Source organism: Nanorana parkeri, unplaced genomic scaffold (assembly GCF_000935625.1).
Source record: "Nanorana parkeri isolate BGI_ZX_2015 unplaced genomic scaffold, ASM93562v1 scaffold2046, whole genome shotgun sequence".
Lineage (NCBI taxonomy): Eukaryota > Metazoa > Chordata > Amphibia > Anura > Dicroglossidae > Nanorana > Nanorana parkeri.
This window is the reverse complement of record NW_017308314.1, coordinates 139,442-194,819: the sequence shown is the minus strand read 5'-3', so window position 1 is coordinate 194,819 and position 55,378 is coordinate 139,442. Positions and strand designations below refer to the sequence as shown.

At 42.0% G+C, this 55,378-nt stretch overlaps 3 protein-coding genes across 3 annotated transcripts; all 3 read right to left on the bottom strand.

The window, feature by feature from the left end:
- Positions 1-2,071: 2,071 nt before the first annotated feature.
- On the bottom strand, positions 2,072-21,770 carry LOC108800498 (vomeronasal type-2 receptor 26-like). Its single transcript, XM_018572483.1, has 4 exons — positions 21,714-21,770; positions 5,712-5,936; positions 3,566-3,689; positions 2,072-2,979 (listed from the first exon to the last, which is right to left on the bottom strand). The coding sequence occupies exons 1-4, from the start codon at positions 21,768-21,770 to the stop codon at positions 2,072-2,074; spliced, it is 1,314 nt and encodes a 437-aa protein (XP_018427985.1).
- A 9,883-nt stretch (positions 21,771-31,653) lies between these two features.
- LOC108800497 (olfactory receptor 6N1-like) lies at positions 31,654-32,367 on the bottom strand. The gene has a single exon (XM_018572482.1). It carries the CDS (start codon positions 32,365-32,367, stop codon positions 31,654-31,656), a length of 714 nt encoding a protein of 237 aa, XP_018427984.1.
- An 18,154-nt stretch (positions 32,368-50,521) lies between these two features.
- On the bottom strand, positions 50,522-51,274 carry LOC108800496 (olfactory receptor 11G2-like). The gene has a single exon (XM_018572481.1). It carries the CDS (start codon positions 51,272-51,274, stop codon positions 50,522-50,524), a length of 753 nt encoding a protein of 250 aa, XP_018427983.1.
- Positions 51,275-55,378: the final 4,104 nt, after the last annotated feature.

Sequence of the window (55,378 nt, the reverse complement as noted above, 5' to 3'; positions counted from 1 at the left end):
CCCCCCCCCCCCCCCATCTGATTTGGGGCTTTCCGGTAAGGAGTGCGACAAGGCAACTTTACGTTTGTTACACTGAAATTGGGATATAATGTGTCCTATGAATACCACCAATACTATATTTTAATAGAATTATTATATCAATTCCTGTTCATATAACAAACTTTTCTGTCCTTAATTTGTAATTTGTGAGTTGATGAAATACAGCCTGATTCACTTGTATTAGTTTGATCATCAGACATTTATTGGTAAAAATATATTTTCAAAATACAAAACCATTATATTGTTGATCCTCATTTAATAGATTTTAGTTGATCAAAAATCTATTTAGATCAGTGTGCACTTTATCTAATTTCTATCCATGATGCTTTAAGTATAACTAGACTTTTAGTACAGTTATATCTTAAAATACCGCACAGCTGCCACTTTTTCTAGGCTCCTTATTCTGTGCATGCCACAATATGTATCAAACTATTGTCTTATTGGTGGACTACCTTTCCATAAGAGTGAATGTGGTGCAAATGTACAGAAAAAGTGGAGTCGCTTATCTCTCAGAAGTGAGGATAGATAAATGTGAGACTTGGCAAGAGAGAGGGGGAGGGGATTTAAATGATAACCATAATTAAAAGTAAATAAATTCTTAAAAATTGAACCAATAGGGATAGACACCACACCCCTAATTTGAAATATATAAGAACAAAGAGGAAACATAGGTCTTTTAAATAGCCCCTGAGAGTAAGGGTCCAGTCACTTCTGTGAGCATGAAGAAGGTTTTGAGTTGTCACTATCTGTAATTTTCATTATGATGCCTGTCATGGAGTTTATTGTACTTAGATTAATCTTCGATATAATATTTTAGATTACCTCCAACCTTCCTGATGAAGCACATACAGTTGCGAAACGCATCGAAGATTGGGCCCACAGTGGATTACACAACAAATATATGTTTAAGGACTAATAAGGAGTATGATATATGCATATAATGTATACACATATGTGGGTACCATAAGGAGGTAGTTTGGTTCTAATGTGCCATTGTATCATGCTGATGACATTGTGAATGTAACCAAGTTCCAAAATCATGGTGATTTTAATGAAATAAAATGTATATATTTTTTTATACAAGATTACGTGTGTCTGATGGACATGTTATATGGTTTGGACACTTTAAAAGCCCCATATTTAAAAGTAAGAACAGCTAACATTTCATTGGACTACCTTTCCATAGCCATGAATGTGGCCCAAAGATGAGAAAAAGGAGAGCTGGAGACCTCTCCGAAATGGGTACAGATAAGAGTAAAACCTGAGAACAGAAAGGAGACTTTTAAAAGATAAATGCACAGTACAGCTAAAATGTTATTGCTCTAGTTTTTATCAATCAGGTCACTGTGTCCAAAACTTGAAAATATTAATTACCAACAATACAAACATTGCCATGTCTATAGGATAGCTGTAATATAAATGTCCATTGCTTAGATTGTCATTCAAATGGTGGCACCTTCTTTTACCTATGTTCCTTTGGGTTGATCCTGAAGTTTCCTATGACATATATGCCCCCTCCGGAAAACCAGCATCTAAGCAAAACACTGCTTTCTCCAAAATGATCACTGGAGTCCATATTAGTGGTATCTCAGAACTGCATTTAAAGAGAACCTGAAATACGGAAACTGTCCCCAAAAAGTACTGTGACTCTTTGTGGATGAGACTATTGGGGAATATCCAAGCAGCAGTAGAAGCAGTGCAGAAAACACAGATCCACAGAATGGATAAAGTAGAGCCAGGAAATCCTTGCATTGAAAGTACTTAGGTATGGTTTTCTCTTCAGCAAGAACAGTCAGCAGAACAGTAGTAATGTAATTAACTTTCAGTTCAAATTTAAATTATCTCATCTCACAATGCAGCTGTGTACAAGTGTCAAGCAACAGGAAATGCATTGTTGTATTTTAGGGGAATGTTTGGGCACAATTAACATTTCCAGATGTTCCTATATCTGAACAAAGTCTCACTTTTTGAGTTCAGATCAACTTTAAATTACTTTTCTCACTTTTGAGGTTGGTAACCTCAAGACAATGCATCATGTACGTCTACTCCCTGTTATATATTTTTTATCATTCATTTCTGGTTGCAATAAAATAATGTAACATTTAGGAAAGAAGATACAAACAAGAATTCCTGCAGAGGAAGATATGATGGCAAAAATTTCAACTGCCACCATGTATTTTCCTTTGGTGCTAAGATAAGCAGGTATAAATGTAATCCAAACACTAGCAAACACTAGCATACTAAATGTGATAAACTTAGTTTCATTAAAGGTGTCAGGGAGATTCCTGGCCAGGAAGGCAACAATGAGGCTAATGAAAGCTAAGAGTCCCATATATCCCAAAACACATGAAAACAATATTTTAGATCCTTCATTGCATTCTATAATGATTGTTCCAATCTCTGCAATCATGTTAAATTCGTCAAAGGGAGCAGAACTACTTAGCCATATTAGGCAAATTACAATCTGGATCAAAGAACAGCAAGGAATAATGTATATTGGAATTCTCAGTCTCAATAGCTTTCTCATTTTAGTGTTTGCTGGATTTGTTGCTCTGAACAACATGATGACATTGATAGTCTTCGCTAGTATTATAGAAAGACAAATTGAGAAAATTATGCCAAAAACTATTTGGCGTAACATGCAGGTCAACATGCTGGGGCGCCCAATGAATACTAAAGAGCATAAAAAGCAAAACATAAGGGAAACAAGAAGAAGATAACTGAGCTCCCGATTGTTGGCTTTAACAATGGGTGTTTTGTGCTTAACGAGAAATAGGCAAAGTACAGAAAAGGTAAGAAGACAACATATAATTGAGATAGAGGCTAGGGAAGAGCCGAGTATCTCATCATAAGCTAGAAATTGGATGGGTTTTGGAACACATTTTTCTTTCAATGTATTTGGCCATTGATCTTCTGGACACTTGAGACATTCAGTAGTATCTGTAGAATAAACATAAGAAGACTGTTGGTATTTTAACATATACAGGGTTATTCACAAAAGGGTGAAGGGTTTGGAGAAGGCAGGAGAATTGAACAATCTAGGCCAAAATAGCTGATTTGGAAAAATTCTCTAGTTCAGTTCCCTTTCCAAATCAGCTATGTTGTCCTAGATTGTTCACCATAGTGTGCTGATCAGAAGGTGCAATTTAAGTCAGAGTAAGTTGACTTTAAAAAAAATGCATATATTATATAAGTTATAAAAAAATGGTAACCATCTTCATCTGCATGGAGCTTTATTTACTATAGGTTGTTTACTTGCAAGAGAAATTTAACGTAGCTTAGTGAATGAGGTAAAGTTGTGTTGACTTCAATCATCTAATAATAATAATAATAGCAAAAATCCTATTTTTTTAATTTTCCTTGCATGTGATTGGCTATTTTTTTCAAAGTGTTTTTTAACCACATTAATTTAGCTAAGTGAACATTCCCTTGCAATGTGAATGTTCATTTTGAAAAGTAAAGATGCTTTACTCCTTAAACTTCATACTTAACACATAAACTTCATAGAGTTGGATTATTGTAATACCATTCGGATTGAGGATTTCTCCTTCAGAGCATGGAACACAATCAAAACAACAGATCTTTTGTCCTTGACGATTGGCTCTTCTAAATCCTTTTGGGCATGGATTACTGCAGACAGAAATAGGGGGCTAATAGAGGTAGAAGGAGAATAAGAATGAGTTAGAAAACATAAAAAAATAATATGTAGCAAGAAAATGCAGTTAAGGAATTAAAGGAAAAAGTCATGTGACTGATAACTGATATGTAGTCATTTAAATGGAAAGAAAGGAAATTATATATTTTTTCATTAAATTATATTAAGGTAATTCTAAAGTGTTATGTTTTTGTAAAAGCTGATAGGGCCAATTCACAAGGCTAACACCCAGATAAGAATCTTTAAACAATGGACAGTTATATACAAAAGATTTTAAAAAACGCTTAAGGGTGGCTAAAATAAATCCTTGAGTTAATACTTTGAAGCCGCTGTCACCTTTTGTGAGGTGGCTACTAAAAATGTAGTGATTGCTAGAGCTGTAGTCAATCAGGCTGAATTATAGTTGGCATTTATCTGGTTAATCCCAGGTGTTCTGGCATTGATTGTACCTACCTGGTTGGAGTGTGACTCTGCTGCAGTGTGCGACAGCCAATGAGGGACACTGTAACTATGTGTGCTTTTCACCAGCCAATCACTGGGGCTCTCTCAACCAGTGTTGCATGCTGGGACAGAGCATATATACTGGAGGAAATTGCCATGTGCTCTGTCTAGTCCGGCTCCAGCTGTGGATAAGTTCAGTTTTGGGTGTGGTCCAACCTATCCCCAGGCTAGACCTGGGGCCTAGGGGTGGGGATACTTGAGTGTGGGAAGTGTTTCTCTAGGCCTCAAGCCTGGAGGAGGCTTTTCCTTCTGGTTGAGGAGGAGAACTGGCTGGCTGCTGGAGGTGCTTGGAACATAGTGGACCTCAGGAGCAAGTCTGGTGTCTCTCCTACGGAAGATTTGTGTCCATACCTGCTCATCTGATGCTCAAATATCTATTAAACTGTGCTACCAATGGATCTACAGTGATTTAGAAAAAAAGGGACTGGTGAGTCTGGAGTTTGTGTCTGTACTGTCCTGGATGTCTAGGATCCCTATACCCTCTCTCCCAGAGTGAGAATGTTAATAAAGTTCTTCAGCATCTTGCTTTTGGCCTGAATGTCAGCTCTGTGGGCACTAGAAGAGGGCGGTTAATACTAATGGGGCAACTGGTTACTAAAATCCTTAGACAAACTAGTGATGACCCGGATTATTCTGGCAGCTACTTCGGGGGTGAGCGCTACAACTTTATGAAATAAGTCTTGTATTGCAAATTTGTATAATTATTTAACAAAAGAATAGCTATCTTGATTAGTCAGCAAATGCATTTGTTTTATAGACTAAGCATATAAAATAGTACAGCCTCTGTGGCAGGGGTTACATTTAATAATGTTTTTAGTTTAATACTCATCACTGTTTAGACTTTCCTTTTTCTTTCTTTTTTCTTTCTTTTCCTATTTCCTCCCATTTCATTTGCTGGCCAGCACAACTTCCTTTTTCTATTCATTTCTTATGTCTTTCTTCCCAAAGTACAGGGTAATTAAGTTAACATTTAAAAGGTTTTGATGTTTTTTTCTAGCACTAAAATGGTTCACACCTGCTCAGGTGGCTGATTGTTAAGCAAAGCATGACAAAATCTGGAGCAGCTGTGCATGGCAACCAATCAGCTTCTCACTTTCATTTTCAAATCTTAAGTAAACAAACCGAAAAGAGAAGCTGATTGGTTGCCCTTGGCAACTACTTCAGATTTTGTCTGCTGGATTTTTGATGAATTCCCCTCTATGTATATTGTGTTGCATTTTGTTATGAATTAAAGTGTATGTTTTATTGTGTATGTTTAATTAAAAAAGCCTTGTCTATAAAAACGTCTTCCAAATTGTGGAAAGCCTAAGGGCTTGTCTTCACTAGCAGCAAACAGGGTTTCTGGTGTTTTTCTACCCCTGATACACTTCCTGCAACCATGATAATGTTGGTAAATGGCTGAGTACAGAGAGAAGTAGAAGCACTGCAGTGTGTAAAAAAAGTGCACTTAATTTTGGGGTATGCAAATCTTGCAATGCAGAAAAATGTGTATGCAAAACAAAACCTGAATGCTTACATGATTGTGTCCATTCCACATAATTTTGCTTTCATCAGTTTGCAGTTTACTGCCTTCTGGAGCACCTCCATCAAATCTGCCAATATGGATATACTGATTGCTACCGTTGGGATAAAGCTGCCAATTAAGAATATCTAGGGAAATAGGGATATCTCCATTCTTATCAAAGAATATTTGTTCGCCTGCAGTATTTTTGAAATTTACTTTTTTAACATAATGAAGCAGCTGTAAGAAATAAAAGTGAATATTCATTTTTTTATGACAGTAAGTTAAAGTAGACATTAGATTTAAAGAAGATAGATCTAAACCCAAATGCTAACATACCATACAAGCTTCACAAGTTGTGTTCTATCTTTCTAAATCTACAGCTTTCATTAAAGTGACACTAAACTCAGGAAGTTAAATCTTAAAACTGCATTCAAGTACCTTAACTATTAACAAAAATGGAGCTTATTTGTGTATTATTGAGCTGTAGATCCTTAAATCATCTTGGAATTGATGCTGGCACTGTCCTTCCTTCTGAAGGGTGGCTACTTTTGTACACCACGGTCCCGGTGTGTGTTCTAAAGTATCCACTGCTCCAAGCTCACTGGTGGTCCATGTCTCCCACCTTCTTTCCATTTTACCACTGAAGCCTCCATTAGTCTCTTCACACTGACAGGGGCATATTAAAATTTCAAGTGGTGCCTGACTTTAGAGCTATTTTAACATGTTGAAGCAGGTAAATGTGTGGAAGCAAAATCCATAAGGGACTTAATTTAGAGGTATTAAGATTACTATTAAGATCTTCTACTGCATATGAGGTATGAAAGTTGAAGTGCACTTCTGTAGTTAAATTTGAGAAAACAACACTATCAGAGCTATTCACTAATGGGTGAAGAGTTTGGAGAAGGCAGGAGAAGTGAACAATGTAAAAAATGGAAAGTTCAAACCAGGGTGCAAAACTAGTGGAGTAGATGATTTAAAACATGAGTGCTGGTAATTGTACTAAAATCGGAATAAACAATTGTATAAATAAAAATGTTAATAAAATGCACTCACTTACATTTGTATGGGAGAGGGCCGTGGGAAGGGTAGCCTCACAGGAGGATCGGGTGGTCCAGGATCAGGGGCTGGAGAAATCTCAGACGGTGCCGACTGTTGTTGGAGAGTAAAGAACTGAGAGCTATACGAGTCAGGGGTAGAGAAGGGACTCGTGAGACACCAGGGAGCGACGTGTTTCGAGGAAGCCTCTTTCAGACACCGCTGGAGCTTGAGGCTTCCTCGAAACGCGTCGCTCCCCGGTGCAATTGTTATACAATTGTTTATTCCGATTTTAGTACAATTACCAGCACTCATGTTTTAAATCACCTACTCCACAAGTTTTGCGCCCTGGTTTGAACTTTCCATTTTTTAGCAAGCACAGGTCCTCCTACTGTTTTTCAGGGCAGCATACTGTTCACACCGAGCCCCCCTTCCGAGAGCGCTGTTTGTTCACTTGTATCGAAGTGAACAATGTAGGACAACATAGCTGAACTGGAGAGTGAGCTGAATTGAAGAATGTTTCCAAATCAGCTATTTTGGCCTAGATTGTTCACTACTCCTGCCTTCTCCAAACTCTTCACCCTTTAGTGAATAGCCCTGTATATGTAGCTATGTGTCCCTATTTAAACAGAATACCTAAAAAAAATCCTAAACAAAATACTTTAAAACATAATGCTTATTTAAAGTTGTAGCTCACGAAAAGAAAAGGTCAACTTTACTTCTAAAAACTTTGAAGTCACTTGGTGTCCTCGCTCATCCAGTGGTTCTGCAATCATTTTCTTAAAGCCAATTTCGACCCTTGCAGAGGTATTTAAAAAAAAAAAAAACGTATGCCAGCAATGTACACCAAGTGTACATAAAGCAGGCATATGCAGTTGCTGTGTATAAACACAAACATCATTTTTTTGTTAACTTTCCACTTCATCTCCTAATGTAAAAATGTCTGCCTGTGTTTTGTATGCTCCTTCTCACCTCTCCCATTCATTAGTATTCAGAGTGGCAGCCCCCATTGTGCCCCAGACATTGTATTGAATAACAGGGAGGGGGAGAGCTGTTTAAGGCTAAAGTGGAAGTTCATTAAAAAAACAGGAAAGCCTAAAATGTGAGTCATGAAAATGTGCACATGTATACATCACTGCACCTCTTCATTACTACAATAAATGCAAAACACTTACAAAGGTGGAAATGGACTTTAAGCTGGCTGATCACTGTGTACTCTATGTTATGGAAATTCGCTTGGTTCAACGCACAAATCCATGTCGCACTAAAGTGCACCAAAGTATGCCGCCAAACACAAAGAATTTCCCGCGTGCTTAAAAGCACAGTTGTATTAAGCTCTTTTCTGCAAGGACTGGAGGTACCTCTGTAGAGTCATGTAGAGTCAGGACACGGTGATGTTTTCATGCTGTTCGTTCTGTGGTTCGGTTCTTAGCACGCTTCTGTCTCTTACTACACAGCTTTTATTTTCTCACACAGGAAGTGATGTCAGACAGGAAGTGATACAAACAGGAAGTGATGTCTCAAACAGGAAGTGCTGTCTTAAACAGGAAACTAGGAAGTGATGTCAACAACCAACATCACTTCCTCAATACATCAACATATCATAGCCAGCCAACAAAGCACATGTACACAAAAGAAAAGGGAGTGTATGTCTGTATCATAGTAGAAGCGGTGTGCATAGCCCATAGACCCGTGTGCACAGCCGCATGTTTTTCCTAGCCACCATCTTTCCAGGTCCACAAACACAATCTCCCATTACCACTGGAGCAAACCTTATCCAGCACTGCACAGTGAGCAATGCCCAATAACGTTACTATGATTCCTATGAATGGAAGCTTATCTGCAGGGACAATGCCATACTATCTCCAGCGCGCTGATCAGACGCATCAGAAATACGAACGCACGTTCCTTTCATAAAGGCAGATATGTATCTTTAATAATACTATGTCCTCAAAGCAAGTTGTATACACGTCAAACCAATAAATCCATGTTTTGCTCAGGGGCCCTAGCTTGGCGTCCACACACTCGCTAAGAAAACACTGCTCCGCCACGCATAAGATATCTACTCCGATGGTTAAACCCCGGTGCCTATTTAAATCCGGGTCACGCGCCAATCGAGCATGGCCCAGAAATCCAGACACCGAGAGACATGATGACAATATTACAATATACTAAAAACACATCCTAGTAAAATTTCCACAACATCTGCATGCATGGCTTTTCCCAATATGGGGCCAATGTAGAGGTCAGCTTCCCCACAAGCTCAATAAATTGAGTACAGAGCCACCATAGGCCGCCATAGGTGAAGCAGTAGGATGAATAGGAGGGATGAGAAAAGCAAAAAGAGGGGTGAATGAAAAAAAATGAAGTAAAATTATTCTTTCAAGTCAGTCAGCCAGTAACCAGTAAAAAACAGTTTATCCCTAAATATATAAAACTCTCACAAAGATTTTAAAAGGTATAATGGCTATATTTATTGTTTTATTCATATTGCTCTATTTTACATATTCAGTTTCTTTGATGCAGCCCCACAAAGGTTCCAGATTCTTTTAGTATCACCATGCTCCATGGAAGTTCCAACAGAAATTATGACTTTGTGAAAGTCTTTGTTTAATTTCTCACTGCACATGCTTGGTGATAGGTCACCCAGGCACTAAATTCGATAAAGCTTGGGTGAAAGAAGAGACAGCTTTCTTTATACTACATAAATTGGGGTATTTCAGGGAGCTTAAGTGCCACTGATTGATTTTGCTAACAAAGCAGAAACAGTCTGGCACTCTATGGTGACTACTATTCAATATTTAGCTTGCTTTTTTTCCAAAGGCTTACTTTAATCCATCCAAGGCCATAGCTAAATATATGAGAAACATGTCACTTTATTTAAGTTTTATTTTCTCCTTGCTTGACGTAATGAGGTAGATTTACTAAAGTAGTAAAGCATGTTCACTTTGCAATGAGATTTCAACTTTAAAAGGGAATTCTGACTTAGTTTAGTGAAAATGTTGAAAAATCACTTTGCGAAGGATATCCAATCACATGCAAGGACATTTTTAAAAAAAGCAGGAGATTTGCTTGGGCATGATTGGATAATTGAAGTCAGCACTGCCAACCCACATTCACTAAGACAAGTGAACTTTTCCTTGCAAAGTAAAACTGAGAATTTCTCAGTGAATGAGGTGAAGCTCTAATGACTTCCATCATCATGGAACTCCATGCAAGCAAAAATTCTGTATTTCCATTGTCTTTGCACGTGTTTAGGTATCCATTGCAAAGTGAATTTTCACCACATTCCCTAATCTAAGGGAAATATTCCTTAGATGAGCAGCATATTTGCCTTAAGTAAATCAACCCCACTGATGATACCAGAAACAAGACTAGCAGATTGTATTCTACCATTAATTTTAAACAACTTATACTGTACCTGCCAAGGTTTATGTGAAAAAATATTAGCACAGGATCCATTCACAAAGGGTCCCTGTCCTTCTATGCAGGAATGCATTTCATGAAGAGCATGAGCAATGGCAAATACTGCATTATGAGTTTTGTATGTGTATCTAAAGTTGTAAACGTCATATATATTGGGATCAATGCTGTCTAATCTCTCTTTCCCTGTGCACCAATGTCTAACATCTTCAGATGTGTTTGAAAATGTATTATTATAAGGATAGGATGGAGGCCAAACACAACCAAAAGCCTTCTTCCAGAATGTTTTAATGAAGATATCATCTGGATATTTGGTCGGGTTTATGCTTTGAAGAAATTCCTTAAACCCTGGGATTTTTCCACGCGGTGGCGCCACACCTAGACTGCCATTTAAAGTTGTTAAGATGTCTGGGTGAGGAAAGTCTGACGTTATTGACCAACTTCCACAACCAAGCCACACTTTATCTGTAACATTGTGCAATGAAGCTTCCTCCATTAGGGAAATTAGGTTTTCCATGGTCGAATATATAACAACTACAGTGGCTGTTGACTTCTTCATGACATCAATGATTCGGTTCACTGATTCTATGGAGTTGTAGACAGGTAGAATTTCTAGGAATGCAATGCATCCTCCATTATGTTCTATCTCCTTGATGAGGAGTTGAGAGCCTGATCTTCCTAATTCATTATCTGTAGTTATGACTCCAACCCAAGTCCAGTTAAAGTAATTCACAAGGTTAGCCATTTCAAGAACTTCATAATTATCATTGGAAATTGTTCTTAGAAAAGATGGGAACTGCACCTTGTCACTCAGGCTTGGGTGTGCTGAAGCATAGCTTATCTATGTAGAGTGGTAGAAGTTAATATAATATGAATACATACAAAATAACATAAAGGGGTTGATTTACTAACCTTATAAACACACCACGAACATGTATACACCTCTGTAGTGTGTTCCCTCCCAGCATGATCTATGGGTGGAATCTAAACACCTTTGTAGTGTGTACACACCCAGCAGGTGTGTTGTGCAAAGCCAAGCATGAATTGCAAGGTGATGTTGTGTAAATTAGCTCTATGTTGTGTTGCTTGCGTTGATGAATGCAGGAATGTAAATGCATGAGCTAACCATTTTTGTCTAAACTGTGAAGCAGCATTATATATGCATCATGTGCATGATTTTTCCATATATGGCATTAGTGGAAATATGCTTTTAGAGACTTTTTGGTTGATAAATAAGTTTTGCTGTGTGAAAATCACACGCACCTGGTGCGTGCGTGTGTTTAGGTTAGTAAATCACCCCCAAAGCTTCAGAAACAACACCAAGTTTTTGTTTAATTCTTGTACTCAACAGTATTCAACAGCTGAGATATGCACAGCTCCGGCTCAGTATTGGGTAAGATACAAAAAGTTGCAATGATTTAACGAGCAATGTTGCTATTGCACTACTAATACATGCTGTGAATAAAGATTAATGCAAGCTTTAGAATAAACAAAGCAATAGTTGCTAGTCCTCTGTGATGATCTTTTTGGAGTTTGTTGATGTGCCCTGAATGTGCCCTAAGGATCTGGATTGCAGCATGAGGCATTCAAATAGATTGAAAGTACGAAATATTGCCTTCATACAGGCAGATATGGGTATCCTTCTGAGAAGGGTAATCCCCCCCCCCCCAACACAGATGTACTCAAAATGTAAGGTATTTTGTTTGAAGGGGTAAAAGGGTTGCCATTTTTAGGGTCAATATTCAGAACAATTATATAGCTAGACAATTGTTTTCTATTCTGACACCCAGGGCACCAAACAGGAGACTAGGGGCATGTTTCTGGGTGCCTGAGCCTATGAACATCCATGCAATAAGAGACATGTAATTGTATTGTTACATTGCAAGTCCTGTTTGTGCTACTTTAATAGTATATCTACAGCCCATATTTTTAATTTGTATTGGATATAGTAGGGAATGGTTATTAGTGTTGTATGCATCCTATTGGGAAGATTTCCTCAATTTCTGTCCTAATGATACAACAGGCAGTGAGAGGAAATCCCCTTTTAAACAGTTTTCCCAAGTAGACCCCATTCAGTTTTGCCAATTTCTCCTCACCTCCTGTTTTATAGATTTTCCATCACTTTCTGTTTCAGTAAAAATAGTCACCAGAACATATAGGGTGGTATTAGAAATTATATAATGCCATACAATAGGTCTAACCAGCTAGAAAAGTAATACAACTTTCCTACAGATACAATTTAAGTTTTAAATTAGATAAGATCAAATCAACCCACAAAGCTCAAGATTTGACACTGATTGGATTGATGACCCTATGCCATATAAAAGTCTGACATCAAGGTAGTATATGATATAGGCAAATATTGTTACTCCACATTAATTAAGGAAGCAGGTAGGATTGATTGTGGTAGAGCAAATGTTAAGTTATTCTTTGATTTCTGTTTGTAATGTTTATTTATGGACTTACCTGGGGATACCTATATAGACCAAGGATCCTGGCTATAGGTATGGAGGCCTTAGAAGGCATGTCACCAATTATAGCACAAGGAATGCTCTCTCTGTGACAGTTAAAATTTGGCACCGCTGTTTTTTTTCCAGATAAAATCCTTGTTGTTTCCATTAATGATCGAACTTGATTATAACAGGAATCATACAGTTCAAAACCCAATGTAATATTTGGCAGAATATTTGGTGATTTGTTTATTTCCCATATAGCATATACCATAGATAGGAGATAGCGATAATACCGTATATGAAATCTAAAAGGGAGGAATGTTTCAGTAAACAAAACTAAAACATATTTAATTTCTTATTTTTAAACACATAATTGACAATTTCTATAATCATAGCTCCTTAAAAAGTTAAAGCATTTCAAACCAAATGAGGGGTGTTTTCTGAATGGGAGTGAGGGATCAGGAGTATGTAACATACACAGTGCAGGGGTCACACTGTATACACACATTTCCACACATACTGTATACAGACATATATATATATTAGGGAGGTCCCGATACCACTTTTTCAGGACCAAGTACAAGTACTTCCCCGCATGTACTTGCCCATACCAATTACCAATACTTTTTTTTAAAGGGACAGGTGACTTTAAATGATCCATAGTACAACTACATGTTATGTACTATGGATCATGATTTAACCTATTCATGTTAGCAGGGGAGAATTGTAACTCTATTGCTGTAGTGTAGTGGAGGTGTGTGCTGTATATATGTACTACATATATATTACACACGTCCAGTACACTATAGCAATACATTTACAGCCAGCCCCATCCCAGCTTCCCTCACTCACAGTTTCACTCCGATCCCCGTTGCCTCACACGGTGCCTCTCGTAGTTGGCACTGGGCAGGATCGCTGCATTGCGTCTCGGTGCTCAGCTTGTGGGAGGTGCTCGCAATTCTGCCCTGCTAACATGAATAGGTTAAATCATGATCTGTAGTACATATACAGTACACATGTCCAGTACACTGCAGTCTGCAGCAATATAATTAGAATTCTCCCCTGCTAACATGAATGGGTTAAATGATCCATAGTACATAACATGTAGTTGTACTACAGATCATTTAAAGAAGAACTATGAGGTGAGTGATTTTCACTCAGCCTCATAGTTCTAGCCGACCTGTGACAATGAAACTCAGGTTGGGCTCAGTAGATCGGGAAGTGAGCGAACACAGACCGGCGCTCCTCACTTCTCGATCCTATGCCGGCAGAGAGCCGTGACAGGGGAGGGACTGGATTCCCCCATCCCCTGTCTGATCCTCCAGCGCTGACTGGCAGAACGGATGGGGGAGGGGCCGGGTACAGCTGGCTCTGCCTCTAGATAGGCAGAGCCAGCTGTCACTCGCGCAGCTGGGTAGATCCAGACATAATTGTCGGGATCCATTAGGGCTGCGGCGTCTCAGTATACCGTGAGTTGCAGCGGTATACGGAGTTTTGGGTGACAGGAGGACGCCTGTTACACTTAGGAGAACTATGGGGAAAAGCCCTAACCCCATAGTTCTCCTTTAACCTATTAATATTAGCAGAGGATAATTGTAAATCTATTACTGCAGTGTATTGGGAATATGTACTCTATATATGTACTACATATAGAATACACACTGCTGTAATAGAGTTACAATTCTCCCCTGCTAACATGAATGGGTTAAATGATCCATAGTACAACTACATATTATGTACTATGGATCATTTAATCCATTCATATTAGCAGGGGAGAATTGTAAATCTATTGTCTGCAGTGTGTACTCTATATGGAGTACATATAGAGCACACACTGCAGGCAATAGATTTAATATTATCCTCTGCTAATATTAAGAACTTCTACATAGAGACCCCCCTTGCCCTCACTCACTGTTCGATGATGATGCCTCGCTGGTGAGGTCGTCATCGGCGCTGTGCGGGAGAGCAGTGGCGAGTCAGCGCTGGTCCGGTGGGGGAGCTCCAGGTCGGGTCCTAATTTAGCAGGCCGGCGACTGCCCGATCGCCTGCCAGCTAAACTAGGACCCACTTGGAGCTCCTCCCACCGGAAACCAGCGCTGACTCGCCGCGGCTCTCCTGAACAGCAACCGGAAGGTAAGAAAAAAAATAGTGCAAGCTTCGGCGCTTTGTATCGGGGCATTTGTGCAAGTACTTGTCAAAATGCCCAATGCTAGTACCGGTATCGAGACATCCCTAATATATATATCTATAGATATAGATATATATGTATCTATGTCCATAGATATATATATATATCTATATCTATAGATATATATACACATGCACACACTGCACACACATACGGTACATACATACATAGAAACATACACACTGTATACACATACATACACACACATACTGCATACACATACATATATACACACCCCGTATATGCACACATATACATACAAACATACATGCACACACGGTATATATATATATATACACACACACACACACTGCATACACATACACACAAATGCTTTATACACCTACATATCCACACACACAAAATCATAGGAAACTATGATTAAGCACTGTGGGTGAAACATGTAAGGAGATAGTTTCTTTCATCCTGGGGAGCTTTGGAAGGTGTATGTTCTCCGATGGATTGAAATAAAATGTGGATTTATTTTGAGGAAGCATTGAGTGCGGCTCTTTTTGGACAAAAACCCCAATCCCCTGTGCCGACTACCAGTGAACCCCACTATAACTCCCAATGACCTGTAGATCCCTTGTTCTTACTTCCAGTTTGACTTTCAGACTACATAAACCTTTGATATGGCCCTGTATTGAGCCTCCAAAACTTGTAGTCCCCTTATAATTTCCCATCACAATGCTGCCCAGTGCCCTATTGGACAGCCTGGTGGGAGAAGGGGGCATGGTGTGAAGCTGCCTGGTTGGCTGGAAAAGTGAGTAGAGCAGGGCTACAATTAGAAATCATGTGGCCCCCATACCTGACACAAAGGGGTCCAGTCTGGGAGGGCTTCCTGTACGCCCCCTATTGGTAGCGCTCTACCAGTGTGTGCAGTGAGTACATAGTGGACCCTATCCCCCTTGGGGATGAGTGTGCACCACACACACTCCACACATTATGGATAAGCCACCGAGCTGAATGTGTAAGTTCATCATTCAGAAGCAAATTTATTGTGTCTTGCTAATGCTAACCATAATAAATGCAACAAAGTCAATTCTTAGTATTCGGCTCTTTTGTGCTTTTTGTTTTTTGGCTCCATTTCAGCAGGTCAATAAAAGACTGTAGACTAAGAGCTGCTTACCATCACCCACTACTATACTAAGAGGCAAGAGTTCACCTTTAAAGAGGAACTCCAGGATTTTTAAAGGTAAACCCCTGCAGTGGGGCTACTCCTGCACTGCAAGTGTTAGCTGCTCGTTTTGGTCTAGGGGACTGAATAAAGAAGTAATACTCACTCAATTTTTGATCCCACCTGACTGCTTGACCGCTCCCTGCAGCCTTTTCTCCCCTGGGCTTTGAAAGTATAAGGATCTGTATACAAGTGTATTAGATATGAGGACACTGAGGGACATACCACAGTCAGAACAGAGAAGATGAGCAGTCTCTGCTGCAGGACTTAGGATCAGGTGAGTATTTCTTATTTATTCAGTCCCTGAGACAAAAATGAGAACTTAAACCTTGCAGTGCAGCGGTAGTCCCACTGCATGGGTTAGTTTTTAAAGATCCTGGAGTTCTACTTTAAAGTATTACATTTGTACTTGTTCCATGCATCTCTGAATATGCCAATATAATGTGCTACATTTTTTGGTGAGCAGTTGTCCTGTATTGCTCAGTAAACTCAACACAGGTCTACCTTACCTCTAGTTTTGGCCAGGAGAAGCCTATGTACAGCAAAATAGATACAAACACAGGCCAGGCTACTGCAAACATTTATATCCAGTAAAATAAAACCATCATATTACCTTTTTTATTCATAGGCTGCAGTAACAAGTACAATTATACTTTATAAAACTGATACAAATAAAAGACAAGCTACCTTTAGTTAAAAACCATCTATAAATGATCTTGTATGTTAATATTTGATGGTGTATTTGAGAACATTAGAGACCTATAGAAAACCAACATTTTGGAGTAGTAGTGACTGCTTGTCCCTAAGATATAACTGTTTTTCTTAACTGCAGTTGCAAAGCTTGTCTTAAATTAGATTTGCTAAGTGTGTGGAAAAAGTCAGTTTTACGTGCCTGGCAATGGATGTAAGGAAAAGCCTACTACTTCATGAAAGCCTGGTCCCATCTGAAACTACAGTGATCCCTGCTCCCATGGCACTGGTGTTGTTCACTCCTTTCCTATGTCAAGAACTCCAATTTAAGACTTACGTGGTGCATTGCACAGGAGGGGGCTTTTCTTGAAAAGTTACTTGTGGGTATTCTACATCTAAATGGACAGCAAAAAGCCCACCAAGTATAATGTCTCCTTTTAACGAGTAACCAGTAATGTCTTCATAAGCCAGATTGCAGCTGCTGTGTGACGTTGTATCACAACATTCTAGTAGGCAAACCAGGGTGTATATGCAGTAAAAAAAAGCCAAGTACATCCTGCCCTTCATCCTGTTGTGAATAAAAAAAATAGGAAAAAGGAATACATTAAATGTATATATAAGAAATGTTTGAGTAGTTAAGCAATTTTTCTGGTTTTACAGGGTTGGAACATTTTATTTAATTCCCTGTTGTGTATCCTATCATAATTGGTACATATTATAGGAGTATATTTGTTATGTTGCCATTCAGTTAACAATAGATAAACATACAGTGGGGAAAAAAAGAACCTTAGAAAGTCTATCACCGTGTATTGCTACAGGAGATAAATGATCACAACCAATACACAAAATGCTTACCACTATAATATGCCCTCCTATATAGACTGCAGTGTTTCCCTACTTCTCATGAAACTGCAGATTTAACCATTTTAAAGGTAAAGTCCACCTTAAAAAAATAATAAATGCACACATCTTCATAAAAGAAATGATGTGCCTTTAATTACCAGTACAGTGGCGTAGTGGTTAGCAATTCTGCCTTGCAGCCTTGGGGTCGCTGGTTTGAATCCCGGCCAGGTTACAATCTGCAAGGAGTTTGCATGTTCTCCCTGTGCTTGTGTGGGTTTCCTCTGGGTACTCTGGTTTTCTCCCACACTCCAAAGACATGCTGGACAGTTGGCTCCTCTCTAAGTTGGCCCCCTATGCATGCGTGTGAGATAGGGACCTTAGATTGTAAGCTCCTTGAGGGTAGGGACTGATGTGAATGTACTGTGTAAATTGTTGGCGTTATATAAATACCTGTCATAATAAATAAATATGTTTGTTTATTTATAGTATAGGAGCTAGTAAAGCATGGCAACCATGATCAATGGATTGCGGGTGCATTGCTCTAGCTCCTGCAGACATTTCCTCCCATCTGTACCTAGGTACAGAGGAGCCTTTAAAAGCTTTTACCACATGAATACCAGCCTGTATATACACCTTTATTATCAAGTCTTTTTTTTTAATTGTTGTGATTGTTTCACTGAGAATAACTTGGTATACACTGTATTTGTATATAATTTTATAACTGAATTATATATTTTTTTTTTTTTATTTAATAACCACCATATAAAGTTAAAAAGACCAAAAATTTAGAAAAAAATCCCCAACCTGTTATAAATCGTAGTAAATAAAAATGGGAGGACAGTACGAAAACTCCTTAATTACTCTTTTTTGGAAAGTAGACACCCCAATGCGATCTCATTTTTTGCAACAATCTTTTGGAAATGAAGAAACATGCTAGTACTGATGTGGTTAAAACATGGAGCATGGACTAGACACAGTACATCATTAAATGCACAGGTTATACACAGAAGGAGGAGAGGTGAAGTGGTTATTGTACAGGTACATACAGCGCAAGGATGGAGATGGGGCAATGTGTAGGATAAGGGAGGTGAGAGGATGATATATAGATCACTAGAGACAGGAGAGAGATCAGATGTAAAGGAGAGCAGGGGGTGGTGAAAGGGTTAAAAAAATGATCCCACTATTAACCTCCCTCCTTCCTCTGTTGTGAGAAGAAATGGTAGGCCCTCAGATGTAAAGACTGGTACTATTTACATCTATGATTGCTATGTTTGGCCATCACAGTGATTAAATGTTACAGAGCGGCTCAGATCAGCTTTGTACACTGTGTGTTAACCGAGCAATATAAGGATCGCTTTGCTCCCAGCTATTAACAAGTACACTGGCCGCCCAAGGTCTGTTTCTGGGATTACGTTTATCAAGGTCACTCCAGAATGTAATGTCCAGCTCCCTGCTGGTTTTCTTTTTTTTTTTTACAATATGGTTGTAGAGAGCTGGTTAAAGCAAATCTGTCATATGGTGACTGCAGTTGCGTATTTAATTCTGGAAATGCTAGTTGACTGGCTTTAAAATTTTCCTAATTCACAGACCTAAAACAAGCATGCTTTAAACAAGTGTCATAAGTGTTAGAATTTCTAACCTCTATGTGTGATTTGAGTTAGTGACTCAAAAAGCATTAAAGCCAATGCATCAACATGAGAGGGGATGATTTATTAAAATAATAAAAACATTTTCTCTTAGCAAAGTGAATAAATAACTGGCTAAAGTCAATTAAAAGTAATAACACCAGAAATTGTTGATCCTGGGAATATCAAATTGCTTTAGGGGGATCTGATAGGATTTTTTAAAGCAAATTGGACTATGCTTTGTAAGGTTGTTTGCCTTCTCTGGACCAACTGTGGGTATAGGGTTCTGTAAATGGAGGTTTCCATTTATTTTTTATATTGGTTCATTTTATGTTGATTAAACTTGATTGAAACACACATCTGCAGTGCATTACCATGTATGATGGGGAGAACAAGCTTTGAAAGTTTAGACGGTAGTTCATCGTTTTTTCCCCCGCATAAAGCAGGCTGTATGCTACACACAGCAGAGCATTCTTTTTACTTTGTGTGTTAACTAATATTAAAGGTTGCTCCCCAACAACTGTATAAAAATACATAATTTATAGGTGCTCAGTGCATCATGCCGTCTAAACTTAGCCCTGATGCTGTAGTTTTCTTTTAAAAAATGTATTGTAAAGTTGTATTACAGTAAGCCAAACAAGTTGAGAAAGAAGCAAAGTTTTGGCATGGTTTATAAATTAGTGGGCAGAAAAAAAAGAAAAAACACAGAAATCAGCTGTCATGATATCCAATATCCCCAGAGAAGTACAGAATGTTGTGGTTATTTAAAAATGCATTTATAAAAAAGTAGAGCAATACAAAGGGGATGGGAAATAGGAATAAAGATAGAATTAACAGATTAGGTGTGGTGGGGGGTTAATGTACAGAATAGTAGAGATATACAAAGTGGATAGGCTATAGGAAAAAGAAATGATGGACGGATTCTGTGTGGTAGGGGTTCATGTATAGAATAGCAGACAAATACGTAGGGGTTGGAGAGTAGGAAGAAAGATAGAATGGACAGAATAGATGTGACAGTGATTCTTGTTCAGAAGAATAGAGAGATACAGAGGGGGTGGGAAGTAGGAAGAAAGTTAGGATGGACGGATGAGATCCATCCTAATATGGTATGGTAGGGGTTTATGTATAGAACAGCAGAGAGATACAGCATGGATGGAAAGTAGGAAGAAATGGAGAAGGGACAGATTAGATGTGGTAGGGGTTCATGTATAGAAGAGTAGATAGATACAGCAGGGATGGAGAGTAGGGAGCAAGAGAGAATGAACAGATTAGATGTGGTATGGGTTCATGTATAGAATAGTAGAGAGTGACAAAGTGGATAGGACATAAAAAAAAAAAAGATAGGATGGACAGATTAGGTGCGGTAGGTGTTCATGTGTAGAATAGTAGATACATAGGGAATGAAGAGTAGGAAAAAGATAGAAAGGACAGATTACATGTGGTAGGGATTCTTGTACAGAAGAATAGAGAGATACAGAGGGATAGGAAATATGAAGAAAGATAGGCTGGATGGATTAGATATGGTAGGGGTTCATGTATAGAGGATTAGAGAAATATAAACGGATGGCATGTAGGAAGAGAGATATGATGGGTTGGAAAGTTTAAACATCAATTGCACAATGAAGCAATACGTTCTTACCTTTTTGCAGAGTGGAGTTACTCAAGGGAACATATCCATGATGTACTTCAACAAAAACGTTTAAATAATAAAATGCTGTTACAGTTTAATGCTGTATAGTCATAAAAAGTGTTTACCATTTGTTAGTGCAAGTCAATGAACAAACCAGGTAATACCTTCCTCTTCATACACCTTATAAAAGCATTTAAATCGATGTGGTTTGAGATGATTTAAAATTTCTGTGATCAGTGTTGCAGTACACTGTATCTGCAATTACAGTTACAGTTACAATAAATACATCCTTCCCAGTCTATTTATATAAGATATCCCGTGTCCAGTGACAGGATGTGTGTGCACATGAAATTACTCATTGATTAGCTTCACAAAAATGATAGGTCTGACCATGTTATTATGCAAAATCATTATGATTATCACCACAGTAGGTTGTAATTTTGAGAAGATCTACAGGGATGCATGAATTTGATGATGTGGCTGATCTTGGTTGAGGTGTATTCACAGAGCTGAGTAAGCTCAGTGTTCTGCAGATAATTAGATGTGTGCAGGAGGAAGCAGTAAATCATACTCAAGGGAAGTCATAATGATTTCCTCAAGGTCACAAACAATGAAGAAATTAAAGGTAAACTCTAGGTTGTAAAGCTCTTGTCAATTGCTGCCAATCAAACATGCCTTTCTTGCCACCATAGAAACACCATTTTATCTCTGGATTTCCCAGAATCCTCTTCCTTCAGCTTATGAAATTAGTTCATTGCTTCTTTTCAAAATTCTGCACAAAGTTTGTAGGAAAGATGTCAAGCAAGAGATGGAAATATACTTCCACTGTTGACTGAGTATGCCACTCAACAAATATGCAGAATTTAAAGTCAAAATCCTTGATCTACATAGTTGTTCTGGATGAGTAAATTAAACAGCCAAGCAGCTACCATGCCTTTACATGCCTTTACCGCCATCTGAATATGTGCCTCCAGCTCCTTGGGCTTTTTCTTGCTGCTCTTCCCCATCTCTGTTTTTCTATTCCTTCAGAAACCAGCCTTGCCTGCTCTTTGTTCTCTGCTTGGTGCTCTGCTTTGGCATCTGTTGGATTGGTTCAGCTCTCCCCTCTCTCCACTTAGATGCCAGCAGAGCAGTCTGCAACAACGGGTAATATCCCCTTCTCCCTGTCAAACGGACCGGCTCTGCACTCTGTGGCTCTCCTCTAGGGCATCGGCTCTCTGATCCCCTTCGCCGCACAAATCGCTGGACAGATCAGGCTTGCCTCTCCATGCTAGGACGCCGTGTCAAGACGCCATGTGGGGCGGGTGCAAGCTCAATACGGACGTCCTCATCTGCTCATAGTGTCTGTGAAGGTTCTCATTCATCCAGATCATGGTATATCTGTAAAAAATAAGTCAAGACAACTGGACTTGCTGTATTTTTCTTGAAGATGTTTCACTGGTCATCCAACCAGCTTCAAAGGAGTGACTTTTTTCCTTTAGATGTAGGAAAACATCTAAATCTAAAGATGGAAACATCTACATCTAAAGGGAAAAGGTCACTCCTTTGAAGACAGTCAAGTATGCATCCTAGACAGGGAGGAGGACTGGTTTAACCCCTTCATGACTGAGCTAGTTTTTAGTTTCTGTTCCTAAATGACTGACACACTTTTTACATTTTTGCTGTGTGATTCTTCCACAGCAGCAAGTTTTGATTATTATTATTATTTTTAGAATTTTTTTAATAATAATTATAGTATACAAATATATTTATATATAAAAGCTTTATTTTCCTAATTTTACACTTACACTTACACTAATTTTACACTTACACCAATTTAAAAAATTTTTTGTCAGTTTATAATTAAGCAATCACTATGACTGCTTAATAAATTAACTTTTTAAAATTTTTAGTTATTATCAGGCTGCTCCAAGTTTAGGAACAGCTAATAATAACTTTAGAGACTGATCCTGACAGCATGTCAGAATCAGATCTCACTAAAGGTCTTTGATCGTTCCTAGACGATCAAAACTGATACATTTCACTCAAGAGATACATTTTGTATCTAGTGGTTGAAATGTATCATTTAACATCGGGCCAGGCTCTCCAGCTGTCAAAACGAATAGCAGAGAGGTGAGTCACTGCTACCTCTCTGCTATCTTCAGCTGTCAGATACGGGATCGCTATTTAGCGAACCCGTATCTGAATGTAAAGGCTTCATTCTTTCATTAATGAAAGAAAGAAGCTTTTAAAAAAGCTTAACTATTTCATTAATGAATGTCTCAATAGTGAGGCATTAATTAATGACTGGAACTGCTGAGAATCAGCAGTTACCAGCATTACAGAGGCTAATATAACTCGGCACGTACAGTGTACGTGGCCAGTCATATAGCCACTTTGTGACGGGACGTACACTGTACGTCTCCCGTCACGAAGGGGTTAAAAGAGGTGTGAAAGGGGCGTTTATGTAAAAATGGAGAAGCCAAGCTTGAATAGAGGTGGGGGGTGAGACATCTATTGTCTGCCACATACAATGCTGTTATAACACCTCTCTCTGGGCAGGTTAATAATACCTTCTAGACTCCAATTATGCAAATGCAATGAACACCTGGTTGTGACCAACAGATTATGTGGATTGGAGCAACATTCACCATATTTATTCCCAGATAATTTTTTGTACAAGTCATTCTGAATTGAGAAAGCTGCTTGGCTGACCAGTGGCACGTCTTCAAGAAAAATACAGCAAGTCCAGTTGCCTTGACTTATTTTTTTTAAAGATAAACTGTGTAGGGGAGTAAAATCTCAAAAATGACTACAATTTACTTGAACATGACCTATATAAAAGCCAGAGATGGCAAATGCCATATTGGTAAATGCAAAGATATGCACATGGAAGCAAACAACGTGCTTGCCAACTACTATTTAGGGGTTGCTCCATTTGGGAAGTCGGACATGGAGAAAGACCTGGTGGTCCTCATAGATCACAAATTCAGCAATAGTATTCAATGCTAAGCAGGGGCCAAGAAAGCAAGCAGGATACTATCCTGCATTAAAAGAGGGATTTTGGCAAGCGATAAAAACATAATACTACCACTTTATTAATCACTGGTTCAGCCTCACCTGGAGTTTGCAGTTCAGTTTTGGTCACCAATACTCAGGAAAGGCATCCTTAAACTTGGCAGAGTTCAGAAAATGGCTACAAAATTAATAAAGGGGATGGAAGTCCTGAGCTATGATGATCACCTACAGAATGTAATCTTCCTCCCTTAGAACAGAGGCACTTAAGAGGGCAATTTTAAAAATTATTAATGGGGACCACAATATCCAGAATAAAATGTTTGCACCCAGAACTATTGATGACACAAATGCACAGCAAGCGGTTCGAGAAGAGGCAGTTTAATCTTTTTACTACTGTGAGTGTAGTAAAAATGTGAAATTCCCTTCCACAGTCATTGGTATCCACTGATAGCATTGATAAATTCAAGAAGCTTTTAGATGAGTTTCTTAATTTACTGAATATACAAGGATATTTGAAGTAGTAGAGCAAAGTTTTTACAGACAGATGCACACACACACACATAGGTTGAACTGGATGGACCTGTGTTTTTATTCAACCTTACCTACTATGTTACTATGAATATGAAATAATTTGTGTTTTCCCCTACTGGCAGTCCATGCAGGGCAGCATGGAGATGTTTGGTAACTTCGTGTGCAGAAGCTACTGTGATTTGTGTGCCGTCTGTCAACAGCTAAAATGAGATTTACCATCCATGTAGTGGGCATGTCAGTGGGAAGACTAGTTTGTGTAGAGGAATCCTTCTCCCAACCAGTGCCTATATTACTACTCTGCAGCCAAAAAGCCTTGCAGGAACCAGTTTTTAAACCAAAGCTGAATGAGGGAGTGACAAGATAGGTTTTATCCATAAATAAAAACTAAACTGTAGGGGCGCATGCGTGAGGCTGACCAAGATGGACGCTTACTGATCAGCTCCGCGCCGGAACGGGAGAGGCGACGACCTATTTAGCCTATAGCAGCCTTTTATCGGGACATTGACAGCTACCTACGGAACCGGGCTCCCCCCGCCGACAGACTAATACCACCATGTCCTGCACTAGAAGTCGGGGTGGTAAGCTGAGTCAGCCAACGCTCCACGAGGCTTTGGGCCGAGCGGCCCACAAGATGGCGCCGGCGCTGTCGCAGAAAAGTGAAGATTCCCTCTCCTCTAGTGAACCTCCCGATCCCCTGGAGGACAGCCCGCAGACCAACCAAGCGGACCCGGAGGTCACTCCTTCCCTGCTGGCCCAATTGGAAACCACCTTGCATAAGGCTCTGGATAAGGTATCTAAACAGATTACCTCTCAGCTTATAAAAGAGATTAGGGATGTGGGCAGACGCACTACCACGCTTGAATCCCGCTGCAATGACATCACCACCATAGTGGAAGGGCATGAGGATGACCTGGAACGGCTACGTAATCTCAATTTATCGCTCCTAGCACAGCTGAAAGATTCTGAAAACCGGGACCGCAGACTGAACCTACGTATAAGAGGAGTCCCGGAGTCGGTTCTGGACCTGCAATCAACGATCACCGCGTTGTTCCAGGAATTGGCCCCTGACATCCCCCTGGAGAGGTTGGAGTTCGATAGGATCCACAGGGCACTCTCAAGGCGCACGCCAGAGGGCCCTCCCCGGGATATTATTGTTCGTCTTCACTTCTACCGCACTAAGGAACGAATACTCCAAGCAGCCAGAGAGGCCGGGATATTACAATTCCAGGGGTTCCGGTACCAGATCTTCTCTGACCTTTCACCAGCTACAATAGCTCGACGGCGAGAGTTCCGACCCTTGCTCCAGGTGCTCCAAGCCAAGAAGATCAGGTACCGTTGGGGCTTCCCCTTTAAACTGCAATTCTTCTATGATGGCAGAACCTATACCTGCAACACTGTGGATGAAATGCGGGAATGCATGGACTCCTTGCACCTACTGGGACGTACGGATGCGGCCGCGGAGGACTGTCCCCCCACATCGACACAACCCTCCGGGAGAGAGAGGCCTACCCGTCCCCCGGCCAACTTACCTGCACCACCTTCGAGCTCTAGGAGGGCGCCTGACTCCCCGAGGCCTGCTGATTCCTTCGGATGATTGCCCAATCTGGATTTCTCATCTTTTCACCAGTTGTTGAGCTCGGTTTCTCCATTCACAGTTGTTGACGCTGCTCACGTCATCTCATTTTGGTGTGGGTCCCCGATTGCTGGACTGCCTATTGTCCACACCGTACCATCACCATCTCTTGAACTGGGACTCCTATGGATACTTCTATGGTAGCTCCTGGTCTCTTCTGCATTCTTTGTTCCTGCGATCCTTTGCTGTTTCGTGGTTTCACTATTAGACTCTTTTGGCGGTGGCTTGCCCTACGGATCCTATGGTCGCAGTGTGGGTTCCATATTGGCACATCAAACCGAGGGCGTAAAGTTCTATCCAGTCTATTTGCCTTGTTTATGTTTTATATGTTTCTTTTATTTTTTACTTTTTAGTCTATCTGTATCCCCTTGTAACTGTAGATACCACCTTAGAGGTCGATTGTTAATGACCCCCAGGTCCCTCAGTCACTTACCTTAGGGCTATGTGTCTATTACATTTAGCAGGTCTGCCTCCCGTTCTGGTACCATCCATGCACCCTACCCTTCACTTCCTTGGACAGGGCATTTGCCCGGATCCCTGTTGAGTGAACGATATCCTTCTTTGCTGGTTCAGAGACTGTTTCCGGTCTTTTTAGTATCCTCAAATTCTGGTTCTTGTCTATTGTATTGTCATTCCTCCCTCCTGAACACACTACTATCACCTTGTCCCTCTCTCTTCTGTGTCCTTTCTTCCCCTCCTCTTTACACCCCTGCTTAGGTCTTCCATACACATGGCCCTGAAGATAGCTTCCCTCAATGTTAAGGGGTTCAATCAACCTAACAAACGGGTAAAAGCTTTTAGACACTTCAAACAAATTAATGCTGATATTGTCTGCCTCCAAGAGACACATTTTCCTCAATCGTATAATCCGACATTCCTGCATTCTAATTATCCCCTTTTTTTTCTAGCCTCTGCACCCACTAAACATCGAGGAGTCTTGATAGCCTTTGGTCGTTCTGCTCCCTTCGTCAGTCAGGAGGTTGTCAGAGATCCGGAGGGCAGGTATTTGATCTTGGTCGGCTCAATCCACGATTCACTGGTTACTGTGGTCTCCTATTATGCCCCTAATGTTAATCAGCTGGGATTTTTTTCCCACCTGTTTCAAGTTGTTGACTTGCATGCTAAGGGGACAGTGTTGTTATGCGGGGACTCCAACCTTGCGATACACCCTCATGTTGACCGTCATGACCCCAACCATCCGGCAACTCCACCCGCAGATATCTCTACAGCTAAGAGATTTCGGATCCTCCTGACACAATATCACTTGGTGGATTCCTGGAGGGAGCTCCATCCACTAACTGAACAGTTTACGTTTTACTCCAACCCCCACAATGTTTTTTCCCGTATAGATCACATACTGATACGGAATATAGCATTGCCTCAAGTGTCCTCAGCCACTATCAGCCCAATAGCGTGGTCGGATCATGATCTGGTCCACATTAATATCAATCTTGTTCTCCCCCTCAGGACTGGCTTCACTTGGTCACTACGGGACTCCCTGCTAGCCAACCCAATTACTATGGCCTCGGCCCAAGCTTCCCTGGCTGAATATTTTGATTTGAATATGGACTCTGTCTCCTCCCCTATCACGGTCTGGGAAGCACATAAACCCACCATTAGAGGTAAGTTGATTCAACTAGCCTCTCAAGCTAAAAAAGAGAGGACATCCCGTATTGACCAACTGGAATCTGACCTTCAATCGGCTTCTCAGGTTTTCCAGCGGACCCCCACTCCGGAAAATAGGTCCCGCTTATTTCATATTAAAACAGAACTGAACCTGTGTCTCACACACCTTGCAAATGACCGACTGACTTGGACTAAACATCACTTTTATCTTAAAGGTGACAAACCGGATACCATGTTGGCACATAGGCTTAGAGGTGCCAACTCTAGACGTGACCCTGTTAGATTGAGGCTTCCCGGTGGACATGTGACAGCACACCCGCTTAAAATATTGGACACCTTTAGGCTACACCTGAGGGAGCTATACCGCTCCACAGGTCCCCTGGAGACCTCGAGCGTGGAGGCTTTTTTCTCCTCCCTAAATCTCCCCTCCCTCTCTGATGTGGACCGTAATTCAATTGATGCACCCATCACGTTAGAAGAGGTTTTGAATGCTATCAAACTACTTAGCACTGGGAAGAGGCCAGGCCCTGATGGTTTCAGGGCCATTTACTATAAAAAACTAGCAGACACCCTTGCCCCTCACCTAACCAAGTACTTCAATGCATTGCGAGAGGGTGGGCGACTGAGAAAGGAATCACTGATGTCCTCCATATGCATGATTCCTAAACCCGACACAGATCACACTTCCTGGTCCAACTTTCGCCCGATTTCATTGATCAATGTTGATCTCAAACTACTCACCAAAATTATGACTTTAAGATTACAATCCCCTCTCTTAAAAATGATTTCCAAAGACCAGGTGGGCTTTATGCTGGGTAGACAAGCGGGGGACAGCGTTAGGAGAATGACCCACTTATTACATATTGCTCACCAGAGGAAGTTCCCTGCTATGCTGTTGTCACTGGATATCAGTAAGGCTTTTGATTCGGTTGGGTGGGACTATTTACGTTTTACTCTAGCTAAATGGGGGTTCGGTCCCTCCTTTATGCACCTAATAGATTCTATATACTCTGAGCCCACGGCATATGTTCAATACCAAGGCTTCCATTCCCAAAAATTTGAAATCACCAGGGGAACCAGGCAGGGGTGCCCCCTTTCCCCCCTCTTGTTTGCCCTAGCCATAGAACCTCTCGCCCAAGCGATAAGGCAACACGTAGATATCACAGGTATAGAGGTGGCAGGATATCATCACAAAATTAGCCTCTTCGCAGATGATGCACTCCTAATTCTTACAGATCCCTTGCGCTCTCTCCCGAATCTCCAACCCCCTACTACAACAATTTGGTACCCTTTCAGGCCTTTTTGTTAATCTGCAAAAATCCAAAGCCCCCAATGTCTCTCTCCCTCCTTCCCTCTGTGCCTCCCTACAACAATCATTTCCCTACACCTGGGTGCCCCATGCGTTGCCACATTTGGGGATATATCTCACCTCCTCCTATGACCAACTGTAAACTATCCGAAACTGTTCTCACACCTTGAATCATTACTGCCCTCTTGGGAAAAACATTCCATATCGTGGCTCGGAAGGATCACAGCTGTTAAAATGACCCTGCTTCCCAAATTTCTATACCACGCTAGGGTCCTTCCGATCCCAATCCCCACTTATCGACTTAGGCTACTCCAACGCCACAAGGAAAGGATCCTTCCCTAGAGTCTCACATTCAGTTCTTTACCGGGTCAAACGGGAGGGGGGTTTGGGACTTCCCCTGTTTCAGAAGTACTATCAGGCGGCCCGACTGACTCCTCTCGTGCTCTGGTTTGGGGAATCGGAAATGCCCCTTTGGGTCTCTCTGGAGGCTTACTCATACTCCCCGATATCTCTCCTCAACCTTCCCTGGTTACCCCCCCCAAATAGAGGGAATCTGTATAACCCAATTCTCAAACACACTCTGAAAGTTTGGGATGGACTCCGAAACCCATTGGGATGGATGTCCTCACACACCCCCCTGATGTCTATTCATGGCAACCCTCTCTTCCAGCCAGGCTTCTCGAACCCTGCTGCGTTTAAGTTATGGCTCTCCAGCTCCCTAACTCTGGTTATGGATTTCTGTTCAGACACGGGGGTGGTGCCTTTCCCAATGCTCCAATCTACATATAACTTAAATGTTAAACAAGCTTTCCAATATCTACAGATTAAACATTTTTTGCTGTCCCGATTGGGGCCAGTAAGACCCATTCCCCCACTTTCCCCATTCGAGAGACTACTACATAACGGGCTACATGGCTCAGGGACTATATCTACCCTTTACAACCTCCTGCTGGACAAACTGCACGCCTCCCCTCCCCCTTACATCTCCAAGTGGGAAAGGGATTTAGGGTGCACCATTGCCTCTGACATCTGGACGCAAATCTGGACAACGGCCTCGCACAGCTCAATGAATCTTCAAGCTCTTGAGGCCAATTACAAACTGCTCCTTAGATGGTACTTGGTTCCGCTCCGGATCTCTAAAGCTATCCCATCTCAATCCCCGAACTGTTTCAGGGGTTGCCGGGTGGAGGGTTCGGTCATTCACATTTGGTGGTCCTGTCCCAGGGTGAGGAGATTCTGGCATAGAGTCTACCAACTTTTATACACAGTTACGGGTCAGACGTTCCGCAAGGACCCGTTGGAAGCTCTGCTGCTCAAGCAACCTCTGGGGTGCACGATACGTCAACACAGACTAATCACATTCATCCTCACAGAGGCCAAAAGGGTCATTGCGAGAAATTGGAGGACCCCTGACCTCCCCTTTGCTGAAGTCAAACACAGGGTTACGCGGGTGATGTTTTTTGAAAAGCTCACTGCTATTCAAGGGGACACTCTGGTGCAGTTCAGGAAGCTGTGGGAACCGTGGATTGAGTCGTACCTGCCTCCTTCCTTCAATGTTGACTCTTTGACAATATGAGACCTGGAAGATACAGTTGCGGGACGGCTGTCCTGACTCCTCACTTCAAGGGTATTCTCTTCCTCCCTCTCCCTCTCCTTTACTTGCCTCTCCCCCCTTTCCACCCCCCCCCCTGACTCACCATCATCTAGCTCCATCCTTCCCCCCCCCCATGATATTTTCTCCCCCTCAGAACCAGATACCCCAGGCCCCCCTTCTCTCTCTGTAACCTTGGCTGGAAGTCTGATCAGATATTATGTATCAATGAACCATAAGATTATAGGAACGGTTTAGAGCTTCTCTCTGACCACCTTGATGCTTATAACTTTATTTCTTTAAGTATGTTCCGTTTACGATTCACAACATACGACAAGTGACATGTGTTTTAATGTACTTGTAATCTGTTTATATGAAAAGTATAATAAAAATCTTTTGAAGTAAAAAAAAAAACTAAACTGTATAATTTCTTAGATAATAAATAAATATTGTGCAGTCGCCAAACAGTGTGTAAGCAGCTTGATTTTTCCACAATATAAAATGGAGAGATAAGGCAGATTTTTTCTTGAAATAAACATTAATTAGTAATTAGAGTATATTATTTCAGAGAGACATATACAAATATTCTGAGCGCTGGAATAGGCCACAAACTTGGAGACACAGAGCAAAATTGACCCTCAGACTCAGAAAGCAGTATGTAGTCATATGGTTGAGGCACTGCTTGTGACTGCTGCCTGCAACCAGGCCTGGCCACAAATTGGAAAAACAACTTAAAAGCATTGTTGATGCAGCCGCCACTTCTCCTCCTTTTAGAAATCTGAGGATTGGAGACATATTGGGCATGAGAGAGGGTTCTGCCACTATCTATAAACACAGCTGAGAGGTTCTTCTGTGGCATATTTTTTGCTCCCTCTGGAATTGGAGCATGAGATCTGCCATTTTCTCCTGATATCATGGGTTCAAAAGGGTGGCCAACCATTAATTGTCCCTCTCCTTCATAGTCTAAATCCTGGGGTCCTTGCGCAGGCATTTCAGAATTAAAGAACTCATTCACCACAAATTGCCTACAACAGAGGACTCTGATTCTTCAGTATCGCTGAGGGTACCAGTGTCCTCAATGATCTCAACCCACCCATGTTTGGTTTGGGGTTTGGGAGGGGTGAAATGTATAATATTCTCTCTAATATTATAAAGTGTACTGTATTAAGAGGTTTTTACAGTATTTTTAAAAGCATCATCAGTTTACAATAGAGCTGCTTTAAGAAGATGTTTCATAAAGACTTTCTTTACATCTCTGTTTCGCAAGGTGTATATGAAAGGGTTAATCATAGGTGTGAATGCTGTGTACATGAATGCAAGGTATTTATCATAATTAGTTCCTTTTGGATTGACATACACAATGATGGCTGTTCCAAAAAAGAGGCTAGCTACAATTAGATGAGATGTGCAAGTAGAAAAAGCTTTTCGCTTCCCCTCATTACTCCGAATCTTTGAAATAGTTGTGATGATACGGATGTATAATCCTATGATTATAAGAAAAGGTACAACAACATTAAATACAGCTGCAACAATTATAGACAGGATGCTGATGAAGGGATCTGAACATGCCAACTTTTGCAGAGGAGCAAAATCACAAAAAAAGTGGTCGATTACATTAGGACCACAGAATTCCAAATGTGCCGTGGAGATGGTGGGGATTAAAACAGTACCAAATCCAATAATCCATGGAAAAATGGCTAACCCAGTACAAGAAACATGGGTCATTAAGGTTGAATAACGTAAAGGATTGTTGATAGCTAGATGTCGATCAAAGACCATTACAGCAAGAAGATAGCATTCAGTCACACCCAAAGAGATAAAGACATACATTTGGGTAAAGCATCCACTGAAAGAAATCATATTATTTGCAGCTACTAGATTAGCTAATAGTTTTGGAACTGTGGCCGAAGCAAACATAACTTCTGCAACAGAGAATATGCTAATAAAGAAGTACATAGGAGTTTGAAGTGAAGAACTAATGGTAACGAGAGCAATGATGGAGATGTTACCCAGAATACATGTAACATAGGTGAATAAAAAAATAAAGAATAATAGGTGCTGTAGTTGATGCAAATCAGAAAATGCCAAAAAAATAAAATAATTTACAAAAGTCTTGTTCATTTCTACCATTCATTAAGATAAATACCTGTAAGAAAAATGTCAGGTCCTTATTTAGCAACAAAATAAAATGCTGGAATAGCAAACTTTGCACATTTTACTAAAAACTTTAGAACCCATAATAAGTCAAATCTATAGGCCTGCAATCTGCAAATCTACAAAACACAAACTACAGCACTACCGAGGCACACTAAAATACAAGGAACTCCAGACATTCCAGACAATGGGTATATTTTCAGGGTACTCCTTAGGCATAATAAACATTTCAAGAAATTCCCTATCATATAGAGTAGAAAATGTTGATTTTCTGAGTTTAGTTCCACTTTACATATGATCAGTAAAACTTAAACTTTGCAAGAATTTGAACAAATATTTTTTCCAGATACTTACATGTCCTGAAAATCTTGATGTATACCTTACCTGCAATCTCTAGAACACACTACTTAGTAACATGGTCTGTCTGTTATATAACCACCTGATCTTGCTTAGTGTTGGAAAGAATAGTTATCTGGCATCCTTTTGCATGGAAAGTTTTTTTGTGCAGACTTCTGAAAATAATTCAAAAAAGTTTCCCAATCACATTTGTGGGGTATTTGAATTTTGCATAAAAAGAATATGATTATGAAGAAGAGAAAAAATACCTTCTATTTATTTTTTTATAAGATAACATCTGACTGCATACTGAAATGCAAAGCAAGTTTTCAATAGCTTTCAGTTGCAAAATGACTTGTATAGCAGTTATACATGGCAAATTGATTTTTTTTTTTTTATGAACATGGGAATAAATATGCAGTCCACATTTATTGTTTGTAATTGTGATTAGCAGCTATGCAAACCTTAAGAAAACCAAAATCTACTTTTTATCTTGATGAGGGCTAATGCAGTTAAAATGAAAGTACTAAAACATGGTGTACTGAGCCGATGGGCTTGATTTACTAAAGGTGAATAGGCTGTTCACTTCATGCACTTCATGCAAGAGACTTTGTAAGGGAAGTTTCCTCTTACTTTAGGGTACGTTCACACCAGATGCAGTGCATTCTGGCCAGAACGCACTGCATCGCATTGGGGCTGGCTCACTTTTTTGCCAGGCAAGAGGGGGCATGGCGGGCTATTGATGTGAATGGCACCATAGCCACGCCCTCCGACTGCAATGCGATCGCCTGCACGGGATTTGCCATGCCAACTGCAACTGGTGCAACTGGTGTGAACGGGCCCTTAATGAATGAGGTAAAGTTGTCCTGACTTCCATCAACCAAGTGACATGCAAGCAAAAATACAATTTCTTTTTATTTGCTTTGCACATGACTGGTATTCTTTACAAAGTGAAATTGCACCACATTCACCAAGCTAAGGTATACTTCCGCTGTGATGTGCAAATTCCTTTGTAAAGTGAACAGCCTATTTGCATTTAGAAAATCAACCCCAATGACTTTCTAAAAGCTGTCTTTGATAGCACCAGGACAAGCTCCTGTACTTGTGAGACTTTCTTATAGCACTAAAGTGGTGACTATGTGGCTCAATACTTCTCTCTTCTCAAGCAGAAGAAATATGGTTTTGCTGGGTTTGTTATTAAGGTTGCTACTTAAGAGTTTGCATTGTTATAAATAAATTAAATGATTCATACCCTACCTGTCCAAAAAAGTCACAAATATTGCATTGTACCACCTTTAGTATTGATTAAGCTTATACAATGTCACAACTTTTAATTCCGTCCGGAGTTGCATTCATTTTTTACCAAGCTCTTGTAGTGATGATGGGAGAGTCTGAACACTGAGTAAAGTATTCTCCAGCACATTCCAAAGATTCTCACTGGGGTTAAGGTTTGGACTATGTGGTGGCCAATCCATATGTAAAAAATATGTCTCATGCTCTGAACCACTCTTTTCACAATCTGAGCCTGACGAATCCTGGCATTGTCATCTTAGAATATGCCCGTGTCATTCTGTATATTCAGGAATCTGACCTCATTTTTGGGGCACATTACATTGCTGAACCTAGACCTGTCCAATTGAAGCAACCGCTATAGCTCTTTCCTATTTGCTCAGCTAAATCCAGGTAGTGACTTTTTTTGGTCATGCAGTGTATTTATTGTAATGAAATGGTCTGAATAACATATTTGGCAAGCAGGATTGTAAGAACAATGTCAGATTAATGGTGAATGTTTGCAGTCCACTATTTTTGATGGCACATTTTATTTTTATGATTACATACGTAAATTCAAATTACCCTGTTTATTTTCTCTAGAAGTTTATTTTTGGTTAGATACTGTTCAAATTCTTGGCATAAGGTATTTAAAGTATTTTGTATAATTCAGAAACATAGGATGTAAGTAGCATGTTCTATGTCTTAAAGAGTGTTGTAACCTGTATGCATATTGATAAAGATGAAGGTGGATAAAGAATTTATAATACAATAGTGAAAACAGGTTCCTATAAAGCAGAGAAAAACACTAGTACTACTCTAACATAAATGAATAATAACTATAACAAAAGCAATTGGCATAATTATACAGGCGATATCTCTCCTTTTTGTATAAAAAGTAAACAAATGTAGACCTGTTTATAGACAAAAGAGATGATACACAACCAGCCACATAAAGATGCTGAATGTCAGTCCTAGTAATGTTAGAGATTGTTCACTTATATACCACTGTCCTATAATGTCTCACAAAGGGAAATTATTTCTATTAATGGAGCTCATCTTCTGTTTATCACATTTAATAGGTAAATCTTCCTAAGAAGGCCATCAGTGACTAAATGTTTTCCCTAATGTGAACTTAGGTAATGCCTATTAAATTAATTTTTGCAGAGAGATATGCCCTACAGACAACTAAAAAGAAAAAAAAGACCTAAATAAATAAGTGTATACATGTATTACAGTAATGTCTAATTTGTAAATATAAATACATATATTATATCTATGAATTGTGGCTCTGTGATAATCCCCGCAAGCCATAGATGAAAATTAAATTATTAGAGTATAAAATATTGTAAGTATGTGTTTTAAATAAAATATGAATATATATATTATTAATTGGGTTTTATTTATTATTAGTCATACACATTTACTATAGTTCTCAAAAAGGCATAGTCATTGGAATGCATTTTTTCTTTTTATTATTTAGTGAGCCCCCAAAATGCATTGGATGTTTTAGCATATTGGCCCTTTCCTATAAGCCAAAATTTTGGACTATATCAAACTGTGGTGGTGCCCCCATTTGTACTTTTTCCAAATGAAGTTTCAGTCTGTGTCTCCACTGGGTCTCTTCCATTTGTACGTGTGGCCATTGTTACTAAGGATAAACATGAGGGGGAATCCAACATTTTGAAGCAGTCCCCAAAACGTAAGGTCAAAATAAATATTGCACTTGGGACAACTATTCTGGTAACAACTGGGGAACCCCCCCTACTGTGTGAGTTTTCTTTTTACTTACTGGGGGGAATTTATCAAAACTGGAGCAGATTTGCACTACAACCAATCAACCTTTCTGTCTCATTTTCAAATCTTACCTGAGCAAACTGAGGAGAGATGTTGATTGTTTGCCATGGACAACTGCTCCAGATTCTGTCTGCTCCCGTTTTGATAAATCCCCCCACAAGGTCCATAGGAAACAAAAGTAGCTACCCTTCAGATGGAAGGACAGTGTCAGCACCAATTCAGGGATAATTGAGTATCTACAGCTGAGTGATACACAAATAAGATACATTTTTGTTAATAGTTAAGATATTTAAATGCATTTTTAGGGTTTAACTCCTGAGTTTTGTGTAATTTTAAATAAAGTAAAAGGTTTGAGCCCAGGCCCCTTTCGGTTCAGTAGAACCGAAGGGCTATTGTACGGGCTATTCACTATAGCCCTACAGCCCCTGAAGTTGTCTGAGGGGCTCAGTCGAACCGAGGTGAAAGCCAAAGTTGGCCGAAAGGCCAGCCATTCGCCGGCCGACAGCCTGTTACTGACTGCTGGGCGGAGCCATCTCACGGCTGGCTCCGGCCACTTGCAGAGACAGATCAGCGTCTGCCCAACTCTCCCACATTTTACTGCTTTGAAGACGGAACTTCGGCTTTGTTGATTACTGTGACACAATTGTCCATTAAAAAGGACATATCTATTTAAATTGAGTGCTGGTGACCTGTTCCTTTATTTCCGTATTTTGCACGGTGCCATCCGTGGCAGTTACTGCAAGCACCATCGTTTTTACTGGCTGGGACTGCTGTAAGGTGTGCGGAGAGCACCCTCACCAACTGCCCAACTCTCCCAGACGCTCCGGGAGTCTCCCGCTATTAGATAACGGCTCCCGGCCGCCCGGGAGAGAAACACTTTTTCCCGGAAAGTTTTACTCTTCTTGATCGAGCAGAGTAAACCTTTCCCTGCTCTGTTGTCTGTTTTTTTTCTTCTGATATCGGAGCTGTTTGCTGCCGTCAGAAAAATAATTAAAAAAACAGCATAGGAATGCAAAGCTAGATTCCTATTGGCTATTTCAATTTGTAATAGCCAATAGCAAACTAGCTATTGCACCCGCCCACTGCTGCTGTAAATCAGCAGAGGGAACCTGAAGTTCTCCATCAGGTCTCCTTATAGTGAGTGACAGCAGCAGAGGGCAGGTGCAATAGCTAGTTTGCTATTGGCTACTGCAAAGTGAAATAGCCAATAGGAATCTAGCTATGTATTAATATGGTGGGGTTTTTTTTATTCAAACGGCAGCAGAACCGCCTGGCCACACATGCTGAGCATGTTTGGCCGACCCAAAGCCAGCCACAGCAAGCCGATTAATGGCTGATTTTAGTCGGTGTACGGATGATTTCAGCGTTCGGCTCACTTCACTTCGGGTCGGTTAATCACTTGGCTGCCTACGGCAGCTTTGTGAATAGACCCCTAAGTTCCTTTCAGCGTATGAAGAAATAAAAAGTGATCTGAAAGGGAATATGATGTTGGTTAAAAAAAACAACACATTGAGTCTTTAGAATGTACCTAACAAAGTGGGGGAAATAAAATAAAGCTACCTGCAAAGATCAGTGTATGCAATTTATGTCCACAGATTGGAAATATCACAATACGGCACTGTAGCTGATTGAGCTGTTAATATGTACCTATTAAGGCACCATGTCAGAATGAAATTAGGGAGGAGAAAAATGACAGCACAGGTAAAGTGGGAACGGATTCTTATGGCGTGATAGAGAGAAAATTGTTATACTTAACGTAATTTTCCTTTCCTGACATGCTCCATGGCAGCATACGAATGGGTTAATCCCCGCCTCCTCTATCCCAATAGGACCATTAATTCATTCATTTTTCAGTCCCACACTGACTAGCTACTCTGAATGGGTGGAATCATATGCTGCCATGGAGCATGTCAGGAAAGGAAAATTATAGTAAATATGATAACAATTTTCCTGTTTTCCTTGCTGCTCCATGTCAGCATACGAACGGGAAATAACCAGCAACACAGGGAGGGATGCTGTACAACTTTAATCTAAAGTCGATACAGAATCAATTACTGCTTGACCAAACTTTTCTGTTGTCAGAACAGCTGGTTCTATACAATAATGTGAAATGAAGGTGTAAACCGAAAACCACGTGAGAAGCTCCCTTAGCTGCCGCCCAAGAGGTAGACATACTGTGTTTAGAGTGCGCTGTAATCCTTTCTGGTACTGCCAACTCCTAGGTTTTGTACGCCATCGAGATCACCTTCACCCTTCAGGCTGCAATAACCCTGCTTGAGGCCTTGTTACCCTTCCTGGCACCCGCAGGAATTACAAAAAGGTGATCTGACTCTCTGAAATACTTTGTAGTTTGGATGTATGTTTGTAGAACTTTTCTGACATCAAGACGACTTAGCTGACTCTTCTGCCATCCTGAAAGATGGTAGGCCAATTTCCTGTTTGATGTGAAAGGACGAGGAGACTTATTCTGTGAAACGAAATATGGGCACCCACACCACTCTATCTGGGAAGAAGGTAGTAAATGGTTATTTCGCTCCCTCAGCCTCCAGACTCTGACACTTTTTGCTGAGGTGATCACCACCAAGAATGATGTGTTTATCGTGAGGTTCACAAGACATACTTCACAAACAAAGCAGAGGCTAAACAGTCAAACCATAATAATAAATCCCACTTGGGAAATAGTCACTTTCTTGGTAGCCTCAATCTTATGACAGCTTTGAAGAATTGTGCCATCAACTCATTTGAGGCTCATTGAATCTTATTGAAGGCTGAAATTTCAGAGACTTGTCCTTTGAGGGAACTCAAACCAAGCCCCATGTCTATGCCCTTCTGAAAAAAGTCCAGTAAGTCACTAACTCTAAGATCCACCGTTCAAAAGATACTTTTAGATGCAAACTCTTGGGGATTTCCTTGATTAGAGACCGACTGCATGTGCCCCCTTGTTTTTTGATGTACGCCACAGCTGTGGTACTGTACATCTTCAAAAACAGTTTCTCTGAAGGAGGTTAAAAGAGCTTGCCAAGCTGCTCTTAACTCCAGGATGTTGGATACCACCTTCCTTGATGAAAAATGCCATAGTCCCTGAGCTTACCTGCCCAGACAAATTGCCCCCCAGCCCTCCTGGCTGGCATCCGTAGTCACCACTGTCCATTGGATTGGCACCAGTGAATGGCAATTCAGAAGATTCCAGAAGCCTCCACCACTGCGGACTCATTCGCATGGATGGACTGACAAGAATCGTCCGGTCTAGCTTCTCTGACCCCCATTGCTGCAGAAATCTGTGCTGAAAAGGACACGCTCTCCACTGTGCCCACTTGACCATGGGGATAGTGGACATCATAGTTTCCACAATCTGTAGACATTGGGAGGCCTCCAGAAGTCGGGCTAAGCATGCCTTGTCCATTTTTTCTAGCATCGCAGGGGTCATTTCTGCCAGAAGAGAAATGCAGTTCTGGACGGTATTTATTCATGACCCAAGGTAGGTGAGATCTTGTGAAGGGATGAGCTGGCTTTTGGACATGTTGATTAACCAGCCAAATTTCTCAAGCATCTGTCGGACTAACTGTAGATGTGCCCTCAGGGTGTCCGGGGTTCTGGTTCAATAACAGGATGTCGTCCAGATAATGCTAAATGCGTATGGCCTTTTCTCTCAGAAGGGCAATTAAGGCTAACAGGACCTTGGAAAACACTTGAGGTGAAGTGGTGAGGCTGAAGGAAAGGCAGACAAATTGGTAATGCGCATGGCACATAGAAATTGCTGAAAATCTGGATGAATTGGAATATGGAAATAAGCATATTTTAAGTCTATGGAAGAAGCCAGTCCTCTGGCTGTATTGCCTGTAGGATGGTCTGAAGAGACTCCATTTGAAATGGTCCTTCCTGATAAATTTGTTCAGATATCTCAAGACTTTTCCTGGCCTTCATTCACCTGTCTCCTTTAAGACAAGAAACAATGGGGAATACATTCCCATTAATTGTTTCTGCTGGGGAACTGGTATCACAGCTACCTGTTTTGTGAGGCTGTCCACAATAGAGAATAGCACCTCCCTTTGTGCTGTTGAAACGGGAAATTTTGCGTTCACGTTATACCGCAGGATCCAACGAGTGCTGGAACAACTGGTGGATGGCGCCACAGTAAACAATCTAGAAGATATGCTGTCCACACACCATTCTGCTTTGGAATATCATCTTTATTCATATTCCTTTAATACAACATGTGCAGGAAACAGAATTTACTACTGCTTCTGTGACTGAAAACTCAGCATATAGCAGGCTACTGCCTGCTACATGCTGACAGTGTAGAGCCGCGCTGCAGCTAGGGAGGATCCCGACAATATTGTCAGGATCCTCTCATTCACCAGAGGCAGAACCAGCTGTGCTTGCTCCTCCCCCATCTGTCCCTCCAGTCAGTGCTGGAGGAATGGAGAGGGGAGACGGGAATCCCCATGGGGACTGGTGACCTAGGGTTAGTTCACACCATAAGCAATGCGATTGCCCGCATAGGATCGCAAGGCACATCGTGCCTGCAGTGTGTTCCGCTGCGGAGCGATCAAAATAGTGCTTGCAGCATTTTGATTGCACCGGACCGCACTGCAGGCACAACGTGCCTTGGGATCCCGTGCAGCGTTGCCATGCCCCCTCCAGCCCGACAAAAAAGTGAGCCGACTGCAATGCGAGGCAGTGTGTTCCGGCCAGAATCGGACCGGAATGCACTGCCTCTCATTTTTTGTCAGGTTCACTTTTTTACCAAAATTTTCCTTTAAACATTTTTATCACATTTTCAAATTGTATGTATGTAAATTTACATGCTATGTAAATTTCTATTTATACTTTATACTTCTATGTATATTTATATTTATGTTTCATCTCCTCTGCTCAATGTATCTCTAGGGTCTACTCTGCCTTGATATCTGCCTCATGCAAATCACAAATCATGTCCTCACACATTTTGCCATATCTTTCAATCAGTCTTGCTTAGATTACATTTGTCAGATCATTTTTGTTATGTGTGTGTTCCCTAATCACACACTGTCATCTTTCCACCCACATACATTTACTAAGTGCTACTGTTTTTTTTTTATAGTTAGAGGGCTGGCACATAACTTCTGGACACTTAGAATGTTTTGGATTCTCATAGGAGCCAAAAGGCAGTGAGTGAATAGCAGCATTCGGCTCAACTATTTTGGTTGCTTCCTCCGAGGTAATGAGCAGAATCAATTTTTTTTTTTTTTATTTAAAAAAAGAAACATTAAAAAAAGTTAAGAAAATAATAAAAACATTTAAAGAAGAGAAAAAAAATTCCAGACCCTTTAGGTCTGTAGGAATGTTAGGAGGGACCCCTATTTAAAAAAAAAAAAACCAGAAAAAATGCATTGTGTTCCCCAAAACTCATACCAGGCCCTTTTAGGTCTGGTAAGAATTTTAAGGAGGAACCCCACCCCCCAAAAATGGGAAAACAAGGCATGTGGTCCCCACCCCCCAAAAATGGGAAAACAAGGCATGTGGTCCCCCCTAAAATTCCCCACCAGACCCTTGGCCCGGGCACCGTGCATCTCTTTGCATACCCGCCAGCATAGTATCCTATCTGGGCTACTTTTTGTCATTGAAGGGACCCTGCCTAAAGCACTCCTTAGGCCTTCAAGCACCTGTAAGTCTGCCATTTCTAACTGTCTTCTTCGTGGACTGACTTATTGTGCCAGTTTTTGTGGAATAGTCACCAAATTTTATAATGACCTATTTTTAAGATAAAAGTGAAAAAATCCTTTGACTCACATGGTCCCTTTAAATAACACCACCGACCTAGCCCCACCAATAAATTTCCTTTGTTTTTATAGAATTGAATACCCATTGATTAATAATTATTTGCATGGATTCCTGTTATCTTCAGGCTTTCTTCATACTATTCTGAGATGCCAAAGATATCGGTTCATCCTATGAAAAATCTAGTGAGCTGATAACATACTGTGCTCTCTGCCTGTACTGCTTGTTATCAATTAGTATTGTTCTCAGTTATCTCTTTAGACTACAGAACTACAGAACACCTCATCCCTGTGTTATAGCAGAGAGGGGGAGATGTTATGTAGTCTCATCCAAGGGTGACAATGCTGCTGGCTCCGTAAATCCAGTAAAGCGAGTGAGCAATGTAACCCTAGGAAAGGAAGTGTCAATGGCAGGATTACTAGGTGAGAAACGGTGGGAAAAAATCCCTGAAAGAAGAAAATTAATTACACTACCACCATCTAAGGATTCATAAGCCGCTGTATATTACGTTTTTATTCTTAAGTTTACATACACTTTAATGTTACTTTTGACTTTTTACATGATATCCTGGTAAGAAAGTGGCCATGGTTGCTTATAAGGTTGAAGAAAACGTGCTGTTGAGAAATACAAATGCTATCATTGCCAACCTCTTGTAATACTCTTTACTGGCAGGAAACATGCATGCAGCCAATGAATGCTGTCAAAGCTCCTCATTTAAATATTTGGTTGATGTATTAACGCCATAGGATTAGCATGATAGTCAGGCAACTAGCATTTTTTAGAATGCATTCACAGATAGTGCTTGATCAGCTTCCTCTCCAGCCTATGTGGCTGGGGAATGACAGCTCAGATCCTGGAAGTCACAAAATCATGCTGTGTCCAGGTTCAATAAGCGGTGAAGAGATCAACAAATTAATGTTCGCTGGTCTTCTCTATCAGTTGACATCTGCCATGCTGGACCTGAGCCCACAGGAGGGGCAGTGAAACTCAAGAATCATGGTTGGGGGGTGCAAGTGTGGGGACTTTCTACATGAAAGCCGACAATCGGCTGAGGGATTTTAATCACACTCTGGTCTACACATTCTTTCATCAGTGTTGTCTAATGACTTTGTAGGAAGAGCAATAGCCCCAAGCAACCAGTGCAGTAACCTATAGCAATCAGAAATACATTTCACTTCACTGACTAAAGTGTCTCTTGATTGATTGCTGTGAATATCTGCTTTTTGGCAATTAGATTTGAGAAAGAAAAATGTGTAAAGTTCTATAGCAACCAGTCAGAATAGATCTTTCAATGGGCTTAACAATATAAATTCAAATCTGATTGATTGATTGATATTGTTTCAGTGGTTTCACATTATTATTGCTGTCTCTACTGTCTTACTGAGCTAGCCAGCATATGTCACCAGTAATGATTCTACACTAGTGTGAATCCTGTCTTGCAAGTAAATGCACCTGTAAAAAGATGATTAAACGGGTTGTGACTAGGGATACGGGGGGCTGATTATATTTGTCTACTTTTTTTTTACGTTGCCAAATTATCATACCTATTGGCTGCATATAGTAAGTTGCAAGTGAAATATTGATGAAAATAAGGCAATTGTTATAATATGCGAGCAAGAAATGGGACAATCGTGATATGGGCAACAAATGCATAATCATCACAAGATGCTGGAAAGAAACTGGCAATTGCTACAATAAAGAGAAAACAAAACTGGCAACAACAAATGGACAATAAACAGGCTCTAGAATATTATTATTATTAGTATTACTATTATTATTATTTTTATACAGGATTTATATAGCGCCAACCATTTGTGCAGCACTTTACAGTATAAGTAAGACATTACAATCACAAAACAATTCAAGACAAGATTGTAAGGAGGGCCCTGCCCATGAGCGCTTTCAATCTAAAAGGGAGGGGCAAGTGATACATGAAGAGGTTTTTTCATCACTACTTTGTTAACTAGCCAGTGTTCTCTGCGCCCTTTCTTGGTTTTTTGAATATTCCCTGAAGAAATGAGTCTTTAGGGAATGCCTAAAGGCAAGCAAGGTGGGAGATTGACGGACAGGTTGGGGTAAAGAGTTCCAGAGGAGGGGAGAGACTCTAGAGAAGTCCTGGAGGCGAGCATGGGAGGAGTTGACAAGGGAGCTGGAAAGCAAGAGGTCTCGGGAGGAGCGGAGGGGACGGTTAGGGTGATATTTTGAGACAAGGTTTGAGATCTATCCGGGGGCAGCGTTGTGGATGGCTTTATAAGTGATGGTTAATATTTTGAATGTTATCCTTTGGGCGATTGGAAGCCAGTGCAGGGATTTGCAGTTTCATTGGTGACGTAGGGGCGTGTTTGGGAGATGTTACGAAGGTGAAGGTGGCAGGATTTGGATAGTGATTGCATGTGGGGAAGAAAGGTGAGGTCCGAGTCAAGGATGACATCTAGCACCTTGGCATGGGGAAGGGTTGGATAGTTGTGTTATCAATCTCAAGGGAAATGTTGAGGGAAGGTGCACGGGCTCATGAGCTGAGTTTTTTAAAGGTTGAGCTTTGTGTTGTGACATACAGACTGATGTGTCAGTTAGTAGATTAGTGAAACGCAAGGACACGCAAGAATATGTAGGCAACAAGTTGTACTCACCTGATCCACCGAGCTGGCTTGCTCTTAGACCAGTCCCTAGAGCTTCCACTCCAACGGTCTAATGTCGAATAAATCATCACATTCTATACACAGTGTATAGACATGAGGACGCTGAGGAACATTCCAGTGTTGCAGTGTAGGAGGAGAGAGGCTTCATGACTGGAGAAGCAGACAGCCGATTCAGGTGAGCATAACTTTTGTTTTTAGCACCTAGACAGAAATTAGTATTTAACCCTTGCAGTGTGGGGGTAGCCTCACTGCAAGGGTTAATAACACTTTTACCTGGAGCTCTTTAACCCTTTCCCTGCCACCGACGTAAGACGTGTGGCGGAACACAACTGTTTCTAACTAACCACGCCAGTAGGCCTTACGTTGGTGGCTTTCTTCCTTGTGCTATAAGCTCATGGTCGCTTTAGCTATTAACTAAAAATCTGGGTGCCCTTCCCCCTCCGGCACTGGCATCTGCAGCCTCTTCTGCCCTCTCCATGATATGATTCTCCTCGGATCGCCACTGCTCTCCCCCGCCTGTATGGGCTGAGGCAACGGGCATCCAAAGAGAAAATGACACCTGAAGCTGGCGGGATGGGGAGCGCTGTCATCCAGCGATGTGCAGAGAGGAGCTACAGCCGAGTGGGGAGGAGAGAGGAGAGACACTGTCATCCTGTCAGTTTCAGGATGACAGCAGCTGTGTGCGTGGTTGAGTGGAGGATTGGTAAATATCTGTGATATTTACCGATCCTCTGTGTGAAGGACAAACACTGGAGTGATCAGCTGATCACTCCAGTGTTTGCATATAACTGGGGACACATATTACTTTGTAACAATCCGTGTACCCATTGCACTCCTTACCGCTAATCCGTGATGATAGGTTGGGTGCATCAGTAGTCGACGGATGGCCACCGTCAAAATAGAATATAAGAAATCATGGACACCGGCACTCCAAAAGTAGAATAACGTCCCTTTATTGACGTTACATGCAATAACACACTTATTGCAACGTTTCGGGGTCACACAGGATCCCCTTCATCAAGCAGAACAAGTGAGAATTACAAGCAGATATGGACAAGTATTTATACACATCCTTGTATGTGAAAAGACCAATCCCAATGCCCAAAAGTGATCCTATGACATCATTTCCCGCCGGAATTCAAATTACAGTAGTTACTGTATACATGTGAGGGTCGCTCAAAACATAGTTATAAGGTGTATTATATGAATTCAGCCAGAGATGGAGTGATGCAGTGTCTGGGAAATCAAATAATGTGCCGTGCTGCTGCTGGGGATCTGTGTCTGTGTAACGGCTGTAAAGCAGCTGTTCCAGGGACACAGGTCGGTAAATCGGGGGGCGTGGCCGGCCGCTAGAGAGCTGGAGCTCGTCATATTCAGGCCGCACCCATGGTTTGTCATCGGGCTCGTATCTTGCGGTGATAGGCCGAGTGCGTCTAGGGGTGCGTGGTGCCGGCCGCGTCATCGGTAGCCATAGCAGCGGTCGGACGCCGCTGTCACGCCCCTGCAGTCTCAACTCTAAATACGGTTCCGCTCGCAATAAGGGCTAGGGCACCAGGAGAGTGTGTGGCATTAAAAGCAGGGCATGGGGTGGTGATGATAGGCAGACATATGTAAGGCAAGGAGTGGCCGGCACATATGGGAGACATGCAAATCATCACACTGTACATGTGTGGAGGTAACCTGGCAGGACAGCTCCCTGCAGGGGCCTGGGTCACAGGTGCTTAAGCATTATATGCATGGTGCAAAAACGGTACAGAAACAGTTTATGCATGGTACAAAAGTGGTCGCAAGAAGTATGTTAACATGTATGGTCAGACATAAGCATTTCTCCTGGCTGGAGCAACGTGTATATGGTAACAGTGAAGGAAACAATTGAGAGTGAAGCATCTCCATAGTCAGGACAGCGCATGACATATGCATGATAAACCATAAGTAATAAATGGTCAGAGCATCATAAGACACATACATGGTTCAATAGGGCAGAACGCATGGACACGCATAGACACGTATGCGGTACATAATAGGGAGTGGAGCGACATATAGGCGGGAAATTAGATGGGATCAAGGCAAAAAAAGAGTGCTAGGTCATCCGGCCCCAGCTGTGGCGGTGGGGCCACCCAAGGGGGGAAAAAACAAGAAAAAACACATTCAACCTTATGGTACGCCATGCCCTGGTGAGTTTGCGTTAGCGATCTGGTAGGAAGCACGTCAGTGTGAGGCTTGTGTTGAGGCCCCTGGGTATGATGGTATCCAGTGTGTGGATCCAGTAGGCTTCTCGTTGGAGAAGATACCTATCATGGTTCCACATGTTCGATAACCATCCCACGTAACTCGTGGGTCTGGTGTCGAAGATTGGCAAAGTGGACAGCCACCGGTTTGTTCAGATCTGGAGTTTCACTGGTTGTGGTGTTGGTGATCGCAATTCTAATATCGCTGCAATGTTTTTGAAACCGTCGCTTGAACGGCGTCCCATGGTCTTGCCCGTAGACAAGGCCACATGGACACTTAAGTAGGTAGACACATGCTTCTGTGATGCAGTTTAGATAGCCCCTGATGAGGTATCGTTTGCCACTGTGTGGATGCGAGAACGTATCTCCAACGATAAGCGCGCTGCAAATGTTACAGTTGTAACACTTGTAGCAGCCTGTGCGTTGTGAAATCCTAGTGGGCGTGCGCAAGTACTTGTGTCTGGGATCAGCCTGGACCAAATGGTCTCTCAGGTTTCTACTGCGGCGGTATACCTGCAGTGGTGCCGTCTTAAGCTGTGTGGCTAAACTTCTGTCGGCTTGAAGAATGTTCAGATTTTTGGTGGTGGACCTATGTATTAGGCGTGAGGCACCGTTGAATTTCTGAATAAATGGAATCCTATCCACTGAAGGTTTGTCCTTCTTCGTTGTGGAGGACATCTTGGTAATGGCTTGGTCAAGGGCATGGTCCAATATGGTCACTGGGTAACCCCGTTGCCGGAACTTACTATACATGGCTTGCGTCCTTGTCTGAACAAATACGCAGAACCCACATTAATTGGGATATGGGTAGATTGTCCAGTAGGTGTCGGGGGTGGGAGCTTCGGTAATGTAGGATCGTGTTGAGGTCAGTGGGTTTGCTGAATAGGGTCGTGTGCAGCTGACCATCAGATATGTTGATCAGCACATCAAGAAAGGTGATGTGGTAATTGCTGAATTCAGTGTTAAAAATAATCCCTGGAAAAATGGAGTTCAGAAATTTGGTGAAGACATGGAAAGTGGCTGTCTCACCCTGCCAGATGACAAAAATGTCATCGATGTAGCAGACCCAAAATACCACATGGGTCATGAATAACTCTGAGGGTTAAATGAAGATCTCTTCCAAAAAACCCATAAACAGGTTGGCAAATGATGGGGCAGCAGAGCTGCCCATCGCGGTCAGAAACTGGTTGATAGTGAATATTTTACTATCAACAGTTTCTGAATGAATGGGAAGCCTCTGTACTGAGTTAATTGATTAATTGTTAGAACGCACCACAGTGCTTAATTTTTTCTAATTAACATTAATTTAACTGTGGCAGCGCATGCCAAAGCATTGTGACGCATTGCCACACGTTGTGATACGCTGTGTTGCAATTAAATATATGCCTATATAATTTCAGCACACACACCAGGATAGCGCACTAACCATTTTTAGCATAAGTCACTTTTTTTTACAGTTTTGCATTCCTTCATTTTTTTACCGTTTCGCAAAAAGGCGCAATTTAAAATTTACAAATATTTGTTATTTATTAACTCAATACAGTTTTATCTTTTAGATTTAGTCAAAAAAAGTATTTTATTGTGCACTGATACTGATTTTAGTGTCCTTTTATCAATTTGATTGTGTATTTTTATTGGTTTAATATTGATTTGACAAACATTTGTGCAATTATCGCAGAACCTAAAGAATTAGGTTCAGAAAATATATGGTTTGGGGGGTCTTTTACAAGCGCAAGCAATGCAGCAGTAGGAAATCAAAACAATGTGAAAAATTGCAAAAAAAGTGTGGCCAGTGGAGGGCTTTGCAGCAACAAGGTTAAAACAAGCTCATGGCTCCTGATGCAGCAGCTGTGAGCTTGGCATAATTTACTACACCCGAGCTATGTGGTAAAAGTGTTGAGCCCTGATATCTCCATAAAGAGTACCTTTCATCTTCCTCTTGTTAGCCCCATTGTGATAGCAATAAAGTTAAATGGGAAAAAAAAGCCAACCCTACCCCCCACCCACACATACAAATGCAAGCCTCCTGAGACAGCACACACAGCCCTGGTGAGACACCACACAAAACCCTGATGAGATGCTGCACACAGCCCTGTGGAGACTGCACAGCCCTGGTGAGACCGCACACAGCCTTGGTGAAACCGCACACAGTCCTGGTGAGACCGCACAGCCCTGGTTAGACCCCGCACAGCCTCCTGAGACTGCACACAGCCCTACTGAAAAACACAGAGTATCTACTAATATTATTCTGCATTGCTGTACAATGTATTGCTGGGATTTTTAGGCCTCTCTAGCTGGTGGTGTTTTTGCTGTATTGCTGTATATTGTTTTGCTCGGATTTGTAGTCTCTGTACAGTTTGGAGTCAGTGTCATCTGAGACCTGGTCCTGGCACTCCACCATGTTCCAAAAATATTGGTCTGTTTTTTTAAAAACTGTCACATGACACTAAAAAAATTGTGTTGGAAATTGGTATCAGCGAGTACTTGTACTTGGTCAGGAAAAATTGGTATCAGTGCATCTCTAATTTCCAGAGCAAATGTTGGTGAAAGATGCGATATGTGAAATTATCAGTGCTGAAAAATAGGGATGTTCCGATACAAGTACAGATAATTTTCCAGCTCCAAGACTAGACTAGAGAAAAATTAAAAAGTTAGGAGGCAGCTGTCATTTTTAAGGAGCATACGGAGCTCTTGGGAATTGTGCATCCCTGTTATAATGTAAGATTTAAAAAAAAATGTTTTTAAATAAGAGATGCACCGATACCATTTTTTCAAGTACATGTACTGATACTTGTCAAAGTACTCACAGATGCAAGTACTGATACAGTTTTGTTTATTGTCATGTGACAGTTTTTCTAAAACAATACAGACTAATGATTTCATGCCAGAGCCCTGTCACAGCTGCAACCAATAGACAGAATCTCACCTTTTTTGCTGGACCTTTAACTTATAAAAGGTTTAAGTGTGTCTTTCAGCCACTCCAATGAACTGAATAATATGCCTGGATCAAGAAAGTATTCATTTAAAGCAGCAGCAAGGCTTAGGCAAAGCAAATAAATAAAACTTCATAGTGCTTTCAGTTAAGAAAAATACATGAAAATATTTATTAAAACAACTCTAAAAAATCATATTTGTTGGTGCATAATAAATCATGCACAGAATATCTAAGTTCAGATTAAACGTGTCACTGGAGATAGATATACCATCAGAGGTCCTGTGTTTTCCCAGGGGAACAATGCCACTAACAGTGGTTTGCTCCTGAACCCTAGGAGTTACGTCACTCTACTCCACCCTATGTATTATATCATATAGGCTTCATCAGGAGAACCAAAAAGTGTGCCTTAACACAATTATAGAAAAGTGATATATTGCAAATTATCAGTCCTTAGATGTGGTGGCTGCATTAGCCTTCCTTTTTAAGACGTTTTGCTTTCTTTTCACCTGTTATCCAGCCAGTAATACAGGGGGTGGCTGCATTTGCTCACTCACCCTACCGGAGCTATGGAGAAGCATAATTTTCACCGCAACATAAGGGGTAGGGTTCTCTAGTCCTCAGTGATAGCTGAGAAGAGTGTGACTATTAAGTGTACAGGACAGGCAGAGAGCACAGGAAGTTATCAACTGACAGCGTTTCTGGCAGAGTCTTCAGGTATTTTTTGTACTTATCAAACAGATATAACAAAACACTTTCAACTGCATATTTGCATCTAACCAAATAAGATAAGTTTTGTTAGGACATACACTTCCTTAAATTTTACCTGCCCCATTGACCTCATTGCATTTAGCTGAATGGCAAGATTTTGCTGAAATTATCTTAATTCTCACTGAAATTTAGGTCCAATTTAATGTAATATAAGTCCAATTTGAGATCATAAGAGTGGACTAAAATCAATGCTTTTTTAGACATCGTTCAATGTGTTTTTTGAGTGCCTCTTTAACATCTTTGTTCCGAAAAGAGTAAATGAAAGGGTTAATGAAAGGAGTAACAGCTGTATACATAAGGGCAAGGAATTTGTCATACTGGCTGCCCTTGGGTTTTACGTACACAATGGTGGCTGTACCATAGAAGAGGCTGGCCACGATTAGATGAGATGAACATGTGGAGAAGGCCTTCTGCTTCCCTTTAACACTGCTAATCTTTAAAACAGTAATGATGATCCGTACATAGAACCCTAAAATGATAATGAAAGGAACTACAACATCAAGGAAAGCAATAAAGCTAGTTATCACAATGACAACAAGTGGAATAGAGCATGCCATACTCTGTAGTGGGGCAAAGTCACAAAAGAAATGATTTATCTTTGAACCACAAAATTCCAGCTGTGCTGTGATGATTGTTGGTGCTAGGACTATGCCAAAACCAACCATCCAAGGCAGAACTGCCAACTTGGTACAAAGCTGAGTGTTCATTATAGCTGGGTAACGTAGAGGGTTATTTATAGCCAGGTGTCGATCAAAGACCATTACTGATAGCAGATAACATTCTGTAACACCTAAGGAGTTGAATACATATAGCTGTGTAAAACAACTAATAAAAGAAATGTTTTTATTTGTTGACACAAGGCTGGCTAGGAGCTTTGGGACAGTGGAAGAAACAAACACAATTTCCAAAGCTGAAAATGTGCAGATGTACAAATACATTGGAGTATGAAGGGAAGGATCAGCTTGAACAAGTGCAATAATTGCAGTGTTTGCAGCGACACTTGTAATGTATGTCAGCAGTACCAAAATAAAAATCACAGTCTGATATCGGTGAAAGTCAGAGAAAGACAGCAGAACAAATTCTGCTATTAAAGTGGTGTTAAAGTGTTCCATTTTTATTTTAATTCATACCTGTAGGGAGGGAAAACATTATATTTTATATCATCATATATCATCACAATTGTATTTTAGACATGGACTACATATTTGGGGTCTATCCCCTAATATTCTTTGTTTTGGATCACATCTACCCACTTGATTTTCTGGCCCTGGGCATGGAAAGTCAGTCCTTTGGCTATATTCTCCATAATGTAAAAATTCAAGCAAATTCCAACAGGAAAAGCAAAACCTCCTTAAAAGCTTCTGCAAATGGTCAAAGCTGAAAATGTACTCTGCGGTTTCACCAGTCTGGTTAGGCCCCTCAGTGCCCTGGTGAGACCCCAAAGAGCCCTGGTTAAACTAGGGCTCTGTGGGGGTCTCAGCAGGGCGGACCCCCAGTCTTGGTGAAACCCCACAGAGCTGCGGGGAGACCCTACAAAGGCCCGATTTAATCAGGGCTCTGTGGGGTCTCACTAGGGCTCTGTGGGGTCTAGACCCCACAGAGCCCTGGTAAAATCCCAAAGAGCCCACCAGGGTAGGGTCCCAACATGGTTCTGTGAGGTTAAAAAAGGGCTGGTGAAACCCCACAGAGCCCTGGTGAGACCCCAAAGTGCCCTGGTGAGACCCCACACAGGCCCGGTTAAACCAGGGCTCTGTAGGGTCTCACCAGCACCAGGGCTCTGTAGGGTCTCATCACCAGCCTGGTTAGACCCCTCAGAGCTGTGGTGAGACCCCAAAGAGCCCCAGTGAGACTTTCTCACCAAGGCTCTGTCTGGTCTCACCAGGGCGAGATAGGGTCTCACCAGCACCAGGGCTCCGTAGGGTCTCGCCAGTGCTCTGTGGGGTCTCAACAGCCTGGTTAGACCCCTTCAGGGCCCTGGTGAGATCCCACAAAGCCCTGGTTAAACCAGGGCTCTGAGGGGGTCTCATCAGGGCTCTGTGGGGTCTAATCAGCCTTGTTAGTCCCACAGAGCCCTTGTGAGACCCCTTTAGTGCCCTGATGAGACTCCTTTAGTGCCCTGATGAGACTCCTTTAGTGCCCTGATGAGACCCCTTTAGTGCCCTGATGAGACCCCTTTAGTGCCCTGATGAGACCCCCTTAGTGCCCTGATGAGACTCCACAGAGCCCTGGTTAAACCAGGGCTCTGTGGGGTCTCACCAGGGCGAGATAGGGTCTCAACAGCACCAGGGCTCCATAGGGTCTCACCGGTGCTATGTGGGGTCTCACAAGCCTGGTTAGACCCCTTCAGGGCCCTGGTGAGACCCCACAGACCAGGGATCTGTGGGGTCTCACCAGAGCTCTGAGGGGGCCTCACCAGGGTAGTAGGGTTCTGTGGGGTCTCACCAGGGCTTTGAGGGGGCCTCACATAGCCCTGGGGAGACCCTACACAGCCCAGGTGAGTCCCTACTGGTTAAACCAGGGCACTGTGGGCTCTCACCAGGGCTCTGAGGGGGCCTCACCAGGGGAGCAGGGATCTGTGGGGCCTCACCAGAGCTCTGAGGGGGCCTCACCAGGGGAGCAGGGATCTGTGGGGCCTCACCAGAGCTCTGAGGGGGCCTCACCAGGGGAGCAGGGATCTGTGGGGCCTCACCAGAGCTCTGAGGGGGCCTCACCAGGGGAGCAGGGATCTGTGGGGCCTCACCAGAGCTCTGAGGGGGCCTCACCAGGGGAGCAGGGATCTGTGGGGCCTCACCAGAGCTCTGAGGGGGCCTCACCAGGGGAGCAGGGATCTGTGGGGCCTCACCAGAGCTCTGAGGGGGCCTCACCAGGGGAGCAGGGATCTGTGGGGCCTCACCAGAGCTCTGAGGGGGCCTCACCAGGGGAGCAGGGATCTGTGGGGCCTCACCAGAGCTCTGAGGGGGCCTCACCAGGGGAGCAGGGATCTGTGGGGCCTCACCAGAGCTCTGAGGGGGCCTCACCAGGGGAGCAGGGATCTGTGGGGCCTCACCAGAGCTCTGAGGGGGCCTCACCAGGGGAGCAGGGATCTGTGGGGCCTCACCAGAGCTCTGAGGGGGCCTCACCAGGGGAGCAGGGATCTGTGGGGCCTCACCAGAGCTCTGAGGGGGCCTCACCAGGGGAGCAGGGATCTGTGGGGCCTCACCAGAGCTCTGAGGGGGCCTCACCAGGGGAGCAGGGATCTGTGGGGCCTCACCAGAGCTCTGAGGGGGCCTCACCAGGGGAGCAGGGATCTGTGGGGCCTCACCAGAGCTCTGAGGGGGCCTCACCAGGGGAGCAGGGATCTGTGGGGCCTCACCAGAGCTCTGAGGGGGCCTCACCAGGGGAGCAGGGATCTGTGGGGCCTCACCAGAGCTCTGAGGGGGCCTCACCAGGGGAGCAGGGATCTGTGGGGCCTCACCAGAGCTCTGAGGGGGCCTCACCAGGGGAGCAGGGATCTGTGGGGCCTCACCAGAGCTCTGAGGGGGCCTCACCAGGGGAGCAGGGATCTGTGGGGCCTCACCAGAGCTCTGAGGGGGCCTCACCAGGCTAGAAGGGATCTGTGGGGACTCACCGGGCTCTGAGGGGGCCTTACCAGGGTAGCAGGGTTCTGTGGGCGAGAACCCATCAGGGCGAGATCCCAAAGAGCCCTGGTTAAACCAGGGCTCTCCACAGTGCTCTCACCTGATTTCCACAAGGCTCTCCAGGCTACCATTCCAGTACTGTGTGTGCTGTGCTGGCCGTGTCTTGTGGGCGTCTCCATCAACTTCTGTAGTTAAACTCCGCCCTCCCAGCCAGAGATCCTCGTGTGGTGGATGGGAGGGGTGAGGTCTCTTCTCATTGGCTGGTGGGCGGAGCTCCGTGCAGAAGACCGAGCCGATGGTCCGCACCAACGATCAGGTAACGTATGAGCTCTCAGCCCTGTCACTGTCAAACTGAGAGTCTCAGTTTGACAGCTACGGGGATGAGAGCTCACAACGCTACCTGGCTGCCGTTCTGACAGGGCAAACTAGGCGGCCGTGAGGCCCTCGGGAGGCCTAAGGCGACCGCCTAATTTGCCTAATTAAAGAGCCGCCTCTGCCTTAGCTTAGTGAATGAGCTAAAGTGCCGCTGACTTCCATCATCCAATCGTGTGCAGTAGGGGTGTTCAGATACCAGTGCTGATACTTGGCCTTTTCACGAGAACTACCAGGGTTGCAGAGGTTGCAGCTGGGACCTAGCTCTGTTGCTCCACCACTGTGCTGAAATCATTAGTCTGTATCATGTTAGAAAAACTGTCACATGACAATAAACAAAACTTTATCAGTATTTGTATCTGTGAGTACTTGGGCAGGTATCAGTACTTGAAAAAATGGTATTGGTGCATCCCTTATAAATATTTATTTTTAAAAATCATACATTAAAACAGGGATGCACAAAACCTAAGAGCTCTGTATGCTCCTTAAAAATTACAGCTGCCTCATGACTTTTGAATTTTTCTCTAGTCTAGTCTTGGAGCTGGAAAAGTATCTGCACATGTACTTGTACTTCTACCAAGTACGGTACTTGGTATCTGAACATCCCTAGTGTGCAAGCAAAAATACTTTTTTTTTTCCTTACAAGTGATTGGGTATTCTTTGCAAAGTTAAGGGAGAATTTCCCTGAAAAGTAAACAGGCTTATTTGCCTTTAGTAAATCATCCCCTTAGAGCAGGGCTCAAAATTTCAAGTCTTGAGCTACTAGCCAGGCCTTAAGAGTTACTCGCCACTAGTTGCTCCACCTAGCCCTTACCCTGCCCCAGCCTTAACTCCGCCCCTTAAACACACCCTCTTAAATAATCTTATGACAATTCTTATCTTATGATAGTTGCCGCTTTTAAAAATGGCAGATTAGGGATTTCCTGCTGCAGGAAAATGCAAGTTCCTGACTCAGGAATCCCTATTCACACCTGAAATATATGTGTCAATTGGGGCCTAATATACACATACTCTAAAACACATTATTACTCTTTTCAACGTCCGCCCCCCCCC

What these genes read in the sequence shown, in the direction of transcription:
- LOC108800497 (XM_018572482.1), bottom strand. Translation starts at nt 32,367, where the DNA reads ATGTTTGCTTCGGCCACAGTTCCAAAACTATTAGCTAATCTAGTAGCT.
- LOC108800496 (XM_018572481.1), bottom strand. Translation starts at nt 51,274, where the DNA reads ATGTATTTGTACATCTGCACATTTTCAGCTTTGGAAATTGTGTTTGTT.
- LOC108800498 (XM_018572483.1), bottom strand. Translation starts at nt 21,770, where the DNA reads ATGGGGAAGAGCAGCAAGAAAAAGCCCAAGGAGCTGGAGGCACATATT. An exon ending in AGGCACATATTCAGATGGCG is followed by an intron (nt 5,937 to 21,713) that starts GTAAAGGCATGT and finishes TATTTCTTACAG; the next exon opens with CTGCTTCATTATGTTAAAAA. An exon ending in AGAAATCCTCAATCCGAATG is followed by an intron (nt 2,980 to 3,565) that starts GTATTACAATAA and finishes TTTATTCTACAG; the next exon opens with ATACTACTGAATGTCTCAAG.